The sequence below is a fragment of the Hibiscus syriacus genome, unplaced genomic scaffold (assembly GCF_006381635.1).
Source record: "Hibiscus syriacus cultivar Baekdansim isolate YM2019G1 unplaced genomic scaffold, ASM638163v2 tig00004004_pilon, whole genome shotgun sequence".
NCBI lineage: Eukaryota > Viridiplantae > Streptophyta > Magnoliopsida > Malvales > Malvaceae > Hibiscus > Hibiscus syriacus.
In genome coordinates this window covers 570,714-631,661 of record NW_024061991.1, presented here as the reverse complement: position 1 = coordinate 631,661, position 60,948 = coordinate 570,714, and the positions used below count along the sequence as shown (strand labels likewise).

General features: G+C 33.9%; 4 protein-coding genes and 2 pseudogenes across 5 annotated transcripts; 2 read left to right on the top strand and 4 right to left on the bottom strand.

Annotated features, from left to right (window-relative positions):
• Window positions 1–425: 425 nt before the first annotated feature.
• Window positions 426–1,907, bottom strand: LOC120186097 (annotated as a pseudogene).
• A 4,847-nt stretch (window positions 1,908–6,754) lies between these two features.
• LOC120185541 lies at window positions 6,755–21,471 on the top strand (annotated as a pseudogene).
• Window positions 21,472–22,099: 628 nt separating this feature from the next.
• Window positions 22,100–24,488, bottom strand: LOC120186079 (biogenesis of lysosome-related organelles complex 1 subunit 1-like). Of its 2 annotated transcripts, XM_039190125.1 has the most exons (4): window positions 24,307–24,488; window positions 24,016–24,221; window positions 23,843–23,945; window positions 22,100–22,460 (listed from the first exon to the last, which is right to left on the bottom strand). In XM_039190125.1, exons 1-3 carry the CDS (start codon window positions 24,458–24,460, stop codon window positions 23,856–23,858), a joined length of 450 nt encoding a protein of 149 aa, XP_039046056.1. In that variant the 5' UTR covers window positions 24,461–24,488; the 3' UTR covers window positions 22,100–22,460; window positions 23,843–23,855. The 2 variants fall into 2 exon arrangements, with proteins under 2 accessions (XP_039046056.1, XP_039046053.1); XM_039190122.1 differs by lacking the exon at window positions 22,100–22,460 and having other exon boundaries at window positions 23,441–23,945.
• Window positions 24,489–25,632: 1,144 nt separating this feature from the next.
• Window positions 25,633–37,951, top strand: LOC120185532. The gene is made up of 6 exons (XM_039189720.1): window positions 25,633–26,000; window positions 26,157–26,517; window positions 36,610–36,706; window positions 36,917–37,323; window positions 37,433–37,455; window positions 37,555–37,951. Exons 1-6 carry the CDS (start codon window positions 25,633–25,635, stop codon window positions 37,949–37,951), a joined length of 1,653 nt encoding a protein of 550 aa, XP_039045651.1.
• An 875-nt stretch (window positions 37,952–38,826) lies between these two features.
• Window positions 38,827–40,637, bottom strand: LOC120186069 (peroxidase 4-like). Its single transcript, XM_039190115.1, has 4 exons — window positions 40,404–40,637; window positions 39,983–40,172; window positions 39,729–39,899; window positions 38,827–39,298 (listed from the first exon to the last, which is right to left on the bottom strand). Exons 1-4 carry the CDS (start codon window positions 40,620–40,622, stop codon window positions 38,907–38,909), a joined length of 972 nt encoding a protein of 323 aa, XP_039046046.1. The 5' UTR covers window positions 40,623–40,637; the 3' UTR covers window positions 38,827–38,906.
• Window positions 40,638–57,454: 16,817 nt separating this feature from the next.
• Window positions 57,455–58,737, bottom strand: LOC120186059 (LOB domain-containing protein 15-like). Its single transcript, XM_039190109.1, has 3 exons — window positions 58,619–58,737; window positions 58,282–58,525; window positions 57,455–58,059 (listed from the first exon to the last, which is right to left on the bottom strand). Exons 1-3 carry the CDS (start codon window positions 58,630–58,632, stop codon window positions 57,652–57,654), a joined length of 666 nt encoding a protein of 221 aa, XP_039046040.1. The 5' UTR covers window positions 58,633–58,737; the 3' UTR covers window positions 57,455–57,651.
• Between the last annotated feature and the right edge of the window lie 2,211 nt (window positions 58,738–60,948).

Below are 60,948 nucleotides of genomic sequence, written 5' to 3'. Positions count from 1 at the left end.
GGTGAACATATACTGTTGTTGTCAGTTGCAACTGGCAAAGTTGATCATATATTCAATTTAGGTTTTATGTTCATTATTATTTAAAATATAAAAAAATAAAAATAAAAGAAGAATACATAAACAAATATATAAACGAGTCGATAAATGAACTTTCAAATAAGTTTGTTCGTAAATATTAATAAATTAAATACACATATGTCCGTGTTCATTCATTTATTAAATGAACATACTTATTTATTTAATTTAATAAACAAACATTATACAAACAATTCACAAACTATTCATCGAACTGTTCATTTATATTCCTAGTTATCAACTTAAAATGTGAAAAGAACACATATATATATATATACATATATATATATATACATATATATATATATACATATATATATATATACACATATATATATATATGGTAAGCCTATATCACTAGACCAGTTTAATTAATGGCCACGAACCTTGTTATCCTGCTTGAGACCATCCATTTCTTCCCTGAATTTGGCAATAGCAGCCCTGGGTAAAGAAACCAACACTCTAGCACCGCCTTTCATCGATTGGTCTAGTTTACAAGGAGGCAATACAAGAACCAAATCCACGTACCCGAACATGTTCCACGGAAGTGGTACCATGTTTACACTACCTTTCCATCCAAAATCCACATCTTCCAATAACCCCAATCGTCTCCAATCCGTTGTGACCATGATCGAACCAGCGGCCGCTTCGAACTTCGTATTCAGTTCTCTCAGCTTCTAATTAATGCTCATCAAGTTCCAGATATAATGATTCTCAGAAGCAAGCTTTTTGCTCTCCTTGATGCGTTTCACAGCTTTAAAGAGAGGTCCTTCGTCGAGATCCTTCCCGGTCATGGTCGTATTTGCCGATGTAAAAGCATTCCCGTAGTATCCCTCCGGCAACAGTGGTTTCACGATGCGTCGTATCCCTACGGCCATGCCGAGCATTGTGTTTTTATCTGGATTCAACTTCAATGCTCTAACCCTTGCTCTCCATATGTAGGCCGAAAGGACCTCAAGACTTGTTACACTCTCGTCTTTGCTTTCTTTGATCAGATTCATTTGCAGTGTTTTTATACTCTCTTCGGTTACATAAAAGCAGGCATGGACTATGTCAGTAGTCGGCAGATACGGTGAGGCTGCTGTCAAGTCCTTATTGAGCATCGACGGAAGGATTTCTCCGATCGGTTTCGCTGTTAATAGTTCCCTCTCCCACACGGGTTTAACCGAGGGCTCGTTCTTTCCACTCGCGAGCTCGGTCAATGCTTGAAAGAACTGAGCTGCACCGAAGCCATCACAAACCGAGTGCGATAAGCTCAAAGCAATCGTGAACCCTCCGCATAAGAACTTCGTCACCTGCATGACAAGAGGGTGATAATATCCATCGTCAGATTCGGATGCAAAATCCAAAGCGAATTCTTTACCGGCTTGAACATCTATGCCATCCAAGTGATTCAACGAGGAGAGCTTGCAATCGGAGGTGGCTACTAAGAACGGCACGCCATCGTGGTCGGCATTGCAAGCGATTCGAAGTCTTCCATCGGTCTCTCTCTTCATCTTCCCCGCTAAGGGATAGTAATAAACCAAGAGCTTGGAGAGTGCTTCCCGGATTATGGAAGCTGGATCCTTGGGTTTAACATCGAAATCGCCATTGGCTTGATACACGAAAACAGTATGGCACATGATCTCAAGGTTGGGATCATTGTCGATGGTGGAGAGAGATAGAACCTGTGAGGGTGTAGGTTTGAAGGGTTTAACAAACAGGAAATCATTTCTATGGACTGAGAACATGATGTTACAGTGGGTTGCCATTGAAGTTGCAGAGAATCAAAGTCTAAAATGGTGAGGCTTAGTACTGGAAGTGCCCCATTATATATAGACTGTTTATGCATTTTGGACTTATCCATTCAATCCAATATCGTGAAATCATGATTACCAGGTCCCAACGCACTATTTAGATCACACCGACTGATATGGGTTGGACTTTGATGACTTGCTTGTTTTAGAAAGCAAACCAAGTAATCAGAGAAACCGCGTCTAAGAATTGTGGAGTATTAAAATGGCTTTTATAAAGATACAAGAAAAGCATCGCCACCGAGCTCCAATATTCACAAAGGAGAAAGCCTTAGACTCAAAATGAATAACATAAAAAAAAATACTTTATTAGCCAAGTAAGAGAATTTCACAAGCAAAATTAAATAGATGACATGAAACATGTAAAGTAACAATGGAATGAATAAAAGAAAAAAAAATTAAAATGGATAAAACTAAAGAATTTAGTAACTACATCACTAATTTATTTTTTCTACAATTGCAAGTACAACATTTAATTTTGTTTTATTGTAGACTTAATACTTAATTTAACTTTTAATTTTGTTACCTCATTAGTTTAATGATTTTTTTTAAATATCATGTGACTTGATCAAATTCTGCCTATGTAATAAATCTTAAAAAAATCTTAAAATAAAAAATATAAAAACAATTTAAAAAAAATCAAATTTATATTGTTTGAACTTATATTCTTAAAACAATAATATTTTATTTTATATTGTTTTTGTTTCAAATTTTAATAGGGGGTGAAATTAATTAGCCAATAGCGGCAGACCATTTTTAGTGGAGTATGGGGTAGGAAATGATTTGATATCCCACTATAACACTATGTTTCTTAAGGGACATCTATCTCCTAATTAATTGACATCTTACATTTTGGATAAAGTAATTTACCATATGATTAGAAATGTATAGTTTAATTTATCAAATACAACATCCCAGTTCACCATCTTTTCCATTTCATTAATAATCTATCATTTGGTGGTTGATTGGATTAAGCTTGTTCAATAATATTTTGGAAGGAATTTATTAATGAATGTCCTTTTTTTGTTATTTTAAAAGTATTTATTTATTATTATATAATAATAGTAGTAGGCAACTTTTTCATAATTTGTTATCAAACTTGATCAACACCTTTTTTTATGGAAAACATAGCTAAATTACAATTGCCAAGAATTATGTAGCCATGACCTCTACTTACTATCATACTTTGGATTTAGGATACATTAGAAATCACATCAGAATTGTGATCAGGGACGAAACTAAAAATTTATTAAAGCGGTGTTAAAGTATTTTTTATTTTTCATAAATATAATTTTTTTCAATTGAAGAGATCTGATAATTTTTTCTTTATTTATTTATTAAAAAAATATTTTTTTCAATATTAATTAATATATAAAAAATAATTGACGAGAGCCCAGGAAAGATGATGTTCTGCCCATGATTGTGATATTATCAACAATTATGGTTACACATGTCCTCTAAGATAAGATTTTCAGTGACAGATACAACTCTTATTTAGGATGGATAAATATTTAAAAATTTTCGATTATTTATTTATTTTATTGAGCATGTTTTTCCTATACTTTTATTTATGTACACCTTATATAAAAATTTTATGTTGTTAATATATAGTTAGGATCTACCTGCACTTAGTGTAAAATTTTTAGTTTTACACATTTTTAGGATAGTTAGATGAGGGGAAATCAAAGATTGACATTAATTTTTTATTTTTTTTCCAGTGAATATCTTCACATTTCCTACTGTTAATCACAACTTTGATTTTTTCTCATCTAACGATCCTAAAAAGGTGTAAAACTAAAAAAATTTACACTATGTAATTCGATCTTGATATATATATATATATATATATATATATTTGTGTTTATCCTCAATGGATCCGCTCAATCTTTTAAATCTAATTACGAACAGAGATTAAAACGAGTATTTTTTGCAATTGCCTAAGACAACAACTCCATTAAACTAGAGAAATATGAAACTAAAAGCAAAAAGGAAATCTTTTTTTCCTATATCACAAGATAGCTCCAGTTTAAACTTGGACTTGGTGCAGACAAACTTCTGAAGATTGTTCAGACTCTCCAGATTTTTGATTAAATCAGTAATATAAACAAAAGTTTGTGTAAGGAAAAGAGTACTAAGAAATTTTGAGCAGTTTGGTTATCTTATCAACACTAGTTGTCAATTTTTTTTACTTTAGTCTCACAAAAAGCATGCATTTCCAGTTACCTATGCCAATGGAGCTGTGAGTTTTCTGAAGAAATAGCAAGAACTGTAATACATGTAACTCCGGCATGAAAAAAGGAGAGTGCGGCGAGGGAAGGTTCTAAAAATTTCAAATTCTCATACATTTTAAAAAATTTCTATTGATAATATATTTTCGCCCCCTAAATACTTCAACCATTTTACCCTACCGTGCCATAAATTTATAACTCTAGTAGGTTATGGCATCAATCTATAGTTTCTTAAGACAAAGATTGTTGTAAAACTACTCCATAATATGAAACCGTTCCAAACCCCTTTGCAACATTCATATTAACAAAATATCAAAGCAAGACAGCCAAACCAGCAAATTGTTCCACTTTAGTTTTGTTAACCGGTGTGAAGCATTTCACATACACGAGTAAATGTGCTCAATTAGTATTCTGTTATCAGTATAATAATTATTTAAGATGACAACAATTTCAACAAAGATAAGACGATAGTGAAGGACATTCAGAGTGGAGTTTACATGAAGGCATTCCGTACTTTTGACACATTCCATAAATCTGGGTTTAGCAGTATATTGAAGTGTAGACAAAGCAACAAATGCTACCAGATGCACAAAATCAGAAAAAAAAAAACATGAACAGATGAAAGCCTTAAGAGGACATTTAAGAAAGAAAATTCTCAAACATCCAAAATCCATAACAAGGATACAGAAAGAAACATGACTATCTTTATTCAAACAGTTACAGGGAAGTGCTAGAAATTAAATTACCTCTTGCTTTTCGATGGATTCGGATAGTTGTTCTTGCCGCTGTAGACGTTAAAATCACAATGGTGAAACATTAGAAGAGACAAGAATCACCAGCAGATTCATGGATTGTGTGGCTTGAAACAAAAAAGAATGAGAGATTATATAATCAGTTTTCTGAGGGCTGCAACTTCAGATAAACACTATCCCAAACCTGAAATTCTCTGTCACTCATTTTCTTGTCCGCAGACCCGTCTAGGATTGTAAATGAGACGAAATAGATCGCGAATTATTCGAAATCGACTCGATCAATGTTCGATAAATACTCGGATCGAATGGACTCGACTCAAGCCCGAGCTCGACTCGAGTTCTTAACAAGCCTAAACGAGCTATTTGATAATAACTCGAAAAGCTCGTGAGTAGCTCGAAAATATAATATATTAGTATTTTTTTAAATTATTAATAACATTAACATTTATGTATTGATTTTTTTTTTAAAAATACAGTAAGATTTTCACGTATTTAAGGTTCAGGTTCGAGTTTGAGGCTTCAATCGAGTTAAATTTAAGATTTTTTTTTCATTTCTAGCCTTTTCGAGCTGCTCACGAGCTTCAGTTCAAGATTTCGAGTCGAGCTTGAAAATTTTAAACTCGCGAGTTTTCGAGTTGAGCTCTATTTCATAGTTTTCGAGTCGAGCTCAGTAATACTCAAGTTCGACTTAGCTCGTTTACACCCCTAATCTCATCTATTAGCAAGTGTAAAGTGTGATACATCATAGGAATCTAAATTTAAAGGCCCACACTTTAAAAGATATATTGATTTGCTTATAAGGACATTCGAATGATGATATTTTTTTAAATAAAATAACACGATTATAGAGTTGTTATTTTGATATTTTCTTAGTTTCATATGTTTGAATTTTTATTTTATAAGAAACAATCGTAATATAATAAATTTTGATATTTTACAATTTCGTTTTATTATAAAATATTTTAAATACCTCAATTTAAAATATAATACAGAACCTCCAAATATATTGGGACACGTCTGTTTGTCCGCGTAGTGTTTCATTATACTTTGTGTTTTTTTAATAATTGTTCTCTTAGCAACCTGTTCAACTTCTTTCTTTTTACCATGAACTCCTGTATACTGTTCACTGTAAATTTCACATTCCAAGTTAATGCCCATATAAAGTTTCAAGTGAGGTTGTTCCTAATGATGTGTGGTAGTTAGTGTTATACCACCGTTCAGTTTAGGACAACTAAATAACTCAAGTGGTAGGTTTAAGAAAATACATACTCTTTAAATACGCCTCAAATATTAGTTCAGTCTTTTATTCTGATCATCTATTTGAGGGTGACAAGCGATGTTAAAATGAGTAGAAATTCTTAATTGTTTTAAAATATAAAAATATATCTAATATTAATTACACTATAGTTATATAAAAAAATGTTGTGATTTTAACCCCAAATTTAGTGCTTGGTTGAGTGACAATGGATTGCGCCGATCTCACTTGCAGGACCTAATTTCATTCTACCTTCTACGTTTTTTTGTAATTGATTTTTTAATTATATAATGATATGTGTCACCATATAATTGAATTTTTTTTATTAAATTAAATAAATTAAATTTACAAAAAAATTAAAATCAAATGGTAATATGTGTTATCATTTGATTAGAAGATTAAATTTATTAAATTAAATTATAATTAAAATCTAATAGAATGCATAATTATATTAATTTTATTAACTATCATATTAATAATTCCTTTAAATATTAACACCAAATGACTTAATCGATATCGTTTAAATAATTAAATAAATTGATTGATAAAATTAAAATATCTCAAAATAGAAAAAGGAAAACAATTGGAGGGTCATAGTCCCATGCATTAGGATACATAAGGTTAAGGTATAAGGCGAAGAAGCAATGTAACTTTGACCGGTTCTATATCTTTAAGCTCTCATCTTTTTCATCTCCCAGTCCATTTTCACTCGGCTACATCCTTTTTCTTCCTCCATTCCGTTAAACCCTACACCCTGAAAGCCGCCGAGGGAGCCCATGAATCCCTCTCTCCTCCTTTCTCCTCCTTCTTCCTCTCAACCTCGCCCCCTTCTCTTATTCCCTTTCACCCCTAATCCCCTTCCCTCCACACGACGCCGTTTCAGGGTCTCTTTCCCCCGCAACTCCCTCTCTACCCCTGAACAATCCCATCCCTCCACTTCCTCATCGGAAACAGAAAAACCCAACATTTTCGGAGGCCCCAAGGAGCTTACTGGCATCCAAACCTTGGTTCAGAATTTGTCACCGCCCGTCAGACTAGCCACTTCTGCGGTCATCCTCGACGGAGCTCTAGCAGCCGGATACGGCCTCGGTCTTCGCTTTGGTGGTAACCGAAATGCTGCCTTAGGTGGAGCAACCATTCTCGGCGCGGCTGGTGGAGCCGCTGCCTATGCGGTGAACGCCGCTGTTCCGGAAGTTGCGGCTGTTACTTTGCATAATTGATAATTATGTGGCTTCCTGTGATGGCCCCGTTAACTATTCTGTAAGTCTTTTACAATGCTTAAAATAATTCAGATACGGAGTGAGCTAGCAGGATGAGGCATTTAACATGGAACTTTGTGACATCTACTCTCGGTACGTTTGATACCATTTAGTCAGTTCCCTTCTTATTTGAACAAAGGATTCCCTTGCAAGATTTGGTTCTTAATCTTTAATGGTAACAGGTTTCTATCATCTATCCTTCCCTCTGGAGGTAAACATCTTAGAGGCGATGAAGTTAAAACCATAATTAGTTTCAAAAATGCGTTGGGAATTGATGACCCTGATGCAGCTTCCGTGCATATGGAGGTAATCTTGTGTTGTTCACTCTATGTATATGTTTGTGTGTTTAATGAATATTTCAAAATTGTTTATATTATATTGCTTGCTAGATTGATAGGCAAATCTTTAGGTTTAGGCTCGAGGCTGAAGATCGTGATGGAGATTTAGAGCAGCGGCGGGTCAGTTACTTGTCATTCTAAGCATTGTAAATTATGAATTAGGGACTTAGGAGGATGTAATGGAGTTTGACCACTTTTAGTTTCTTTCCATGCAGACATTTCAGAAGCTGATTTATGTTTCAACTCTAGTTTTTGGAGATGCATCATCTTTTCTTTTGCCTTGGAAGCGTGTTTTTAAGGTCACTGATTCTCAGGTACTTATCAGTTATAATAATTATTTTCCCGGATTTTATTGCTCATATTTTGTTATACTCTCCTAATATTAATTTTTTTCTGTTGCTCTTTCTGGCATCATGAATGCCACCCTGCCAGTTCAACTTTTAAAGATTTGATAATAGATTAATGCTTTTCATAAAACTTGATAATAGCTCCATGCATACAATTCATGCCTCCAGGTTGAGATTGCTATCCGTGACAATGCCAAGCAATTGTATGCTTCCAAGTTAGCTTCAGTTGGAAGAGGTAACACATGGATGTTCCTTCTGCTTTGTATTTTATATTTGACCATTTTAGAATTTGAGATGGTTGTATGATTACCGATTAGTACTGTTAATGTTAATATAGTTTGAAATATTTATTTTCAGATGTCGATGAGAAACTGCTTGTCTCCCTTAGAGAAGCACAACTGAAATACAAACTTTCCGATGAGGTACATTCTTCACAATTTGTGGCATTGCAGTGTTTTAAAAAGTGCGCCTGAGGCACTTTGAGGCGTTAGGCGAGGCGTTTAGAAGAAAGTCTCCGACCACCAAGGCGGCGGCGAGTACATGAAGCCGCGATTCAGTCGTCGGAGGCGGCGAGAGGCGACGAGGCGATGCTTTTAGCGATTCACGTACAATGACCCATTTCAGATTGGGCTTTTTGTCTTCAAGCGAGTGAGCTTCAGAGATAGAGAACGAGATCCGGTCAAAGGAAGAGAAGGGGAAGGGAGAAGCTGGGAGTGCCTTTCGGGTCGACTCAATGAGCCGTGGATGAAAGACACAAGCGAGTTGGAGGTGGCTGCCATTGGTGGAGAGATGAAGAGAAGAAGCAGGTAGCAGCGGAGATTTCGAGTTTGAAGCAAGTGGAAACTGAAGAATGCTTTGGTTAGACCATAGTGTTTATGCTTATAGTAACGTGTGGATTCAATGGTGGGCGCCAAACTAAAACAATAAAATAATAATTTTTTTCATTATGATCATCGCCATTCCCCAACGGTGTTAGACAATGTTTTTAAAATCGGACCGTACATTGAACCGGTGAAGGTACTGGTTCACTGATTTAACTGCGGTTGAACTGGATTTTATATAAAATAATATTTTTTTTAATTTTATATAATATTCAAAGCAATATTAATATATATGTAACACTTTTTTTAAGTTTACAATATTAAAAGATATAAAAATATTACAAGTCATAACATATATAAATTAAAAATCATAAAATCAAGTGAAATAAAATTATTCAAATCAACTACAACATAATATTTAAGATAAAACATATTAAATAATAAATATAATTATATAACTATAATCAAAAAAATAAAATTGAGACTTAAAAAAATCATAACAAATGATATCATTTAGTTTAATTTTTTTTTTATAAAAAAAATAATCTCACATGACTAAGAAACATAGAAGAGCATCCCAAAAGTTTAAAGAGTAAAAATATGAGAGCAAAACAATTCCACATGGCTAAGAAACATAGAAGACCATCCCAACTTACTTCTATAAATAATAGAGGTAATTTGACATTCAAAATCATGAAACCTTTTGGTGAGCACAGAGCGAACTATTCTTTCGCTTCAATTGAGCTCAAATTTTAGGCTTCAATCGAACTTCTAATTTTTTTTTTGAGTTCGAGCCTTTTCGAGTTCAAGTTTTAATATTATATTTCGAGTTCGAGTTGAACTTGATAATTTTTAGCTCGTGAGTTTTTGAGTCGAGTTGAGCTTACTTTTAAAGTTTTCGAGTTCGAGTCAAGCTCAGCAATACTCGAATTTGACTTGGCTCGTTGAACAAACGACGACGTTTGATTTAATTTTTTTTAAAAGAAAAAAAGTGAACCGGCGGTTCAAACCGATTTTGCCAGTTTTCAGCCGGTTCACCCCGGTTTTACCGATTTTTAGTCAATTCTACCGGTTTTCAGTCGGTTCATTGCCAGATCGGTTTTGTGAGATAATCGGACCGGACAGGCCACCGGTTCACGGTTCAACCGGTTGAACCGGCCGATCCGATCCGATTTTGATAACCATGGTGTTAGACATTTTCTATCCATGTTTTCATCGTAATCATCGCCATCAATATAACTGCATTATTTTACTCAATTTTTTACACTTTGTTAATTTAATTTCTTTAAAACATATATTTTTCTATATTTTTTATAATAATTAATATTTTAAATTCAATCTTTTAACGATACAATAATATTAAATATTCTAAAAAAGGTAACGAATTAAATTGGATCAACTTTTTTATCAAAATAATTTTATTCGGAAATATACATCCTCCACTTGAAGGTAACATTTTTTTTATACATGAAGCTGATATTTTAATTGTAAATGTTAATATAGTATTAATTTATTTTAAATTGAAATTTGTGTGCTAAGAAAATTGAGGTCTCAAATTATATTAGGGTCATGTTTAATATTGTCTATTAAAAGTATTATTGAGATTAAAAGTATTCTGGAAATTTGGTGTTTTTGCTTATTAATTTAATTATTAAGTTGTTTTGTGTTTGAAGTATGATTATAAAATATTTAGAAATATTTTGTAAAATTAAGCGCCTCGCGTACGTGAATCCCTCACCTCAAAGCGCCTCAAAAATTGAGGCTCTCAGGTAGCTAATCGCCTTGGAGCGCCTTTTAAAACACTATTTGGTGTATAATTGTTCTTAATATAGTAGTTCTCCTTTTGTAGCTTGCTAAGGATCTCTTAACCGAGCACAAAAGAAAGCTAGTCGTGGAAAATATTTATGTGGCACTGCAAGGACTGAAGTCTAGGGGAAGAACTGCGTACGGTTATCAATACCCCTAGACTGAATGTTGTTTATTCCTTTTCGATCAGAAAGTTTTCCTTAATTATGATGCTTAAACGTCGTCATATGCTTCTGCATTGGCTTCTGATTATGGATGTTCTGTCCTTACTGTGAAATTTTTGCTTTGGTACCATTAGCTCAACTAATGAAATAAGGTTTTCAATGGGGGAGTCAAGCAAGCCGTGGAAGAGCTTGACAAGATATTATCATTCAATGATTTGCTTGTCTCTTTGAGTAAACATCCAGATGCTGATCGTTTTGCCCGGGGGCTTGGTCATGTCTCTCTAGTTGGTATGCTCCCTGGTCCTCTGATTAGATGAATGACTATTTAGACATTGTCATTTGTACTGCACTTTTTTTTATAGGAAGTGGAGGCCTCATTAAAAAAAACCCTCATGATTAACGGAACACCAAACGGTGTTCCTTAATCAACGGAAGGAAGAAAAGAGTGCCACAAAATTCATTAATAAGAAAAGATTACATAAAGGTTAAAACAACCAATCCCCTTACAAACAACCCAAAAAACACTAAAACACCCAGTGAATATTTTTAAATCTTTCCCATGCTAGTGCACCTGCCACCCACGTGAAGGGTTGATGCCCATACCAAGATGTTGCACCCCAAACACAAGTACACAACACCCATCAGCCCTACATCCCACATGCAGCTCGATTCCCCATCACCCATGCCCTACTGCTCCACTAGCACATAAACCTTGGTTGCTGCCCATCCTCCACCGAGCAAACCCATACCCTGCTGCCAAAAACACATCTACCAACAACTTTAAAAAGATAAACCTTACATAAAGCCAAAGTATGGCCTGAAATACAACACAATACATCAAATAGACGCAAAAAAAAAAAGCTAACACAAACCATATAAGCCAAATTCAAACATTACAACCATGAACTTCTGCACGATAATAGATGAACAAAACAAAACTTCGAAAAAACTCTATCCACCAATCCGAATTATCGGCTGAGACCATCCGAACTTTCAGCTCCAAACAATAAGCATGATGCAGATCACCTGAAACTTCTACTACTTCCGCTGCCATAGTCTTCCGAAATCAGATACACTACTGAACCATTAGACTCATAACCCAATTTTTTCCCAAACTGCAAGGAATCGATCGCATCCTTATGTTGGGACAGCCCCAATGCTGGAAAGTCATAATCATATATGAATATGTCTTCAATAACATACACCTCTTCCTCCCGCTGCACCTTACTCTGATGGCTCTTGCTTCAGTAACCCCTAGACTTTCTTTTGGGAGCTGTAAAATTCTCTTGAAAAATTTGGACTGATCTATATTGTTGCCAAAACCCTCCTTAGGTCTCATGTACCGCCTTACGTTACCCTTTGGATTATTGTATACGTAATTGAAAGAAGGCCCTCGTGAAACCCATCCTCCACCACCTTTGACTCAACCCGACTATCCACATAGGGAAATCTTTATAATAATCCTTCGAGCCCTCAAAAGCACGAGCAGGCTCACAACTTTTACTGTAGGCATCTTCTTTCTCACTCTCTGCGTGAACTAACAGATCCACTTTATCATGTAGGCTCACATCTTCAAATTCCCTTAACACTAAACGACCATCTAGGATGAAAAAATTAATTAAATAATCCTTACTCCCCTCATAACCATGTGCATGCAAACAACTGTCCTTAAAAACATCCGTTGCTTCTCTCTCCACGTGCGCCAGCATTGTCTCGTGTTCCCCCACTTCCTCAAGTTGCGAAAGAACCATCCCTTGACCCACAACGGCACTCCTCGGACCCATCATCAATTCCTTGCCTATGTTCCTGTCCTCCACGCCCTCACCCGACAAGAAGCTGCCTCTAGTACTACTCCCCATACAACAAATTTTTTTTTCTTCATTCTCATAACACCTCTCGGCAAACTGCACCTCCGATGAGTGCACGATTCTTCCTTCTTCAGCACCCACCTCCAACTCGGGATACTTAACTAGAGAGTCACCACCGAGCTCCCCTACCTTGGATAACGGGGATGCGATTGCCTCTTCCAACGAAGACGACTCTACCCAGACAGATTATGGGTTGAAGCATGGCTCAAACTCATAAACATGAACTTTAAAGAGCCTATCCCCGACTTTCAAAACAATGGATTCTTCCACGCGAGCTTGACAATCCGTGATGATCTGTAGCAAAGCCCTATCAAAAGAGTCGTTATTTAGGGTCTTTTCCTCAATGGAGATAAGAACTCCCTATTTGAGAGCAATATTTCTGAAGGTGGAGAGACTCCACAAAAACGGAGGGATCCATTTGCACGAAAGTCATGCCCGACGACTGCTGCACTTAAAATCTTCCGACCAAACTTCCACTCTGTTAAAGCATTTATTCAACGCCCCAATCTGATTATGTAGAGTAAAGTCCCTACTCTCTGCATCTTCAAATAAGATTAATATTGCTAACCAGCTTAATCTCATAATTTTCAGACCTACAATACCTTCTTTGTGCATAACGGCAGCCAACTATTTCATCTTAATAAAATTTCTGCACCATCCTACCAAGTTGTCTTTGAGAGTTGAGAGCTTATTCTCGTTAACAAAACCAACAATGGGAGCCTCAGAATGACTAACAACCTCCACTAAACTCTTGCCCTCGATTGGATAAGAACCAAAGAACTTCTTCTTCTAGAAAACATCACGAGGATTATATCTCACCATTAAAACTCTAACTTTGTTACCTTGAATCCAAGATCTAACAACATAGTTGATAACCTTCCTCGCATCCTCCAGTCTGGTGAAACGAACAAAACCAAACCTACTTCCTCCCTTGCTTTTTATTAGGGATGAAAGAATCCTTGGTTTAAAAAAGCGAGCATCAGGCGCGCCTGATGCGTGATGCGGCCGTTGCGATGGTCAAAGCGCATCTGGTAGCCTGATGCGGTAGGGGTACATAATGCGGTCTGATGCGATTATTGATTTGGTGTGAGCTAAAGATTAACAGCAACAAATACAAATAAAACCCTGACCTGGTTTGAGTTAGTGTGAGCGGGAACACCACTGAGTCAAGTAGAGTTGAATACTTCATTGTTAAAAAACAGATCATTGAAGGTGAAAAAGCAAATCTTTCATGGAAATTCCAAAAAAGGAACATATTTTGACATTTGGGTTGTGAAGATAGCTCACTCTAGTAAACCAAAACAGGGTTCGTAGTACCTCAAGAAAAATGAAAGTTCTGAGAGAAATAATGGGGTTTCTTAACAGAGAAAATGTGTCCTTTTTAGAGAGAGAAAGAGAATATCCAAAAATTGTGCTTTGTCATAGACGATTGGTCGGGGATGATATGCTTTGCTGGAGGTAGAAGAAAATGGAAATGTTCAGGGGTAAAATGGGAATATTGAACAAAGTTGACTGCGAATATTGAAAATGGTGAAGCATAAGAGACGAACATTACATCGGTTGATGATATGATTCGCTTCGAGATTTACAAAAATATCCTTTTATGTTCTTGTTGTGTTCGTATTGGTACAAATATGTGTATAATATTAAGGGTAAACTACACGTTTAGTAATTAACTATAAGTTTTGGTCTATTTTAATACTTAAATTTTTAATTGTTTTTAAAATCATATCTAGAGTTTAGTTTTTATTTCATTTTAATACCCCGTTTAAAATTTAACGTTAAATTTTGAAATTCTTTTTGAAAGTTTAGTTATTAAAACGTCCAAAACTAATAGTTTAGGTACTAAATGTGTTAAATTTTTAAAGGCATAATACTAAAATGAAACAAATAGTTTAGGTTCTAAATATGTAATTTACCCTAATATTAATATATTTTTTAAGTTTTTCTTTTAATTTATTTTTTCATGACCACTACAATATTAAAAACTTTGTTTGAACATTTTATCACGTCAGCAAGATACATTAAACTAAATATGTCTTTTGAAAAATACAACTCGAATAATATATCTTTATTTTATATATAAATATATTTTTTCTAAATATTCTTTTAACTGTTATTTTCTAAAAAATAAAAAAATTACATAATTTACCCTTATATTTTATATATATTGATGGGATTTTGACCACTATTTAAACAAAATACAAAATGAAGTAGAGTTGATTTGTCTTTTGATTGTTTTGATTTTCCTACGCGTACTTGTCTATTATGTTATTTAACATTTATGAAGTACTATTAAACTAATTTTGGTATTAATTGAAGTATTTTTTATATATAAGTATTTACAAGGTATAAAATTAGTTCAAAAATATTTTTTTTTTATGAAAATTGGCACATCGGGTTCGTGATGTGAGCGCATCACGCATCGGCTCCCAGGACACTAAACGCACCAGAGCGCATCCCGCGTTTTAAAACCAAGAAAGAATCAACCACCTCGCCATATTTATCGAAGAATAACCAAAGACCTTGGTAATGAAAACACTCTGGAATGTTGAAAATGATCACTGTGACACAATTTTTCCCACCAGAAACTCTCACCTTACTCGCCATCAAAGAGAATAGAAAAGGAATAAAGGCAGAAAAAATTATCTAAAACAACTGATTTTTAGAGAGAAGGTGTCTCACTAAAAAAAGGAGGCAGGGGCCCTTTTCTCAGTTGCTAATGTATTTGTACTGCACTTTCATTTTATTTTTTTATATTTAGGCATATAATAAAATTGAGTCAACTGTGTGAGATTCTGTCTGGCATTGTTTAAAACGGGTGAGCAAATCTGTTTTTCTTTTATGAGGTATTTATGATTAATGTTTATGATAATTATGGTTTGAGCAACTCTAATGCAAATCCATTAACTAGCATTATTTGTGACTGGCTCAGGTGGTGAGTATGATAGTGACAGGAAGATGGATGACTTGAAGCTTCTTTACAGAACTTATGTAACAGATTCTTTATCTGGTGGTTGCATGGAAAATCACAAGGTAATTGAATTCCTTCTTTCTATATTCTTGTTCAATTTGCTCATTGTGGGTCTTAATAGCTTTGAGGTTCGATGAACATCTAAATTCCTTTGTATAGCAGTTGATACCTTTTCTGAAGCATTAAGTCTAAATTTTGTTTTAAACTAATCCTATCGGCAGAATCACTATCACTCACAGAAAAATTCTTATACGATTCAGCAGTGTAGTTTTGTTTTTCTTCAACTTATCTTATTGATAGCAGAAGATTGAATGCATGTAACTTTGCCTAAAGGAAATGATCCATATTATGTAATGAAAAGAATATCAAGTTGGTTTATCTTGGATAATGGTGTAAAGGAGGCTGGAACGGTTTATTTTGTGTTAACTGTTAAGTAGTTGGTGCTTGCGCTGGTATTGTTCTATCTATGTACGTTCAGGTGTAAATTCTATAAGCTATTCTTCTTACTATAGCTGTAGAACAGGTATGGTTATTGTTTTTTTTTTGTAACTTCAAAACTTTCTGATTTTTAATAGTATGGAAAATATGAAGGATCTGGTCAAGTTTAATGTATCCAGGATATTACTCTGAATTATTTGTCTCATTCTTATAGAACATGAAATCAAAGCACCATTAAGATCCATTTATAGAACATTTGTTCCTTCTGCTGTTGACCTGGTTGCATCCGTTTAATCTTCTCTGTTCCCACCTTTTGACGAAACCTAAGAGTATTGAACTTAAGAGGCTTTTCTTATTGTCCTTGCATAACTGTTAATTTTATGGAACTACTCAGTCTGGTCTCCTTTTTGTTGATTCAGCTTACGAATCGTGAATGCATGGGAACTTAACTTATTAATGCATGAACTAGCTGTTTAGAGTCCCATTGCTTTCTCAACAATAACAGGGGGAATCTGTTTCATCAATTAAAACCAATCCTTGCAGCATTCCTTTTTTCTATGCTCTTTTTCTTGGTATTCTAGGTTTTGACGCATTATTTTTGTAATTCACCACATTGTCTTTTAGTTGCCTAATGCTTGTTTCTTTTGTTTTCTGTGTTCAAACTTTAGCTTACTGAATTGAACCGAGGAACATACTTGGTTTGGGTAAAAAAGAAGCAGAAGCTATCATACTTGATGTCTCGGCAAAAGTATATCAAAAACGACTTTCACAGGCTTTTCATAGTGGTGACCTAGAGATGGCAGATAGCAAGGCTGCCTTCCTCCAAAATCTTTGTGAAGAATTGCACTTTGATCCACAAAAGGCTAGTGAGATTCATGAAGGTATTAGAAGCAGGGTTGGGAAAAAGAAAAAGCTGAGACTTTTTTCTTCCCTATTAGGGTATTGTTTTTCTGTTTTCAACCTTAGAATATTATTTGGAGTGTCTGAAATGTCTGTTTTGTTTCAAGAAATCTACCGGAAAAAGCTTCAACAATGTGTAGCTGATGGGGAGCTGGATGATAGTGATGTTGCTGCATTGCTGAAGGTGCGAGTCATGCTCTGCATTCCTCAGCAAACTGTTGATGCAGCTCACTCAGATATCTGTGGCAGTTTGTTTGAGAAGGTAAAATTGTGTATCCTCGGCCTAGATATTCATTATTATAATACTAAATTTCTCAGAATTTGGCCTGAATGGTTATTTCTTTGCTGTATATTCTACCTTTGTAAATGGAATAAATACATGCTCTTAGTATCGCACTGCATCTCATCAGCTGAACTGTATCTCTAGTCCTGGAGGTTGGATGAAAACTGGAACTGTTGGTGCATCAGCACAACCCCAAATCATTATGCCCCTGTAAAATGTTTGAAGTCTTTATTACTGTCATATTGATATGGAAAACTGGGAAAAATAAAAAATCTCACATGGATTATTGGAACCAAAACATGTGGTTGTCTTATTGCTGTCCCCGATTTTCTTCAAATTATGAATTATTGCTTCAGGCTGTGAAAGATGCTATTTCTTCTGGTGTTGATGGCTATGCTGCACATGGTCTGCGATTAACTAGAGAAGCAGCTATGTCAATTGCTGGAAAGTGATGTGAATAAATGTTTTTTTTAAAAGTAATTTCGGAGTCGCCATCGGCCTTTTGGGTCAAGTAGGTCGAATACCTAAAAATTATCTTTTAAATGAGTTTTTAAGAAAACATCATTTAAAAGATGAACTGATCTGCGTTTATAACCAAAAATTCGTTCTTTTTATTAAAAAAAGGATTCGTGGTCGGTTACGTTAGGGAAGGATTAGCACCCCTACAACGACCAAAATTGACATTTTTTAATTATAAATTGTCTTTAATAATAGAATTTTAAGAATTCAAATATATTTAATTTATAATTATGTTATTTCAAATTTTATTACTATAATTTTTAAGAAAATATATTAATTTAAATATATTTATAAAAATATTTATTTATTTAGAAATATCAGAAAAGGACTTCTAGGTGTCTTAAGACAGCTCTTTTCTTCGATATTAAAAAAATAAATAAATGACTAAAACATTTTCTTAAGATAATAAAAATTTATTTTAATATAGTAAGATATTTATTTATTCAAAAATATCAGAAAAGGGTTTTTAGGTACCTTAAGACAGCTCTTTTCTTCGATATTAATAAATAAAAATAAATATTAAAATTTTAATAATTTAAATAAAACTAAATTATAATTTTTATAATGTTTAATTATCTAAAATACCAGAATAGGACATCCAGTTGTTTTAAGACTGCCCTTTTCTTTGATATTAAAAATAAATAAACATTATTATTTAAAAGAATATAGGTATATATTTATATGAATAAGATAGTAATAAAATAATTATGAAAATAATGATTTAAACATATAAAATTAAAATATAAATAAACAATGAGTAAAATAAATAAAATTAAAATTAAATATAAAAAGTAATAAAACTTATAATTAAAATTAGTGACTAAATTATGACATATCAAGATTAAATGCTCTAGTTTGAAATATTATGAAAACTAGGTGTTACTAATGTAATTAATCCTTAATTAATTAATTAGAGGTCAAAATAAAAGTTATTAAAGTTATAAAAGACTAAATACGGTATTTACCCTAAATATATATATAAGTATACAGGCTAGGACTAAATTATAAATTAATTAAAATTATAAAACCGAATTGAAATAATTATAATTTGATTTAAGTGACCAATTCGTAAAAGTTACAAACTAAGGGTACTGCGTAGAAGGTTTACCCATAAGCGTAAATGACGCCTATACCCCCTACCCAAAACGACACCATTTGGGAGGGGTATATGAACCCCGAATGGCCGACCCTTCGGGCCATTATTCTTATTTCCTTTCTTCTCATTCTCTCTCTAACTGAGAGAGAATGAGAAACGCTCTGCCTTCTCTCTAAAACGAAGAGAGATACCACCGGCCGGCAACCGTGCTCCGACCCCGACCACAATTTACAAAATACCCCCAAAGCGTAGATCTAAACATCCTAAGGCCCGATCTAAGGCTATTTTAACCTAAAACCCCATAATATATCGTAAATCTACGATTTTCACCTTCGGCGTTTCGGTTCTCCGACGACGTTTGGGGCTCTCCGATGACAGAGTAAGTTCCTCTCTTCTCTTCTCTTCTATTTTTGTTTTTGGTTGTTGTTTCGTTATGCTCTGTTGGTTGTTTGCTTGCTCTCGGGTTCCTCTCTCTGTTGTTGTTCTCTCTGTCTTTTCTCCGTGTCTATGTTTTCTCCTCCTCTGTGGCTGTCTTTTTTTCTCGCAGGTATAGTGGTGGCTTTATAGCCTTGATGAGACTGTCGTCGAACCGGTCCCGAGAGGGAAGCTTTGGTGAGTCACCTATGTGGTGACTCACCCCATAGCTGTGACGTGGACGGTCAGAGTCGTGGCAGCAGAGTTTCTAGAATGTTCGTCGGAGGCGTCGTGGCAGTACTGAAGCGTCGGCAACGGCGGGATGAGACACCTGGAAGAGGTGGCACCGCGTGGTCCCTAGGGTTATGATACCCTAGGGTTTCAAGCTGGAAGCATCTGGAGACCGTTGGATCAAGGCCAGATCCAACGGTGGTGAGCTAAGGCGGTTGGGAGAAGATTCTGAAAACCCTAGAAGGGTTTTGGGTCATGTTTGGGCCTGGATGTAACTGGGTTGTAAATGGGCTTTGTAATATTTAATAAATAATATATAATAATAATTATAATAATAATAAATTTAAATTTAAAATAAAAAAATTGATGTCTACAATTATTGTGTCAATGGTTATTTTCGTTTTGTTAAATTTCAGCTTTAGGTTTTTCATCTTTCTCTCTGCTTTAGACTATCATATATATGTGCCCAGGTCCGTAAGGTTTTCTTGAAGTATGTGAAACGGTCTCGATCAGCTGATAAATTGTACAGAGTCCGCAAAAGAACTTAAGAAGATGATTGCCTTTAACACCTTGGTTGTCACGGAATTGGTGGCAGATATTAAAGGGGAATCTTCTGATGCTCCACCGGAAGAACCTGTTAAAGAGGAAGTAAAACAAAATGATGAAGAGGATGGATGGGAATCCCTTCAGACGCTTAGGAAAATAAGACCTAACAAGGAACTTATGGAAAAGTTGGGCAAGCCAGGCCAAACAGAGATAACACTCAAAAGATGACCTCTCCGAAAGAGACCGTATGGACTTGTACAAGACATACTTGCTATATTGTCTGACAGGAGAAGTCACCAGGATTCCTTTTGGTGCTCAAATATCCACAAAGAAGGATGATTCAGAGTATGTTCTACTAAACCAGCTTGGTGGGATCCTTGGGCTGACTAGTGAGGAGACAGTGGAGGTCCATCGAAGTTTGGCGGAGCAGGCTTTTAGGCAACAAGCTGAGGTGATTTTAGCTGATGGACAGTTAACAAAGGCTAGGATTGAGCAGCTCAATGAGCAGAAGAGTGTTGGCTTGCCTGGAGAATATGCACAAAAATAAAAACTAACAAAATGTCAGCTGCCATTGAAACAGCTATTGGTCAAGGGAGACTCAACATGAAGCAGATAAGGGAACTTAAGGAATCAGGTGTTGATTTAGACAACATGATCACAGGGAGCTTGCGAGAAAACCTTTTCAAGAAAACTGTAGATGAGATTTTCTCATCAGGCACTGGAGAGTTTGATGAGGAAGAAGTGTATGAGAAGATCCCAACAGATCTCAAGGTCAATCCTCAAAAGGCAAAAGGGGTCGTTCATGATCTTGCACGGACTAGATTGTCCAATTCCCTTATTCAAGCTGTGGCACTACTACGGCAGAGAAATCGAGAGGGAGTGGTAAGGAACATTGGGAAGCTTGGTTTCTGTACGATAGTTTTTGTTGTCAACATACTTGAATATGTAATAAGGTCAATTAATTGCTAGATTCTAAATGCTTTGTTGTTGGTTTTTTAGGTTTCCTCACTTAATGACTTGCTAGCTTGTGACAAGGCTGTGCCATCGGAGCCGTTATCATGGGAGGTTCCAGAAGAGGTAGCTGATCTTTTCAGTGTATATGCACAAAGTAATCCTGAGCCTGAAAAGTTGTCACGTTTGCAATATCTGCTCGACATAAGTGATTCGGTGGCAGAAGCTGCCAAAGAGATGGGAGAGGGAGCAGCATCAGTCGGAGCAGAGGAAGAAAAGTTCGTGTTTTGAATGTTTGCATGAAATGTAGAACCTGTTGGTTAGGAAGTTCATTTTGAAGGCCTTTTATGTTATTGAAGTTGAAGAGTGTAGTGGGATTAGTGATAAAGGTGTTTGATCTTGGTTGCTTCTGTTTTCTTTGACACTTATTATATGTACTGAATGGAGAGAAAGGTATTTCCACAAAAAAAGAAGATATTCCCTCTTTATATATAATAATAATAAGCTCAACATCATGATTTTGTTAATGCAAATCACATATGAGATGATTATCATCTGCTATTGTATTTATTTTATGTACACGCCTTCAGAACTTTGGTAGCTTCTGAAAAGAAAATGACCCACTTTCGTCAACATGCATGAAGTAAGTGATATCCAATGACATAGTTTCCTTGCTATCAAGTGAAATTGCATGATTCTTTGTAAGAAAGCAAAGCTTATCAGAAGCAGGGACTTCAATTGGCACCTGTGTACCAAGTGAGTAATTCTTTAGCTACGAATATAAAAATGCTTAAAATATTTTTTTTCGTATAGAATTCTTCCAAAGATAATGCAACTATTTAGACAGCAGAAACGCCCAGAATAACAACAAATTTTGTTCGCATTTTTGTAGTGTTAGGTGCAGCACTTTCCATGATTATCCGCATAAGCCATAAATTATGGTCGAGGTCACCATGAGAGTGCTACTGTGAGTTTTTTCTCAACATAAGCTAGCTATTAATCTTATTTTCAGAAATAGTGTAATATTAAACTCTATTCCTAAAAAGGGTAATGTAGTACAATTAAACTCCATGTCAGCCTAAAAATCCCATGTCACTCTTCTCCTTCAATCATCTCCTTCTCTAATTCTAGACACTTCAGAAAGTCTAAGAGTGCCCCATATTTGAATATGTTCCCTTTACCAAGTGTTTTAGACTTTAGCTTAGCAATGTCCTCCACCTATGGAGCTTGCAATAGTCTTGACTTTCCGAGGAGTCTATTGTCTTTCTTCAGACGCATACTGAAAGGAGATCTAGTTTCCCTGCAGCAAGTAAAGCTTCAAGCAGAACATGGAGCTTTGCAGCTCATCTTATCCAAGAATTCCAAGTATTGAGCAAGATATTTGGTTCTCTTCCATTATCATCTATTGCCAAATAAATCAAAAATGGTTAAGGATGAATTAGTAGTTTCTATAAATAAAAAAATATAAAAAAACAGTGAGAAAGTAAAGAATGAAAAATGTGGAAGTAAAACAACTTAAAGAACATTCATTTGTCGTGATTTTTTTTCCTTTTTCTTTTAAGCTTAGCAAGAAAATGCTATTTTGATGGAGTAAATAACAGATGAATGGTAGGATACTCAAGGCAAGGTAGCATATGTTTCAGGTTAAATGATGTTTATGTATTTACTGATGTTGTCAGTAGGTTTCTTGAACTGTGTGAGTTTTGTTATGTAATCTGTTTTGTTTTTGGTGTGGAAACTTGAATGTAGGAGCGGTTGTGCGGTGTTCTGGTGTTGATTTTTAGATTCTGGGATGTTGTATTAATCGGTTATTTGCTCTATAAATAAAAACTGTATTTTCTTGCTAAGCTTAAGTATTTTTCTAGAAAAAAGACACCACGATGAATGTGCTGTAAATTGTTTTGTTTTCAGAATTTTTTTTCCTTCACTTTCTCATTATTTTATTTATAGAAACTGCTAGCTGGTCCCTAACTAATGTTGATTTATTTGGCAAAAGATAACAATGAAGGTAAATCATAGTTGCAGACTTTCTAAAGTTTTCGGGAGTTAGAAATGGAGATGATTGAAGGAGAGGGGTGACATGGAATTTGTAGACTATTTGTATAACATTACTCTTATTTAGGAATAAAGGTTAATAGTACTCCATTTTTGCAAATAAGATTATAAACTACCTTAATTTGAGAGAGAAAAAAAATGTTGCCTACAAAAACATCATGCATAAATTAACATACTCCATCGAAAAGAAAAGAAAGCTCTTCCTGCATACATTGTAGGTAGGAGATGCTCGCTCTTCCTGCATACATTGTAGGAGATGCTCCTGAGGTTAAAAAACATTACCAGATAGGATGCGAACATCTAGAATCACATAGAAAAAACATTTTTTTTGGTGAGAGATCACCAACATATTAAGCGATCTTCTTATGATCAGAGCCACATTCTGGAGCAGGCATACTCCAAGAGAACCAGCATCAAACCATTGGGTTGACGTGCCATTGATTCCTTCTAATTCCAAACTCAAGTGTAATTGTTAAATGTACTCTAAAATATGACATGCCATTGGGTTGTACTGTTAGCAAATACTAGTACTATTTTTCCCCAATCACATTCCAAGTTCAACATCGACTTCACTAACTATTAAATGGATAATAACCCATATAAGGAAGCCAGTAATCCCATTCAATTCCCAGGAATTTGCAGTAGCAGTACAGTGAGTACATTAGGATTTGATTTGCAGTAATTTAGAAAGAAACAAAAGGAGTTAATGAAACCACGTACGTGTACTACCTGTATGCTTATGTCACTGTTGATTGATGTTACGGATTGCTGCGTTGATACTCTTACAATCGAAATCCATGCTCTTCATCCAGTTCTCAAAGTCTCCAATTTCCTAAAAACCAGTCGTAATTAAGTTAAAAGAGTAAAGGACGAGTGAGATGAGATAAGAAAGGGGAGAAAACCTTAACAGCAGTGTTAATGGAGTGAGAAGCAGCGAGCCACTGATCGGTCTGCTTCATGAAACGAGCAATGGTAGAAGCCAAAACACGAATCTCCGCCTCGATTCGCTTCTCGTTTACAAACGACTCTTGCACACCGCCGTTCACGGCCTCCACCAACAAATCCGACACTCTCCCCGCCTTCCTGATCGCTTCTTTCTTCGCTTTCTCTGTTCCAATCAAATTCCTTCCAATAAATTATTTCAATTAACTCAAAAACGAAATTAAGAGGGGGAGAGGTGAAAATAACCGGACCGGCCTGATCCCGGAGCTGGAGGAAATTTTGGTGGTGATGGTTGTAGATTTGGATTAGAGAAGATTCGAGATCTCCTATGCCGGGGTGGGATTTGTTCATCTTGGATGAGGATAACACGCGCCCAAGCGTCTGTGGAAGCTGCGTTGGGTTCATTTCCTGTGTTTGTGTTGCGTTGTGCTGTTTGTTAAGTCAACTGCTTTAACAGTAACACTATTCTGTTCGGACTTACATTTATTTTAAACATTTTTATTTATAATTCAATTTTACTTTCTCTACAATTTTATAAGTTTTTTAAAAATATTATAAATTCATTCTCTTACTATAAAATTTTATATATGTTATTAATTTTAAATTTTATAATTTTAAAAAAGATATAAATAAAAAATCATTTAAAGAATTAGTCATGATTTAAAAGGTATATTTTTAAATAAAATTATCGATAATTGATGTCGGTTTTGCCCAGCTCCGATAACCTCCAATCGATACTGGGACCAGGGCCGGTTTTGGACCTGTGCGGACTGTCCAACCGCACAGGGCCCAATATTAATAAGGGCCTCCAAAAAGAAATTAAGTCAAGGCCTACATTAAATAATATTTGACAAATTATAAAAAGTAAAACCAAGATATTTGACTATTTGCCTCCTCTCTCCTCTATAGAAACAGAAACACACTGCAAAGTAAAAAAAAAATACAAAATTCTCTGCGCTCTCCTCCTCTCCTCTACGACTATTTTCCAAGGTTAGTAAATGCTTTTATTATTATTTTATTTTGTCAAGATTATTAGTGTTTTATTTTTAGTTTATTAATAAAAATATAAAATAATTAATTATTTATGTATATGTGATGTTTCAGATTTCAGTGTTTGCCTCTCCCCTCATCTCCTCTGCGATTGCACTTTTCTCTTTTTCAAGGTTAGTAAATATTTTTTATTATTACTTAATTTCTTTAAGATTATTAGTTTTTATTTTTTGTTTATTAATAAAAATATAAAATAATTAATTATTTATGTATGTGTGATGTTTCAAGATTATTAGTGTTTGATTATGCTCACTTTTCTATAGCTTTATTTTTTATATTTTAAATTATTTTAGGTGTAATTTATGATTTTTAATTCTATATATAATATTAGACTAATAGTTAACTAATAGTAGTGTAAAAGCCACATTTAATTAGTTAAACTCTATCAAACAAACTATAATGATTCATAATTTTATTATAAATCAAACAAAATAGTAATAGTAAAGTATTTGAGTTACACACATATCTTATGTTTGAAGTTTCTAATTGTATTTGTATTGGCTATTTATTGAACATGTTCAGAGATTATGCCTCCTAGGTTAAGAAAACATGAATCAGGACATGAAAAACGTCAAAAGAGAAAAAGACTCGAAGAACTCATTAAGTCTCAGAGTGGAGCTCTAAATAAGTTTATTCAAAGAGAACCACAAGTTTTTTCTCGAGATCAAAATGTTGTTAATGATCATGTTAATGATGTTGATGTACATGGCGAAGATGTTGATGATGCTAATAATGCTAATGTCGATGATGGCGATATTGATGGTGAAGGTGCGGATGATGTTAATAATGACCATGTTGATGTTAATCATGTTGATATATTTGATCCGAGACGTTGGGATGATCTTAGTTCTGACATGATTAAGGTTCTAGTATTAGAGGGTCCTAAAAGAGATATGTCATTTGAGAAGGGTCCTAAAGATAAATTTTCAAGATGATTTTCTGCCGCTTTATATACTAGAATCCTCCCAAACAATGAGAAGGTGGATAGAGAATAGCTAGTATATTCCAAAGAGCTTGACAGAGTTTTTTGTTTCTGTTGTAAAATATTTAGGAAAGGGCTTGCAAAAGGTCAGTTAGCTAATGACGGTTTTGCAGATTGGCAACATCTTAGCACCAGACTTAAAGAGCATGAAGTTGGCCTAGAACATGTCACAAACATGGCTACTTGGCTTGATATGCGTCAGAGATTAAAAAAGAATGAAACAATTGATAAAGTGGCACAAGAACAATTTGAAAAAGAGAGAGATCATTGGAAGAAAGTTCTTCAGAGAATTATTTCAATTGTAAAGTTCCTTGCTAAACATAATTTAGCTTTCCGTATATCGAACGAGACGTTGTATCAAAAGAGCAACGGGAACTTTTTGGGTTTAATTGAAATGTTGGAAGAGTTTGACCCATTTATTAAAGAGCACGTGAGACGTATCACAAGTGATAACATCCATGTTCACTATCTCAGTCATACAATCCAAAATGAGTTAATAACTTTACTTGCACATGCAATCAAATCAGATATCATAAAAAAAGTTAAGCAAGCAAAGTATTACTCAGTGATACTTGATTGTACCCCAGATTCCAATCATCAGTGTTGAAAACATTTTTGATATTTCGATATAACAAATTAAGTTAAATGAATTTTAAGATTTTACAAATGATTTTACAATTTTATATTCGATTCAATTAACCGAATATCAAATTATTACTCCAAGTTTTTCAAGATCAATTTTAAACCTTACTAAATGTGTAAAATTGTGATTTGTACTTAAACTATTTTTGAAACAATTTTCACAAAGTATTTTGAACCAAAAACAAGCCTTAAGTCAATTATTCAAAGGCATGCACCGATGCATCAGTCCATGCATCGATGCATCGATGAATTAATTGAACATCGAATGCATTCCATGCACCGATGCACTCTCCATGCATCGATGCACTCTGAATATTTTCAAAACATCGAATGCATTTGATGCATCGATGCACAAGCCATGCATCGATGCATCAGGCTATTTTTCAAACATCGAATGCATTTCATGCATCGATGCACACTTGGTGCACCGATGCATCAAGTGTTCCAACAGTCAAAATATTTGAATTTTACACAAATGCACCGATGCATACTTGATCATGCATCGATGCATGAGACGCTCCACCTAGAAAAATTAATTGTTTTCACACTTAAACGGCTCTATTATCCCCACTAATTATCACCAACGTTCAGAATTGATTCAAGGGGTATTTAAACAAGTTCTGGAGCCATTGATCAAGAACAAGAAACATCAAGCAACTAGAATCAAGAGAGAATCAAAGAGAAAGCATCAAACCTCAAGTTTGAGCATTTCAAGCCTATTTTCATTCAATATTCATTTTGCTTTCAAGAACACTTTTTGTGCTCAATTGTATTCATCTTTGAGTGTTCTTTTCTTTGTTCTAGAATTGTGCAAACATCTTACCTTGTGAGGTTTTCTTGTAAGTTTGCAAATTTGTAATCTTCTTTTTGGGAAAAAGAGTGTTCTCAAGAGTTGGGGTATACTCTCGAGGGAATTGTAAGGTTATCTCTTTGGCCTCAAAAGAAAGAACAAATTAGTGAATTTGTTGGAAAATCCTTAGTGTGGATAGCTAAGGTAGTGGACGTAGACTTTATTTGAGAAAGTCAAACCACTGTAAATCGCTGTGCAATTACTTTCAATTTTCTGCAAAAGCTTTCACAAAAATTTTAATTGCCAATTCACCCCCCTCTTGGCCGATTCCGTCAATCGATTAACTCAACAATTGGTATCAGAGCCTCACTCATTTGAAGGTTTAATCGCCTCTTGAGTCGATTCGGGAAGAGTTACATCGATTACCAAGTCATCAATGGCCTCCACTTCAAATTACGACTCCGGTCTTGATTCGATGCCCGTCAACAAGCCTCCTTTCTTCAATGGAGCTAATTACGCCTATTGGAAGAATAGAATGATGTACTTCATTCAAGCAAGTGACATGGGAGCATGGAATGCCGTAGAAGAAGGATACATCAAGCCTATCACTCATCCAAGGTTGTGGAGTGAAGGAGAGACAAGAATGTTCCAGCTCAACTCCAAAGCCATCCATATTATTTTTTGTGCTCTTGGACCAGATGAATACAGAAGAGTTTCATCGTGTACAACCGCCAAAGAAATATGGGACAAGCTTCAAGTCACACATGAAGGTACATATGAGGTAAAGAAATCAAAAATTAGTATTCTAACGCATAGCTATGAAAATTTCAGGATGAAACCAAATGAAGACATCAAAGCTATGACGGATAGATTTTCAACGATTGTCAATGGTCTCAAATCATATGGAGAGATCATCTCAAATGAAAAGCTTGTGAGGAAGTTAGTCTACTCCCTCCCAAAATCATGGCAATCAAAGAAGACGGCAATTATCGAGTCTAAGGACCTATCGTCCTTAACTCTTGAAGAACTTATCGGTTCACTCCTCACTCATGAGATGATGCTCGAAGATGAGGTGGACCTTGATAAAGTTGAAGAGACACCAAAGGAAAATGAGAAGAAGAAAAATATTGGAGTTGCTCTCAAATCCACAAAAGATGAGAGTGATTCTAATAATGATGATGATGACGAGGAAATGGCATTGTTTGCCAAACGGTTCAGAAAAATGATGAGACCTTACCAAGGAAGAAAATTCAAACGAAACGAAGGCCTCAAAAATGAACCAAAAGAGAAGGACCCAATCATTTGCTATGAATGCAAAAAGCCGGGGCATGTCAAATATGATTGCCCACAATTGAAGAAAAAGGGTTAATCAAAGAATAAGCACAAGGCTCATGTGGCTACATGGAGCGATGAAGAAGGTTCCGATGAAGAGGAACAAGAAGTAGCAAACTTGTGCTTGATGGCATTCGGGGAAGATTCTAAGGTAACCTCTAACTCATCCGATTTTGATGATTTATCTTATGATGAGTTATTCGATGAGTACAATGGGTTGGCTTCGGATTATGAGAAATTGTTTTTAAAATATAAAAATGATGTTTCAAAATTGAAAAATGAAAACAAACTCATATCCAAAACCAACAACGATCTTGAAAGTAAAATCAAAGATTTGTAAATCAAACTAGAAGAGTTTGAAAAGAAAAATTTAGATTTGCAAAATTTACTTTCAAAGATCAATGATGATCATCAAAAGAAAATTGATGATCATAAAACTTCTTTTGATAAAGTTGGAACAAAACATTTTGAAAAATGTGGAAATTCAAAATCCAACTTTGTTAGAAAAAGTTTTAGAAACTACAATCATAGAGGTCCCCAAAGAACCTCTAATGAAAAAATCATTAGAAGTATGTGGGTTCCTAAAGAACTCATTACTACTAAAGATAAAATATCCTACACAAATGGATACCTAAGGGGACTAGGATTTTGGAAACTAATGAATATGGACCCAAAAGAATTTGGGTACCAAAAATCAAAAATTAATCTATGTTTGTAGGGAAAAGAGCATTGCTACAAGGCACGGGAAACAAATTCAAACTCATGGTACCTTGATAGTGGATGCTCAAGACATATGACCGGATACAAAAGCCGGTTCATTGAGCTTAACGCCAAAAATGGAGGAGAAGTGACTTTTGGAGACAATTCAAAATGTCACATTGAAGGTATTGGTACAATAGGTAATATCTCTTCCATACAAATTAAGAATGTTTTATATGTGAATGGATTAAAGCATAATCTATTGAGTATTAGTCAATTATGCGATAAAGGATTCAATGTCTTATTTGAAATTAATGGTTGTAAAGTCATTGACATTGCATCTAATCGGATTATGCTTGTTGGTCATAGAATAGGAAACATTTACATGGTGCATTTAGATTCTATTGATATGACTAATTTATGCCTAGTTGCTAAGGATGAGCATGATAGTTGGTTATGGCATAGGAGATTAGGTCATGCTAGTATGAGTGTTTTGCAACGGTTAATTCAAGGAGACTTAGTAAGAGGGTTGCCTAAGCTTAAATTTGATAATGATAAAATCTGTGATGCTTGTGCTAAAGGAAAACAAAAACGAGTTTCTTTTAAATCTATTAATGATGTATCAACTAGTAGAGTATTACAATTGATCCATTTAGATCTTTTTGGGCCAACTAGAACTACTAGCTTGGGAGGAAAACAATATGCATTTGTCTTGGTAGATGACTATTCTAGATACACTTGGGTTCTATTCTTAAGTACTAAAGATGAAGCATTAGAAAATTTCATCACATTTTCAAAATATCCAAAATGAAAAGGTTACTCTATCACTAGTGTTAGAAGTGATCATGGAACTGAATTTGAAAATCTTGGATTTATTGAGTTTTGTAATTCTAATGGTATTAGCCACAATTTTTCAGCACCTAGAACCCCTCAACAAAATGGAGTTGTTGAGAGGAAAAATCGAACTTTAGAAGAAATGGCTAGAACCATGCTTTGTGAAAATAATTTGCCAAAATATTTTTGGGCGGAAGCCACAAATACCGCTTGTTATGTTGTAAATCGAGTAATGATTAGGCCAATTTTAAAGAAAACTCCATATGAAATTCTCAAAAATAAAAAGCCTAACATTAGCTATTTTCATCCTTTTGGATGTAAATGTTTTGTTTTAAACAACGGTAAAGAAAATCTTGGTAAATTTGATGCTAAAAGTGATGAAGGAATTTTTCTGGTTATTCCTTAAATTCTAAAGCTTATCGTGTATTTAATAAAAGAACTTTAGTTGTAGAAGAGTCTATACATGTTGTTTTCGATGATAATCCCCTTCCGAGGAAGGATTCTTCTGTTAATGATGATGTAGGTATTGTACAAGCAAATGACGTTAGACATGACGTTGGAGAATCATCATCAAAGGAATAAACAAAGATGAGGAAACTCATGATCCCCTCGAGAATCCAACCATTGAAGAAAGGGAAGTATCTTTTCCAAGAGAGTACAACTATGTCAAAGATGGTGAAATTATAGGTGATCCATCAAAAGGGGTAACTACTCGATCTTCTCTTAGAAATATCTGTAATTATGTTGCATTTATTTCATGCATAGAGCCTAAGAACATCAAAGAAGCATTAAAAGATGAACATTGGATTATGGCTATGCAAGAAGAATTAAATCAATTTGAGAGAAGTAAAGTATGGACATTAGTTGAAAGGCCTAGTAATAAATCTACTGTAGGTACTAGATGGGTTTTTAGAAATAAACTTGATGAAAGTGGTAATATAGTGAGGAACAAGGCTAGACTTGTTGCTCAAGGCTATACTCAAGAAGAAGGCATAGACTATGATGAAACATACGCTCCCGTAGCTAGATGGAAGCATTAGAATGTTATTGGCATTTGCATGTTTCAATGAATTTAAATTATATCAAATGGATGTTAAAAGTGCATTTTTAAATGGTTTTATAAAAGAAGAAGTGTACGTGGAACAACCTCTAGGTTTTGAAGATTCAAATTTTCCGGATCATGTTTTAAAATTGACAAAAGCTCTTTATGGTTTAAAACAAGCTCCTAGAGCTTGGTATGAAAGATTGTCAAATTTTTTAATTGAAAAAGATTTTTTAAAAGGAAAGGTTGACACTACATTGTTTTTAAAGAGAAAAGGTAAAGATTTATTAGTAGTTCAAATTTATGTTGATGATATAATATTTGGTTCTACTAATGATGTTCTTTGCCAAGAATTTTCTAAGCTAATGCAAAGTGAGTTTGAGATGAGCATGATGGGGGAGCTCTCATTTTTCTTGGGACTCCAAATCAAACAAAGAAAAGATGGCATCTTCATTAATCAAGCTAAGTACGTCAAAGATATGCTCAAGAAGTTTGGACTGGAAAATGGGAAACCTCATAACACTCCAATGAGCTCTTCAACAAAGCTTGACTTAGATGAAGGAGGTAAATGTGTAGATGTTAAATTATATAGGTCAATGATTGGCTCTTTGCTTTATCTAACTGCAAGTAGACCGGACATTATGTTTAGTGTTTGCTTATGTGCTAGATTTCAATCATGTCCTAAGGAATCACATTTACTAGCTGTTAAGAGAATCTTTAGATACCTTAAGGACACTCCTAGTTTAGGACTTTGGTATCCTAGAGACTCTAGCTTTAGCTTGCATGCCTTTTCTGATGCGGATTATGGAGGATGCAAATTAATAGGAAAAGCACCTCCGGTACTTGTCAATTCCTTGGAAATATGTTGATTTCTTGGTTTTCAAAGAAACAAAATTGTGTTGCATTATCTACCACTGAAGCGGAATACATTTCAGCCGGTAGTTGCTGTGCACAAGTTTTATGGATGAAACAACAACTTTTTGATTATGGAATTGAAGGAGGTACCATTCCTATCAAGTGTGACAATACTAGTGCTATTTGTCTCACTAAAAATCCCATCCAACACTCTAGAACTAAGCACATTGAAATAAGACATCACTTCATTAGAGACCATGTCACTAAGGAAGATGTAGTTCTAGAATTTGTTGATACTTTGCACCAATTAGCGGATATCTTTACAAAACCCTTAGACAAGGAAAGATTTTGGACACTTAGGAGAGAATTAGGTTTAATTGACCTATCTTCACTTAGTGTTTAAAATAATTTAGCACTTCTAATAAATACTGAAAAATGCTTATAATAATAATTTTTGATTGTATTCTTGCTATTAGTTAGGGGGAGTTTATGATTCTTAATAAAAATTAATTTTATGTTCAAATAAAGTTTGAAGATTAATTTGATTGATTGAACATAATTAATTTTTGATATATGAGTTGCCATTACCATTAGAGCCAAATTATTTAGCACTTTAAGTGGTTAAAACGGATTTTTGACATTTTTGTGCTTCATGCACCGATGCATTTAACAATGCATCGATTCATCCTTGAATATGCATCGATGCATAAGACCATGCACCGATGCATCCGTCGGGTTTTAGGTTTTAAAGGCTTCATCTTCTTTATTTTTCAAAACCTAAACTCTAAACTTCTCACAGCCGTTCGTCCCCTTCTCACCCTAAATCTCCATTTTGCTCAAAACCTTCGGGAAATCATCGGATTCTTCAAGATTTTTATCCTACAAACCTGCTACACTCATTAAATCGTGCAAAACATCTCCTCATTCCCCTCAATCCGAATTTTTCAAGGTATTTTCACAAAAACTCTATTTCATTAAATTTTTGAACTTAGGACTAGTTTAGATTAGTTCTAGTTTGAAATAATTATCGGGCATTGGCTATATGATGATTCTAAACTAGTTTCTACAATGAATTTCATCAAAAACGCATAATCTTTCAAAATTGTTTTTGAAATTTCGAATTAAAAAAAAAATCAAAAATTACTGATTCAATTGTGTTGTTTTCATGAAAACTATGCGTATTATGACATTAATTTTAAATAGTTTTCAAAAATTTGCCCATTAGTACTTTGTTAGAGAACCTTGAATTATTGAGGACTCATTTGAGTTTTGGGATTAATTGTTGTGCATACATGTGTTTTAAAATTGTAGGTGATATTTCTTTTCCGATTTCCCTAACCATGTCTAATCCCAAACGCCCTAGGTCATCCTCGAGTCGGTCTCACCAAAACCGTCCTCCCGTTCCTCAACATCCTAATCCCGTTCCTCCTCAACCTAATCCTGATCCTCAAGCTCCTAATGGCTTATTGAGTGTTTGTTTCAATATGCCAGAGCGTCGTAGAAACGAACTTTATAATAGATACATTGAGTCTTTCCAATCCTATCGAATTCGAAGCTTCAAGCCATGAACAAAATTGAATTTGAATACCTCCCGACTCTTAGAAGGTGGAAGTTTGATAAACTCTTTTCTCTTCAACCCATTGTTTTTCATCAACTTGTCCGTATTTTTTATTCAAATGCGGTATGCATTCAAAATGAAACCCAATGTGGAACTATCGGTATTAGATCCTACCTTTTAGGACAATACATTGTGGTTGATTCCGCAACCATTGCTACTCATTTCGGATTAGATGATAATGGTGCTTTTGATGAAAAAGAGAATGTGAATTATCCCTATATCCCTCATGCGAGTGTCAGTTCTCTTCGAACTCATCACGATCGTTTTCTTCACTTCATTATTTCTTGGTGGTTTAGACCATCGACTGGTCGTTACTCCACTCTTCGTAATAGGGATTTGTGGTGGATGTACTGCATTAAAAATAAAATCAAAATAAATCTTCCACAAATTATATTCAGTCAATTAGTAGACATCGTTAATATTGTCCCTTCCAAACATGTTGAAACCTTAGCCTACGGTTGTCTACTTAGTAACCTGTTTATCAAACTTGGTTTAAACGTTTCTCTCGACACTCCTATCCCTCTCCAAAATCAAATCAATCTCACATCTTTGAAGAAAGCAGATTGGATTCAGGATGAGCGAATCGGTCTTTGGGTCTTTCGACCCAATAAGCCAACTCCGGGAGCTAGTTCTTCTCGAGCTGCTCCTAGTTCTTCCCATGCTCCTCCTCCTCCTCCAGCTCCTGACGCTGATGATGATCCAGAGCTTCAAAGGCTCATGCGAGATATTGACGAGGAAGTACATGATGTTGAGCCTGCACCGGAACCAGCTCGGCAAGATGATCAAACGCCACCTTATTTCCGATCTTTTCTAGAGTCGTTTGATCTGTGATTTGTCTCCATTGAGTCTACCATTACTGAGTTTCAGAGGGAGATGCGTGATCGTATGGATGCTCTGACTCTTGAAGTTCGAGCTCATTATCCTCCTCCTCCCGATCCTCCGATGGAGTAGACTTGCTTGTCATGTTTTCTTGTTTTAAAACTTGGATTGATTTTGATTTTTATGCTTTGTTTGGTACTTTGAACTTGATTATTTGTTGGATGTTTGTTTGAGGATGCTTGAACTTATTATATATATATTTGGTTTGACATTTTAACGCTTTCTGTTTATTAATTTTGCATCATTAGAAATTTATGACCAATTATGCCATTTCACATTTTATTATGAATATTGTTTATGAAAACTAATGGCTAATCTCTCTTTTGATTGTGATCTTAGCAGCTTATTATTAATAAATCAATTGGCTAATTTTTTTTAAAATTCTTGTTTAAAACGTTTTTATAGAGTCTTTTTGATTTAACAAAAAGGGGGAGAAAATTTAAGATGTGCTACAGTAAGGGGGAGTAAGTTTTTCAAAATCGATTTCAAACAAATCTTAAAATTACTCAAATGTTTTGTTATATCAAAAAGGGGGAGATTGTTGAAAACATTTTTGATATTTCGATATAACAAATTAAGTTAAATGAATTTTAAGATTTTACAAATGATTTTACAATTTTATATTCGATTCAATTAACCGAATATCAAATTATTACTCCAAGTTTTTCAAGATCAATTTTAAACCTTACTAAATGTGTAAAATTGTGATTTGTACTTAAACTATTTTTGAAACAATTTTCACAAAGTATTTTGAACCAAAAACAAGCCTTAAATCAATTATTCAAAGGCATGCACCGATGCATCAGTCCATGCATCGATGCATCGATGAATTAATTGAACATCGAATGCATTCCATGCACCGATGCACTCTCTATGCATCGATGCACTCTGAATATTTTCAAAACATCGAATGCATTTGATGCATCGATGCACAAGCCATGCATCGATGCATCAGGCTATTTTTCAAACATCGAATGCATTTCATGCATCGATGCACACTTGGTGCACCGATGCATCAAGTGTTCCAACGGTCAAAATATTTGAATTTTACACAAATGCACCGATGCATACTTGATCATGCATCGATGCATGAGACGCTCCACCTAGAAAAATTAATTGTTTTCACACTTAAACGGCTCTATTATCCCCACTAATTATCACCAACGTTCAGAATTGATTCAAGGGGTATTTAAACAAGTTCTGGAGCCATTGATCAAGAACAAGAAACATCAAGCAACTAGAATCAAGAGAGAATCAAAGAGAAAGCATCAAACCTCAAGTTTGAGCATTTCAAGCCTATTTTCATTCAATATTCATTTTGCTTTCAAGAACACTTTTTGTGCTCAATTGTATTCATCTTTGAGTGTTCTTTTCTTTGTTCTAGAATTGTGCAAACATCTTACCTTGTGAGGTTTTCTTGTAAGTTTGCAAATTTGTAATCTTCTCTTTGGGAAAAAGAGTGTTCTCAAGAGTTGGGGTATACTCTTGAGGGAATTGTAAGGTTATCTCTTTGGCCTCAAAAGAAAGAACAAATTAGTGAATTTGTTGGAAAATCCTTAGTGTGGATAGCTAAGGTAGTGGACGTAGACTTTATTTGAGAAAGTCGAACCACTGTAAATCGCTGTGCAATTACTTTCAATTTTTTGCAAAAGCTTCCACAAAAATTTTAATTGCCAATTCACCCCCCTCTTGGCCGATTCCGTCAATCGATTAACTCAACAATCAGGAACAAATGACTTTGATATTGAGGTATGTAAATTTCTCATCCACAAGTGTCAGTGTTGAGGAATCTTTTTTAGGATTTTTAAATGTTAATGATACCACTGGTCAGGGACTTTTTGATACAACACAAGATGAATTGAAGTCACTTGGTCTTGATATTGATGATATGCGTGGTCAAGGCTATGACAATGGATCGAATATGAAAGGTAAACATCAGGGAGTACAAAAGAAAATTCTAGATATAAATCCTAGAGCATTTTATACTTCTTGTGGTTGTCATAGTCTTAATCTAGCATTATGTGACATGGCTAATACTTGTGGAAAAACTAGAGATTTTTTTGGAGTAATACAGCGCATATACGCCATATTTTCCAATTCTTCTAAAAGGTGGTAAATTTTGAAGGATAATGTTCAAGGACTGACACTTAAGTCATTGTCAACCACACGTTGGGAAAGTCGTGTTGATAGTGTCAAAGCTATTAGATTTCAGATTGTGGAAGTAAGAGAAGCTTTACTTCAAGTTACAGAGAACGACAATGATTCCAAAATAAAAAGTGAAGCTAAATCTTTAGCAACAAATGAGCTTGGCGATTTTGAGTTTTTAGTTTCGATTGTCATTTGGTTCGATATATTATACACCGTAAATTTAGTGAGCAAAAACTTACAATCCAAAGATATGCTTATTGATGTTGCTATTAAAGAAGTGAAAGGTTTGATCTTCTTCTTTGAGGAGTTTAGAAACACGGAGTTCTCGAAAGCTGTCGATATTGCTAAGCAAATTGCAACTGAAATGGATGTTGATCCTATCTTCCCTCAAAGACGTGTAATTCGTAGGAAAAGACAATTTGACGAGAGTTCAATTAATCAAGATGCTTCTTTTTCTGCAGAGGAGTCATTTAAAGTCAAACTACTTCTTGTATATTGTTGATCAGGCAATTGCTTCTCTTACAACAAGGTTTGAACAATACAAATAGTACGAGAAAAATTTTGGTTTCTTGTTCTCTTGTGACAAGTTGAAGTTCTTTGATGACAACCACCTTAAGTCATGTTGTAGTCATCTTGAAGATGCACTCAAGAAAAACGGACGATCAGATATTGATGCAAATGAACTCTATGTGGAGCTAAGATTACTTAACAATTTCTTGCCAGCTGAAAATATGAGATCTACTGATGTTTTAAAATTTATGAAAAAGGTCGATTGTTTTCCTAATGCACTAATTGCATTTAGAGTACTATTGACTATTCCAGTAACGGTGGCATCTGCAGAAAGAAGTTTTTCAAAAATGAAGTTATTGAAGTCTTACTTGCGGTCCACAATGTCACAAGAGAGACTTAATGGATTGGCATTGATAGCTATTGAAAACGATCTATTGGAGAGTCTTGATTATAAAGAGCTAGTCAATAACTTTGCTTCCAAAAATGCTAGGAGAACGAATTTATTTAGAGAATAGCTTACTTTGTATTTCACTTTATTATATGAAGATATTTTTTACCACTATTTAACGTTTCTTATAGTTATAATAAATTTTGAAATATTAGTGAACTTCTTTATATATCTAATATTTTAGTTTTAAAAGGCCTATTTTAAAGTTATGGCATAGGACCACCAAAATTTACAAGACGGCCCTGACTGGGACTAAAATGAAGAGTTGAAAACACACATTTTTGCTACTAGAAAAGGTTGATTAATTATATAAACATGACCGTTCTGTATATAATATTAATATTTTGATGTTTACAGTTTTAATGTGCCAGTCTCACCCATTTTTGCTCAGCCTCTGACTAGTAGGGATGGCAATGTGTTATCTTTCGTCTGTTTTCAACTTACTCCTTTAAGTATATGAATATGATGCGAGAAAAAGAAGAGAAAGCAACAGTACTTTACGTGTTTGAATATCCAAGGAAAATATACACAACCTGTAAAATCATTTTGCTTAACAACTGGTGCTAAGATTTGGTAAGATTTTGTTTAAGATTCAAGTTTATTTGGCGTTATGTATTAGTTTTAATCTTATGTCTTATTAAAATAATCATTGAATTTACAATCAATAAATTAGTTTAATGAAATTAGATACTAGATTCTTTAAATAAATTCAAGTGTTCAAATTCAGACGTTTGTGAATTGAGCAAACTGGGTTGGGAGATAATTCTCATTATAGTCTTTTGTATAACTCGATTTTGATTAGTCGATATCAATGATTAATTTTTTAAAAAATAACCATTGAGTTTGTATTGGTAGGCTGAGGAAGAAATTATTCATTAATTTGCGTCAAAATACACACACATTGACACGTTAACATGCTTTATTTTTGTGGAATAACTTTGCTTTCTCTTGTTGGATTCATAAGGAGCGGTAAGTAGAACTTTTCTTCGTAACTTTCCTACCTCCTAGGACGATATAAATTGTTAATTAGGCCTCCTGCAATTCTTCCTGATTTCACCATTAGATCCGGTGAGTGGCGTAATATCTCCCATTTTTATCATCGCAGTAACGAAGTCTGAATAAAATGTCTTGACGTTGCTGCTGTATGTTTTAACCAACGAATCGGTGGATCCGCCATTGAAGAGTATCTGGTCCGAGTGGAGCAGACCCTTTTTGTTTAACAGGTTTTTGAAGTATTTTAAGTCAAAAGAATTCTGGGTTTCCACGTCTAGTGGTGCAAGGTTGTTGTCCCCTGATCCGCTGGTTCTCGGGCAGCTACTTTGCGTTGTCTTCGCAAATGAGCCATCGATATTCGTTTCGTTGTATATCCGATCTCTAAAGAGCGCACACCTTGCCTTCCCGATTGTGTGAGCCCCTGCCGAACCACCATGAACTTGAACCAATTTAACTAACATACAGGGAGGGCTTTTTTTTTAATAGAAAAAAGGGTAAACTACATATTTAGTCACCCACCTATTCCCTTGATTACGTTTTCGTCACCCTACTATTTTTATTCTCAAAATCATATCTAATGTTACGTTTTAGTTATATTTGGTCACTCGTCATTAAAAAATTAACAGTTAAACTAACGTGTCACAATAATATAATACCACATAATATTGAAAAAAAATAAAAGAAATTATCACATCAGTTGTTTAGCTTCTTTTTTAAGGTGGGTGATCAAAATGGAATTGAAATGTAATGTCAAATATGATTTTGAGAAAGTAATAGTTGAGTGATCAAAAAAGAATTATGAGAATAAATGACGATTAAATACGTAGTTTATCCTAAAAAGAATATTGTACCAGATAATGCAACCATGTCCTTGGCAGAAAGGCCTCGTGCATTGAATCTATTAATGAGTTGGCCGAGGGTGGCAGTAGGAGGTGGGATGACACCGCTATTTGCAGCGGAGAAGCTGGCGGTCTTTGAGTCCCTTCTTCCGAGCTTAACGTCCCAGTCGGGCCCTCCGAGCTGCACCGATTAAATTCAAGTTCATTTCTAGTGATTTATCATTTTCTTTTCAGGGGTTTGACTCTTTTCATTGAATTACTTACAATAACAACGGAGTCCCGAGCTGCAATGGCTAAGATATCAGCACAAGAGACTACACCAGGGCAAACTTTCTCCACCAGGGCCTTAATGGCATCGACGACCTCGAATCCTCTCACCGAATTGTTATTGGGACCCGCGGTTTTCTCCCCCGTGAAAGAAGAAGTGTCATCGAGGAGTATTGACCCATCACAACCCTGTCATAATTATACATCATATACTCAATAAGTAAATAAGCACCCGTATTTGTTGAGTACACGAATGGAATTTCGCTTGGGTCATGCATGCATGGTTTGAAAGGTATATGGGGTTCAACTTTTGACTTTATCAAAGATGGATACCTTTCAACGTGAAACTCCATTATTAAAATGACCATGATGTATGCATGTGCATAGAAGGAAAAGGGTTTTAAAAACAGAGTAAATTACATTGACAAAACAGTCATGGAAGAACAATCGGACGAGTGAGGCACCCATGCGGGGCTCTTTTGACACTGCTGATTCAACTACCGACTCAACCGTAGTGAACACCTTCGGACACGATTTCGAGTAGAAATCTGTGGAGAGCGCAGCCCACGTACTGCTCCCCAAGATCGAAATCACCACAACAAACATGCACATGACACCCAATGAAGAAGAAGAAGCCATTATATCTGACAAATTATAAACCAGAACAAGATAGAAACAGCAGAGGCGTTTAGATGAAGGGTGGTGGGAGCATTAGCCATTAGGGGTAATATATAGAGAGGAGTCTGGCACAGTGAGACACCGGCAGGTCACCTAATCTTTAAGAATAAGCCATGCATGACTTGGTGAAGATAGTGTAGCTATTAAGAAGCATATTAGTAATTAATTTCATGACAGGAATTCATCAAGGAGTTGGTGCGGGCAGCATCCAGTTTTTCAAACACTTTGGGGTCCATGATTCCTAAACGCCTTTAAATATTCCCTTTTGTTATAGACGACTAGGATATATACAAAACTACATCTAGAGGTTACATGGTATAGGCCTTAGAGGGAATTCAAACGCTATTTAAAAAGTTTTCAACCTCGGTGAATCATTTTGTTTCTCTAAAGCTTAAACAGTGGTTTGGTGATTTCTGTCAAACTAAAACCTAATCAAATGAGTTGACAACTTCTCACTTTCTCAATAATAAGGGTAAATTACCTCGATGATCACATTAAGTGTGTATTTTTGTTCATTGAATTTAAAAAAATATTTTGATAACTTGTATTACTATTTTATAACATTTTTATCACTTACGTTATCGTTTTATAATGTTTTGGTTAGCAGAAATTAAATGTTGTTCGGTTTAATGATAAGACACATTAGTAAAAGAAATTAACTTTTTTATTTGACCCTTAAATTTTAGATAAAATATCAATTTGATCCCTAAACTTTAGATAATATATCAATTTAACTCTTAAATCCAACCAAAATCTCCCATCGTCGATTATCGCTCACCATCAATTTGACCCTTGAACATTTCTTTCAAGTTTACAACATTAGAATGGAGTTCCTCCAACTGGAAAGATGATACAACCAGTTAAATGCAAGTACATCACGGATGGCAACAATATCATATAGTAATATTTTCACAATCAGAATTGAATAAAAAATACAACAATTCAATGAGGTAAGATATTCAAATTGTTCTTACTTCTCTCAAAATTTATTTTCATAATAATATTTTGTTATTTAGTTCAATAAAGCTCATATTACCTTTCCATCTTTGTATACTGATACTGTAAAGATTATGAGCAAATGTCTATGCTATGAAAGTAAGAACAAAGAGAATAAACGAAAGAGAACTTCTGAAATTCATTATCTTCGAGAGTGTATATTACAATTCTCAATGAGAGTATTTATAGCTAGTACTATAGCTGAAACTGATGTAACTAATTTCACAACAAACTAACTGCTTCAACTGATCAGCTGCACAACCATCATGCAAAGCAGTTGCACGAGTACTTATATGCCATGCATTTACATACACTAACAGATACAATACATGAAAACAACATTTATATGCTTCATCATCAATCCTTGAATATGAACTTTTGTAGCAATCAATGAGAAAGAATCCATATGAAATTCAAGGAGGCATGTACCTCCCCATCTTATCCACCCCATTACCTAGTTTTTGGCATGTTTTGGTTGTGATGTATTTTTTTTTGTAAATGTGTTTGGTCAGAATCAATAAGCTTTAGCAATGAAGGGATTTATGAAGTTTGATGCATTTTTCGATAAAACACACATCATATTCATGCTCAATAGGCTAAAAAGTAGTGAATTATTAATTTTAAGGTCAAACAGTTGTAGACGAGGGCAGTCGACGGTGACCAACAGCTGATAACGGGAGCTTTAGTCAGATTCAAGGGTTAAACTGATATTTTATCTTAAACTTAAGAGTCAAATTAAAAAACAACCCCTTTTATTAACTTTTCACATCACCAAATTAATAAACGTCATAAAACAATAATAAAAATGACCAACATGTTAACAAAAGGTACCATTACAGTAGTTTACCCATAATTTAGCTCGTCATCCAGAATTTAATAGGGAACAATATCACGAGGCTCATCACAGTGACGAATTAATCATGATAACAGACGATAATCAACATGTTATATCATCTACATCAGTGCCACGCAGAACCAATGGACGCAAACTTTTTTCTCGGGCTGCTTTCTCTTCACTTTAATTTCTTCTTCTCACCATTATTTTGCATTTTTTGTTTGGAGTGTAGTTGACTTGTGGAAGACGTGAGCTGGTTTACTGTTACTTTAATTATTTTGACGAGTTTACATTCCAAACAGACTTCTCTTTTGGTTTGGTTTTGCATTTTTCTTCTTGTGGGCACTCTTGAAGATGTGACAAAACCCTAACTAATTACTAATTACTTCAAACGTACTTATACCCCAACAAGTTTAATTCTTAATTATGTATAAGTCCAGGTTGATTATTATTGCCTCCAAACAAGTTTTCTCCATTTAATATCTGAGACATCGTTGAATATCTCTTATATATTGATATATCATTAATGTTACATGTCGATATACACAATAAGTAACACAGATAAAAGAAATATTATTATCATGAATAACTAGGCTTACGTTAATTAATAAACGCCTTGGTCTGCGTCATTGAATTTTCAAAAATGGTTGCGTGAAAGGAAGTGTTCATCTACCTAATTATGTATATTTTTTCTCCCAAAGTTAACGTATAGCTATCATTATCGTAATTGGATAATCTAATGACACATACACTGACTTCAAATTTGAGCTTCAGATTCGTAAATAGAATTAACTTTCTGGTCAAAATATTCAGTAGTCTAACTATGGTGAAATGGTCTAAATTCATATATAATCATAGTCTGTGACATTATTTTCATATTTAGATTTTTATTAACTTGATTTTTTTTTTCAAGTTGAAATCAATTTAATTTAAAAAATTTCGGGTTCATATTTCCTAGGATTCGGGTTGGATGGACTTAAACATATATTTAATATATATTTTAAAATTTAAAATTTTATAAATAATTTTATTTTAAATATAACAATTAACTTTTATATAATGAAAATGTAATTAATATTCATCTTGAACAGATGAAATTTATATATATATGTATCGGTTGAGATCTTTAGTATAATATAGTAAAAGTGGTTATTATACGTAATATTTATAATTATATGATATCTATATGAGTTGTAAATTTTAATTATTATTAACAAAAGATTATTTAATTATTAATATTATAATGTATATGCACGAACAAACTACCTCTGTTATTAAAGGGATGATTGTTATCTTTAGAGGTCTCAAGTTCGAGTATTAGAAATTATAAGGATGTTTGAGCTTTTATTGTCAAATGGTTAAGAATTTTTAAAATATATATTACCTCGTAATCACCCTAGATTAATTAAAATTATTATAGTGTAATTTTTTTAAAGGGAGAGATTCACTTTTATTGTAACACCCCCAACCCGTATTAAAAACCGAATACGAGTATGAGGTGTCACATTGATTTTTCAAAACATTTACTTGTATAAAATAGTGAGTAATTTAAAACTTTTATAACATATAACTTATTCAAAACGTTTACAAAACTATTCAGAGCTTATACAATATATTCTTTTGAATACATGCCAACTAGAACTTTATATATTAAAATAAATATTCTTCACGTCTCTTTTGATGTGACTTTCAGTAAGGAGAACTGACATGTCTTGTTCCACATTGCTCTTCACTCCTCTTGAAACCTACGTGTAAATCTCTTACACGCTAAGTCTATGACTTAGTCAGGCAATAAATATATAATGTAAACTATAACTTGTAATCATGCATGAACAATTACAGCTATCACATCATACCCAAACATATATCCATTCATATATCAAATCCACACATGCATATAATTTTCTTCTTTTCTATCATTATCATATTATTACCATTCATATTTCTATTCTCTTGTTTATATTATTTATTATGTTCATATCATATATCTTATAACATATACAATAATCATTAACACACACATATATCATATCATATAATTCATATCAGAAAACATATATATATATATATATATATATATATATATATATATATATATATCACATATATTGTATTCAATGTTATCTCTTATTAGCCCATGTACACCTGTGAGAACTATATATATGTGAGTCTATTGAGGTTGTGCACTATGCTGTCACCACAGCTCGTAAGGAGTCCCACTAGGGGCTATGAAATTTTGTCCCGAAGGACTTATGTACTGTATTTGTCCCGAAGGACCACTCCTTAAGAACCATATACATATTCCAGTGGATCAAATCTGTCTCAAAAGACCCTGTAAATGTTCTAAAGAATACATATATGTCCCGAAGGATCACGTAGAACCCTCGACTCTTGGCATGCCAACTATACCTATAGCTCTCGTATCATATAACATGGGCATTTTCACTTATATCATTCCACATATACCCTTTCATATCATATGTCATATAAGCTCATAGCTTCTTTCACATATACATGTAGTCACATAGCTTCTTTTCATATTATCACATAGTTCATATCTTATAATTTGTTTTCCCATGTTCACATATATCATGTCATATGGCTCATATCTTTCTCATGCAATCACATAGTTCAGTTTCACATATGTTCATATATATATATATTACATAGCACATACTTCTTATATCATTACATACAAAAGCATGTTAACACATATAATCATGCAACATATACAATAATATGTCACCAAATTCTGAAACTTTACAATTTGATCACTAATCCAGTATTGAGGATGTTACATTTATAGTGTAAAATTAGAGTAATTTTACAAATTTATTTTTGTTGGATAATGTTCTAACAATTTGAACATTGAATTTATTTAATATAACTGTATTTTTCATTCATATATTTAAAAAAAACAATCTGATAATACAATTACAGTGATCTATAGTATTATTTTTATTAATATATATTTGACGGTTAATTATTTTATATAAGTCAAATAATTGAATATTGTAAATTTACTTAAAACTTGAAATGTACGATTTATGTGAATGAAACATAAAATATAAATTTTAAATTAATAAAATATTAACCATACAAAAATTATTAGAATTGTTATACACTAAAGTAAAACTAGAGTTATTTTAAAAGAAGGCATTGCTACATGGAATATGGCGAAACAAATGAGATTGGGGCTGCCAACGAGACAGAGGAAAGGAAGATTATAAGTTGACTGACGGATTGGAGATACAATATTTTTTTTTTTTTGAAAATTTTTATATATTTTAATTATTTTATCTGTAAATATTTTATCGATGATCTAATTATATATATTTTTAATTTTTTTTTGTAATTTTGCATCTTATAAAATTTGATATAATTTTCTAAATTCGTATTTTTAATATAAAATATTACATTCGTGTATGATTTTTTCTCGGCTTCTGGTGTTGTTTCTGGCTTTTTAGTCTATCAGGGATATCTTTTCTTGAAGGGGTTTTTGTCTGGTAAGGGTGTTGGTCTGGAGGTTCAATCAGAATAAAAAGTGGAATGGAATTTAATTTTTTTATTTAAAAAATAAATAAATCATGATACATAATATAATAAATTTTACCTAAATTAAGCACTTATGTGATTCAATTAAGCACATTTAGTACTTATTTTATATTGCAAAAACCAAGTAAAATACTAATGTCAGAATTGGTGTCCGATTTCCCGAGTATTTTTTTCATTAACCTTAATTTTTAACTACAACATAGAACTAATACGTTCAATTGAGTTTGTTCAAGATGAAGATGGGCTCACTGGGCCACGTAGTAAGATCAGTACACAATAGTTTGCAGTACTTTTCCTATCATGAAAGTTTGGAATATAAAATGTATTCAATTTGATCTAAAATTCGAAATGTAATTTATTTGTTAATAACAGTGGTGGAGGCGGCCACCGCCCTGCGATAGAAGTTGTTACCGTTTTCTAAAGTGGATGACTGTTCGGAGGTTTGTCTCTTCAATATGTGTAGTGGTTCATGTTCTCAAGTTTATTCTATTTGAAGGAGTGGTTCGTTGTTCGTCGCCGTTGTTGCCTTTCATCGTCTCTTAGCTTGTATTGAGTGAGTGAGTTTGTTCGATAGTCATTACCTCTCCTTCGTCTTTCAGTTGTCTAGTGTTTTGATTTGCCTAGATAGATGTTCTTTGGTGTTGCTTTTAGATGTTGTTATCTGCCCGCTCCTGTGTTTGTGTATTGCTTTGTGCATTCTTTGATGGCACTCCGGCTGGTGGTGGAGTGGCGAATACAACAATGTAGTTGATGAGATGTGTCCTAGGTTGCAGGAGGGTTATACTGCAGATGCTGGTTTCGAGTTCCGGTGTTGGATTCGACGTGCCCATAGTGGTGATTGATGGGCGTTTTAGTCTTGGTCTGAGATTACTGGCAGTTTCTGTTATTTGGGAGTTGTTTCCTTTGGTAGTTCAACAATGTTGTGAGGTTCGTGATTTCATTGATGGATCCTTGGTCGATGACGGAGCGTGGCATGCAGTCGCCGATTTAATGGTGGATGATTCTGGTTTCGTAGAGGCATGTGTAGAAGAAATTGGTCCCGAAAAAGGTGGTATGGGGGATGTACAGTTCAAGGCGTTGAGTCAGAGGAATATTAAAGATAGTGGAAAGTTGGCAGCAAGATTGGTGCTTGTGGACATCATCGTGGTTTGTTAGAGGTTTGTGGATAGTTTTTTTATTGTGAGACATCAGTCGTGTTATTGTATCGAACAAAGCAAGTGTAGTTGTTGTTGGTTCCTATTTGCTGGAGTGTCTTTTTCTGTAAAAAAAAGGTTAATAATGAGGTCCAGTTGGCATCTTGTTTTTTGTACATGTTGTAGGTGCCTCTGGATGGCTTACTTCTTTGTAGGTTTAATATGTATTTATTTCGCGTGATTTTTTGGTACTTGTTTCAGGGTTTAGAATTGAGTGGCTTTTGTTGTAATGCTATGCTGATGTGTTAATCTTTGTCGGGATATGGCTGTCTTTTGGTTGTTGTTCATTGGTGCTGCGTTTGTTGAGAACTGGGTTGAAGATTGACGTAGTTATGGTGTTATGTAGTGTTTTGTTGCTGTTTTTGTGCAGGCTTGGTGAATTTGATTTATGTTGTTTGGATACATCCCATTGCTGCTGTTTTTGCCTTAGATCAGTATTGGTTGTCTTGTTGGTTCGTTTTGTTCACTGTTGTTTGGCATGTATTCGTGTTTGTATGAGTTGGGTTGTGGTTTGGGTTATGTCTTGTGTTTGATGGTTGAGCTATTCTTGTTTATTATTTCCACCTTAAGGTACACTATTTTTTCTCTATTTAGGGTTAGGGAGGTTTTTTAATAAGGTCCTTGAGGTGATGTACTTTTTTCTTGATTATTATACAAAGTATCCTCTTTCAAAACAAAAAAAAAAATAAAGAATATGGTAAAATTGAAAATATGTGAGGCTAAAGGCCTGAGGTTGTATCCTACCACATGTCCTCGTCCACTAATTGATATTGATTGTGAATGCGGGAGTGGAAATCTTATAATACAAACTTATTAAATCTACATATGACTATTTTTGTTATTAGATATTTGATTAAGAGTACGAAATTTAGTTTGAATACATTTCTTATTATGTAAGTATACTTTGTATTCAAATATATCGCTCTAAATAGATAGTGAAGAATAGAATTAAATGCATGAACTAATTTATCTCAATTGTTAAAGGAATTGTTGTTGTTCCTAAAAGTTACGGGTTTGAACACCAACGAATGCCAGGGTATGATTGAGCGTTTACCTTTTTTGCTCTATAGCGACATTTTAAGCGCCGCTAAAAACTTTCCCAACGTCAGTAAAAATACCGCAAAAAGCGCCACTAAAACCAATATCGCAACAATTAGCTGCGTTTGTTAACAGATAACACCACAAAAGGTCAAGATATATAGCGGCATTTTAAAGATAAACGTCACAAAAGGTCAGGATATATAGCATCGTTTGAGAAATCAAACTCCGCTATATGTTATGATTTTGACAACGTTTGTGGTAAAAACCGCTGCTATTAACTATGTATATAGTGTCATTTTTCTTTACAAACGCCGCAAATGTGTACTCCATTAGCGGCGTTTCCTTCACAAAACGTTGTTATGGTTAACTAATTTCACATATATAATTTTCTACTCCATATTACTTAAATTTAATATCATGTAGTATTATCTAATAACAATAAACTTAACATTTAATTACGACACAAATTATGTAGAAAAATAAATTAAAATTTATAAAATTAAAATGAAATGTAACATAGTTCAACATTGTACACTGTAATTTAATCTAAATTTGTTCTCTTTTAATTAAAAAAAATATTATTCACTAGAATAAAAAAAACATTCTCCTGGTGACAATTTTGAGCATTGATCTGCAGCTTCAATTGATTCTTCTTAGCATCACAGATGCTCATCCTTCCCCATTCGGCAGCCTGCCAAGGAGGCAAATACAAAAATCAGGAACTTCTCTACCCCAAAAGCAGGGGGAAGGGGCTGCAAAATGTATGAAAAAAATTATATTTGTCATTTGAAGTGTTGTAGAACAAGTGCCAATATTTTTTTTAACGAAGATGGGAATTTAAAAAAACATCAGCAAGAACAACAAATTGCTTAGTTGTAACTGAAAGAGAGATGCTTAATCCAACAAAATAACAACAGATAATATGAAGATGACAGTACCAATGAGTAGAAGAAAATTGCCCCTTAAGTTTAACCCTCAAATACAACAGCAAACAAAAAATCATCTCTTAAACATATTCTTCTATCTTCCAATGGATACCCAAACAAAAAATCACCTCTTTCACACCTAGTTTGACTTAAGGACCATGATTTAAAAGCCAAACAAGAATCCTGTGAAATTCAAATCATAACACATTGTCCATCTCCTACTTGGTTTTAAAGCAAGCCTTTAATTGACTATAAGCAACCCTTCCCACGCTCACAACTTGAAAGGACTCTAAACCATACAGTTTTCTATCATTTTTGCATGACATTGAAAATGACTTGGTCTATTTAGTTGCAACAAACATCGATAACAAGGTTTGATATAATATCAGGGGTCTTAAACCCAAATTGCAGTTTGAATCACAAAATAAGCACACAATATATCTAGACAATTTCATAATTAAATTGATGGTAATAACATATTCAGGTTGAACAATCAAATATATCTCATGCTATCAATATGGGTACATACATGTATGTCGATAAACAACAAAAACTGTAATACAAGGCAAACCAACAGTTGTTGAAAAGAAAGAAATAAAGAATGAAAGGCCATAAGGCAGCATTTCCATGCATAGCCTTCAAAAACCAATTTTTTGGTCATTTATGTAAGCATGTTAACCTGCCTAACACCAAGAATTCCCGTATAACAAAACTTTAGAAGTTACCATAGCATGCTATTTTCATTTTCAGCATAGAAGCTACAGATGAGAATTTCTAAACAGAATAAGAACAAAGCAACGAAACTTCTAACTCATTATGAATTACATAAGCTAGTAAAAAAACACACAAACATGTTTTGAGAAAAATAATGCACCAAACACCCCAAAGAAATTGACACTTTGGTTCTGTAATAAACAATGTGAAGGAAAAAAAAAGAAGATGAAAAGGGGGTTTGAGATAAAATACACAGCATTTGTGGCGTTTGTAACCATTAATGCGTTGAAAATTTATGGCGTCCGAAAATAACACACCAATATATATGAACCTAAGCAGCGTTTGTTTTAAAAAACACCATAAAAGACGAGTTTATTGTGGTATTTTCCTAAAAATGCCATTAAAAAATCGCTATAAAACTATTTTGCTGTAGTGATACTATTTTATAATCACCTTTTTAAAAAAAAAAATAGAATCAGATGTGGGTTGATTAACCTTTAAATGATGCATAGTCACAGTCCTTTAAATCTTCTATTTTTAACATTAATAAAAAATTTCTTCTACTACTCATAATTTTTCTGTTAATTTTTTACATACAATCTTAACAAATTTTCTTTTAATCGTGCGATTACTTATTTTCATCATTACTGTCACACCCCAACTTAGGGGCTAAATTTTAAAAATGATAAAGTATTGGATTCAAAAGAATTATGGAGAAAATTCATGGACTTTAGTTATTATTTTCCCTCATTTGATTATTATAAATTAAGAGATTTCTAGAATACGTTAGCTTATTATTGTTAAATGATATGAAGTGTGGTGGGCTAATAATTATTATATTATACTATTATTTTATTAAACAATTGAGGGCCACTCATATGAGATATATTGTTTTAAGTAAGGATAATGCAGCCATGGTTGGAATCCATTGCTTCGGGCTCTCACTTTCGGCCAGCTTTTGTATCCATCAAAGCCTTTGTATTATTTTTAATACATGCCAACTGGAAAGAAAAAAAAAAGACCAACTCATTAGTAAAGGAACAAATGAATCCAAGCAAAGATATGAGTGATGGGAATTAATTTAAAAAAAAACATATCATCCAGTGGTTAGAAATGCTTGATGGGTTGCTGGGACCATACTGGAAGGCAGCTGGACTTGCTTTCAATTGTAGTTTCATCTTATTCGGATCTGTCATACAACTCATTGCTTGTGCAAGCAATATTTTCTATATTAATGATAAATTGGACAAAGGACATGGACCTATATTTTTGGAGTTTGATGTGCCACCACAGTTTTCATATCGTTCTTTCACAACTACCGGATTTGGTCTTTTATAGGTATTGGAATGATTACCTATACGGTCTGGTACATGGCTATAGCTGCCCTTATTCACGGCCAGGCTGAGGTCGTCACACACAGTGGTCCAACAAAGCTAGTCCTCAACTTCACCGGAGTTGCCAACATACTCTACGCCTTTGGCGGACATGCCGTGACTGTATCTACAAACGTCCATCGTTAGTCTCGGTGAAGGGAGGTAAGATCCGTGAGGAGAAGAATGAGGCGGCTTCGATGGTATGATTTGGGTCTCGAACGGTGACTAAAGATGGTAACCGACGCGGTGGTCATCGACTTTTGATTGTCGGCCGACGAAGCTTCCTTGTTTCATTTGCAGAGCTCGGTGAAGATATCTAAGAGAAATAGAAAATGACTTAAAGTCTAAGTCTGGAAAGAAAGATTATGTGAGGAAGAAAGAAAAAAAAAAGAATTGAAAATGAAAGTGAAAAGGGAGCAGCACGTGAATTTGGGGGTTTGTTATTAAAGTAGAAAAGGGGAAATTATAAGGTAAGACATCCAAGTGTTAAAAGCTCAACCTTGTCTCTTAGCTTTTATATTGTTATGATTATGGCATAATGGTTTTATTAAGATCGATTTAGTCCCTAATTTTAGTAATTAAAAATTATATTGACTCCTAAAGTTTTTAGTGTTAACAAATGGGTTCCCATTTTATTATTTAGATTCTAATAAGTTATTTTTATGGCAAGGGAAATTATTTGGATACGAGTTAGTAATTTTTATGGCCTGGATCGTGGGAAAAATATTGGAAGTTGAATTAAAGATCGAGGGCGTTCAAATGGAATTTAAATGGTCGATCGATATTGCACGGAAATCGAGGTAATACTTTACTACATCTTTATGTTTTATGGAACATGTTGATATTGGTAAATGCATGAATAAGATAATGTTGGTCACTTTTGTGGAGTTGAATAATTTATTCACTCGATATGAATGTGGTAGAAATTCTGTAACTGAATACGGATCGAATGACTAATATAAGAGATTGAGGAATTGTTAGAATTAAATTACAAGTTTGTGATAAGTGATAAAGAAATCAGCCCTCGATTTGTAACTTATATTTTATATCATCAAAGGTTAAATGTTAAAGGTACTTATATGAGAAATTATGAGAATATTTCGATTAGGTAAAATTACGAAATTACCCTTATGTTGGAAAATGACAAGAATTGTCCCTGGAAGTGGATTAGTAAAGCTGAAAAGACATATTGATCTGATAAATTTATTGATGTGCATAAGAAATGTTAGTTTTACTCAGAAATTATGGATAACCGGTTTTTAACCTCAATAGGGATTTTGCAAGATACTAGAAGTCTGTTAAGGAATCATTTCAAGATCAGAGAATGTTCGACGAAACAACTAACTATAGGATCTTTAAATTATAAGTATGCTCGTTAAGAGTTAATACCGAAATCATCTGGTTAAGAAATTACGAAAATGCCATTGAAAGGTAAAAATAGCTCAAGTTGACTCTGAATAAGAAAGTTCTTGGAGGATTTGTACTTAACTCAATAAATTAAGTATTTAATTGTTAAGATCCTGTCTTTGTACATAAAATTTCTGATAACCTATTGGTAACATCTGAGAAGACAATCGATCTGAAAATCTTCGAGTTAAGAATAAATTATCAAGGGTGCTCTTTTGTAAGAATTATTTGAAAGGTCTGGAATAAATGATAAGTTGGAATTAAATAATAAAACAGAATTGAAGGAAAGAATTGAAATACACCGGATCTGTAAAATGACCAGAATACCCCTGTAATAAAAAAGACTCGAGAATATTACCAAGCTCAGGAATGATTGGATATCCTCGAGCTCTGAAAAGAATGGAATAAAACTGGGCACCAGAATGACCAAAATACCCTTATGACCTAAAATTAGTAGAAGTGTTGGATTAATTAAGGAATCCAAATAAACATGGATATGGTACTGCTCTTAAAAGTTATGGATCACATATTAAGCCGAGTAATCAATGCTAGTGTATATGTCAGTACCTGAAATGTATAGATGTTACTTGAATGCGTGTTCGTCTTCTCAAGTGTGGTTCAATGATAATTTTGAAAGTACTCAGCTCAACTCAATTCTAGGTCGCATTCGATAATAAGAAATGAATATTTGTTAGACAAATCAACCACGAAGACCAAATTAAATTAAACGGAAGTACAATATATATATATGAAATTCAGAAACGTCTGGATTATCTGGAAAGCTCTGAAGTAATCGGGATAGACTTGACTGATAAACGAACTGAGTAACCTCAATGACTGAGGATTAAATAGGTGATTTGATGAGTTTGGGAACACTGTTGAACTTACATGATGAATTATCCTTATGGGTCATAAAACATGAATCAAGTACGTATGTATTTCCTGATATCGTTGAAATATGGAAATGAAATAAAGACTATTGGAAGATCTATTCAGCGATGATTACGAAGATGATTTATGGACAAGAATTTTGGTATTAAAGAGTAAATACTCTGAAAAGGCAGTAAATTGACAGGTCAACATGCATTAGTTCAGAGAGCTTGTTCAGTTCGAATTGTTCGATAAACCGATCGATTAACATGGATTGTAAATGTCTTGAAGCTTCGTTTCTCCTTTATTAGCTCAAATCACTCTGGGCATTCTGGAACGCTTTCCTGATGCACATGAATCATAGTGGAATTCTAAAGTATCAACTTTAAATGTCTGACTAGATCGGTTAATAATCGATTCTCTCCAATAGGACCTTGTTCTTAGAATCCGATCAAATTGCACGAGCTTCATGTTATCCTTACTGATAATTACAAAATGCCTCTGAAAAATACTTGGATCCTCTAGTGTGTTCCCTACTTATTACTGAACTGTTTTATTGGTTTTAATATGTGGTACACCGAATCCATTAGTTATTGTTTTATGGATGCACCAATTTAATGTGACAATTTATGGAATATGGTTGCTATCTAATTTTTGTTTTGAAATGGTATATGATTACCATGTTTTTGGATTGATGGAATTTATGTCACGGTGCAATTGAATTTTGGAATTGAATTTCGATGGAATAGCTCTGATCAAGCTAAATGGGCCTAATGTGACTCTTGAGGGCCCCAAGATGTTTCATTAGGTCGGCTTTCCTTTGCTGTGTGCTTAGGGTAAGCTATATAGACTTATTGACTTGGGCTTAAGGATACAAGCTTCATAGCCTATCCTTAAGTCGGCTTTCTTTTTGCTATGTGCATAAAGTAAGCTATATGGAAAATAATTTTGGGAACTACTGATGGTGTACCAGAAAAGGGTTTAAACTATGATTTTCAAAAGTTAAACTCTTTTACAAATTTGTGAGATTTACTGGACTATGATTTGTTTATTGTACTTATTATGATTTTATTGTATTGTTGGAACACACTAGACATCCTATTCGATATCCTAAAAACGTGATACTATGAATGCTTCCTATGAACTGAGATATTCATGGATTCTATTCGATGAACTACCAGTGGAACCTCAGATTATTCTGAAAATTTGTATACGTCTGATTCAATAAGAAAATTTTGACTTTCCATTTATCTGCATGTCCTTTAGCATCATCAGGTAGTTCTGTATTACTGAGCTTTCCGAAGCTCACTCTATTACTCAACATTGCAGGTTAAAAGAATTGTACCAGTGCAGCTATCGACAACAGTAAGGGAGTTCTTCCGGCGTTGTTTTCAGAGTATGATACATGTGATTAGGGGGCATGTAATTGTATTTTGTTTTATATACGAGGCTGGAAATCTGTTTTATTTTTTAAATAGTGACAAATGATTTTATAAGTTTACATGTTCTGATTAAAAGTTTTAAATTTTCCGCTATTTTTACAGTGGGTCGCTCCGGTGGCCCTAATGTGACAACCCAGATCGGATCGGGTTATCCGCATCGGTCTGGGGGTTACAATTACTTTTATATAATATAACAATCTCATCAGATCACGTTACATTAATAATCCGAATGGGTAAGTAATTAGTTAATAACATTACCTAACTGGTACAACTTGAATGTAATGTCAATGGGTAAGGTTAATATTACTTCATAGTTTTGAGCCTCCTTTCACCAAAAATAATAATAATAAAAAAAATCGTGAGATCAATTCCACTTATTCCTCTACTGCTATGCTAACACTTTTAATCCTTCGCTAGCTGCTCACAGAATCAAAAACTATGAAATATACATGTTTTAAATATACTTCAATAATTAAAAAATATTATATTAATCCATGCATAATTATATATTGTGTCTCAATTTCTAAATTTTCATTGTATATATTAAATAGTCTAAGCTGATTATAATATTATATATGTTTAAAATCTTTCTTAGTATTTAATCTATTTAAACTCAAAACTTTTAAAAAATAATATTTTTTTAGTTACTGAGACTAATTAATAAATTTCATTTTATATATTTATGATTGAACAAGACAACTGTATAAAGTAATATATATGTACGTAGGTATATATTATTTCTTTTTACCTAAAAAACCCATTTGATACATTTCCTAATTGCCCTTGACGAGCCAAAACTATTACAAAATCACTGCAAATCGATAAATAGATATATCTAGGAATGCTCAAGGAAATGAATTCTTCTTTGCTTGTTAATGTCCAAATCTAAATCTTAATATAAATGGTCAACGCCTCATAAATGCAACATCAGAATATTTAATTAATTTAATTAACGAGCTTCTACCACCACGCTCGATTTCCATCATTTTTAAATTAATATTTTTTATGAGATAAGATATTATTATATCTTTAAATAAAATAATTAATTATTAGAATAATGAATTTTAATTTGTTTTATTTAAAGATCGTATAAAAATAAAATGTAAAATATTATTAGAATAATATGTATATATCTTTAAATAAAATAATTAATTATTTTCAACTGAATTTATATCTGATAATTTGATGACACCAAATTTAATCAAACTTTTAAATATAATATAGATAGATGATAAATAAGTTAAACAAACAAATCAATACAAAATAAAAACAAACTAAGTTTAATGTATTTAATGATTACAAGTTAAATACCTTTTTCTTTACCATAAAGTACGAAAAAAAGGGGGAGATGCCAACATTTCAAGCAATTTCACAACGTGAGACCAAATACCATCACAATTTCAGTCCCTTAAAATGGTATTTTTTATTGAATAATTGAAGAGGATTATAATAATATTTGTTCGTGATTTTTTTAACTACTAATAACGCACACAAATATTACAAACACAATTATTCAAATCCAAGACTTTAAATGAAAATAACAATCTTTTAAGAGATCATTCAATAAGTTAAATATGTAATTTTGTTCTTATATTATATAAATGAGGGGCTATTCGCATTTTCATTGAGTTCACTTCATCGATCAGGTTGAGCTCCACACGCCAAGGAAACCATAACCGTCTACGAATATATAATAGGAAACGTACGCTATTGACCTTCAATTATGCATGCCAAAAGTAACCCCATTCTCTGTTGGTTGAATTTGAAAAGCTTTCAATTTCATCCCCGTAAGAAAAATCACTGTCCGTTCCTTATCGGTTGTTGGTACTACTAGACAACATAATCTTCTTCTCTTTGTTACTGTTTATAATAATCTGGAAACCCTAAAATTTAAAAGTTCCGTTGCAGAATTGGTAAGAAATTGTAAACTATTCACCTCTGGTAGTTAAAACCGCACTGCAATGTACATTCACCCCTAACAACTAGTTGTAACATTATAACCTATAGAATCTATTCAGTGAATGTTGATCTGAGTTTCAAGCAGTTGCGTCTATAAGATATATATGTATTATTGATAAACTAAAATAAATTATGAACACATACACTATCTTATTAGAAATAAACTAATCATGGTTGCTCCATTTTATACTCTATACCGGCTGGAGAAATATGCATGTATGTTCTGAAAAAACTGGATATCGTGTAAAATTAAGTCAGAAATCTTCTCTATCCTTATTTCACAAGTCCAGGAGCGTACACTAGGGTTTTTTAGGGCAAAAAGGTTACCATTTTTTTATGACTGAGAAGAAATTAATTATGAGAACCATCTAAACGATGCATACAAATTTAATATAAGTCTTCATAAATTCAAATCTCGAGAAGTAGGACACTGGAAACAAGGTGAGGAAAAAAAAACAACGATTTTAATGACAAGTTTTCAACTTCACATGGGAGGATCAGGATCTGTAGATGTTCTTTGTCTCCCTTCCACACGTTCCTATTCGTATTATGAGCTTAATCAAAACCCAAGGCGTATTACCTGCACGTGTGACGATCAATGATGGATCTTGTCCAGCGTCTCCTCGCCCAAATTCCACCTTAGCTTATGGAGTTAATCGAAATATGGAACACTATCACTTCAAATGGAGCTATATCCGGTTGCACTGGTTGACGATGTGTACAGAGAATTAGATGTGGAAGATGATGGGACAACACTGGAAGGTGGAGGCCTGGACGGAACAGGAGGAGGACGGGTTGGCGGAAGAGGAGACGGCGGAGCAGCAATTGATACCGCCCCACCAGCAGAAATTAAAGCAGCGTGAGTGTGACTAGAAGGGATGATGATGTTACTACTAGTAGTAACTTCTCTAAACTTGTATTTCAGTATCTCAGCTCTTACTGCGTTCAATTCGGCTTGGAGTGTCTGGATTTGTTGCTGCAAAGTGACGATTGCACCCATGCACCCGTATACCGGATCTCTTAACCTCAAGTTCGCCTCATAAACCAGACTGTTTGCAGCATCAGCTCTTTGGCTCTCTGGCACCTCCTGTAAACCCAACAAATCTGCATATATAAGAAATAGAACTCGGAACCATTGAGTGAACTAGTAGTTTCCCTAGAGGACCTAAATTAGAACAGCTGTGTCGTGTATGCATTGTTAATGCTAATTTTTTTTTTTAAACATATACTACCTTTTAATCACCCATACTATTAAAAAAATGGAACTCGGGGAAAGAGAGAGAGGGAGAGAGTTGGAAGTTACTGTTACCATTAACATCTTGGCGACATTGCTTGCACCAAAAACTTTGTGAACAGCGGCAAACTTGTGGGACTCATGCGGGGAGAAATAAGGAGAGAAAGGACACTCTTCGGCACACCTTCTCCTCAAGAGCTTACATGCGGCACAAGGTGTGATTGTATTCAAGCTCCCTGGAGAACCCAACAGATGTCTCCTCCCCATTTCATAACATGCATCTGTCTTGATCTTCTTTCCTATCTCATCAACTCTCTCCCTGTCAAATTAACAACAAATACATCAGTTTTTGAATCATCAGATTCTTCTATAGGAAGATCATTTCTTAATTTAATCTGGGAAATATTTTTACCTGTCTCTGGACATTCAAGCATGCTAATGATGGGAGTGGTTGGACTGTAAAAGGAGAGCAAAAGAAGCATGAAAATGGGGAAAAGGGTGCTTAAAAGGCAAGGGTGATCTGGTCAGGGTTAATTATAGCTAAGGTCATTGCTTTCTTTCTTAAGAGAAACAAACAAAAGAGGGAAAAAATAAATGAAAGAGGGAATGTGGTTTTATATTTTTCTCAAGTTGATGATGATGATTTATTTATTTATTATTATATTATAGTTGAAAGATTAGGTTAAGACTTTTGATGCCATGGAAAAAATATATAACAATACAAATATATTAATATAAAGGTAAAATATATAAATAGTCTCTTGATTATAAAGTATGTTTTTATTAAATCTTCTAACTATAAAAAGTTATAAAATTATCATATGCTTTAAAAACTAACAAATTGATATGTCGTTAATTTTTTAATTAGAGATAATATGACAATTAATATAAATTGATATGATGAAATATTTACTACTGGAATTTTACACTTATTTTAAAATATATATATCAATAAATGACACATAATATTACCAATTTACAGATTTTATAGGTGTTGAACCCTATACATCAACCTCATCTAATTCAAACAATCAAGAATAAACTGTAGTAGACCTAAAAATGGAAGGTTATAATTTTCCCTAATTGGCAAGCTGTGTAGATAGTATGCTTATCAACAATGATAGTTTTATTAGTGACTAAGTTTGTTATATTAGGGGAGTGGTGACCTAAATATATGTGCCATAACTAGTAATTGGTCACAGAATCATCAATACGAGTGATAGTGTAGGATGCAGTGGTGTGATAAATAGAATCATATGATGCTGAGTCAAGATTGAAGAAATACAAATCATCTTCCAATTTCCCTTCTAGAAGAACAATTTCTAAGATTTTATCATTCACATAACATTTGTCAGAGTGCAATTAAAAAGAAAACAAAATATACCTTACCCATACCTGAGTAATGTTGACCCTTCTGAACTGAGTGGTGCTCACAGATTACATGATGCATAGCACCAGAGTCTGGAAACCACTTGTCAGCAACTTAAATAACGCCTTCAACAATCAAAGAATTAACTTGTGATGTATCAGTAGTATCCTCAACAGTAATCGCTTTAGGTCTTGTACAAGTATTTATAAAAGGATTATAACGATGATCAGTAGGATCAGAAATTTATTTACAAACGTTATTGAAGTACAAGTTAAACCCACATAATGAGATTGAATCACCTCATTGCCTGAGTTGATTTACTTATGTCCCTTATTGTGGACATAATGAGTCATATTGATGCCAACTGGATCTCACATAAGATCCATGATTCTGGATTCTACATCTTTATGAATAGAAGTCACTATTTCCAAGGTGAAAAGTTCACGATGACCATTATTGCTATAAAAAAGGCTTAGACTCAACTAGAAGGCAATTGAGCATCGTGGCAATCTGCTTAACCTTCAAGATTAAACTTCCATTGGTGGTTGGAAGATCACAAATCTCCTTGACCTGAGTTGTATACTCACGAATTGTAAGTGTACATTTTCTGGTGCTTGATGTCTGCAATGAATATTCATGATCTTCATTGTTGCAAGCTTGGAATATAGCTTGAGAACAGTAGTCCAGACGATGGTTATCGTCTTTGCTCTAACGAGTTGGGTAAGGATATTAGGGCTTATGGTTGACAGTAACCAAGATGTAAAGGAATTTTCTTGTTTCGTGTATCATCGATAAGCAAGATTTAGAAGTTGTTGATCGTTTGAGTCCCCCCACCCCCACACCATCTACTATGACACCAAAGTCACTTCATCCAAGAAATGCTCCAGATCATGACCTTGAATCATAAGAATCACTTCTTGTTTCCTGGAAATAAATTTGGAGTCATGAAGCCTTATATTAACATAATTGTCAGTAAAGACTTGGTGTACCGTAACCAGTGATCTACACTTCACTAGAGACATCAAATGAAAGATCTAGATTTCTATTAGCGAAATCCATGGAAACTGGAAAACACAAAGGGAAAATAATGATTCTGGCAACAATAACACATTCACCAACGATAAAAACAAACACAAATAATAAACAGTTCAAAATTAATTGAATTGCTTAAAAACTAATAAAATTGCTAACATGATATTTTAAATCATACTTAATATTTAGTTTAAGTTTTAATTTGGTACATATCGTTAAAAAAATAATAGAATTGCTAACGTGATATTTTTTTCCCAATAATGATGTGATATTACCTTAGGGTGACACGTCAACATCACCTTTAAGTTTTTAACGATGAGTACTAGAATGAAACCTAAAGT

Excerpts from the sequence above, each read along its gene's own strand:
- LOC120185532 (XM_039189720.1), top strand. The coding sequence starts at position 25,633 with ATGCCTCCTAGGTTAAGAAAACATGAATCAGGACATGAAAAACGTCAA. Across the intron at positions 26,001-26,156 it reads GAGGGTCCTAAAAGAGATAT|GAAAGGGCTTGCAAAAGGTC; the intron begins GTCATTTGAGAA and ends TAAAATATTTAG. Across the intron at positions 26,518-36,609 it reads ACCCATTTATTAAAGAGCAC|GGACTTTTTGATACAACACA; the intron begins GTGAGACGTATC and ends ACCACTGGTCAG.
- LOC120186079 (XM_039190125.1), bottom strand. The coding sequence starts at position 24,460 with ATGAACCCAACGCAGCTTCCACAGACGCTTGGGCGCGTGTTATCCTCA. Across the intron at positions 24,222-24,306 it reads CCAGCTCCGGGATCAGGCCG|AGAAAGCGAAGAAAGAAGCG; the intron begins GTCCGGTTATTT and ends TGATTGGAACAG. Across the intron at positions 23,946-24,015 it reads CCATTAACACTGCTGTTAAG|GAAATTGGAGACTTTGAGAA; the intron begins GTTTTCTCCCCT and ends ACTGGTTTTTAG.
- LOC120186069 (XM_039190115.1), bottom strand. The coding sequence starts at position 40,622 with ATGGCTTCTTCTTCTTCATTGGGTGTCATGTGCATGTTTGTTGTGGTG. Across the intron at positions 40,173-40,403 it reads TCCATGACTGTTTTGTCAAT|GGTTGTGATGGGTCAATACT; the intron begins GTAATTTACTCT and ends TAATTATGACAG. Across the intron at positions 39,900-39,982 it reads AGCTCGGGACTCCGTTGTTA|AGCTCGGAGGGCCCGACTGG; the intron begins TTGTAAGTAATT and ends TTTAATCGGTGC.
- LOC120186059 (XM_039190109.1), bottom strand. Across the intron at positions 58,060-58,281 it reads ATGTCGCCAAGATGTTAATG|GAGGTGCCAGAGAGCCAAAG; the intron begins GTAACAGTAACT and ends TTGGGTTTACAG.